The following is a 72,089-nucleotide window of genomic DNA, read 5'->3' on the forward strand; positions in this document are numbered from 1 at the left end:
AGCACAGCGTGCCGGCTGGCTGCAGAGCCGCGGTGCGCTTGCCTCCGCGACCCGACCCGTGCTGCAACGGCTCCAGCAGAAAAGAAGGGTCACCTCCACGGTGGCCCACACAGCGCGCGCCCTGGCAGTTCAACCCCTTGCAGGACCAGTGAGCTCACTGCTGGCAATCGCACAAAAATGTGTCAAAGCACATGCAGCCCGTGTCAGGTCAGTCCTCAAAGGAAGCTGAGGCTGGGATGTTTCTCAGGGCCGACTTTGCCTTCTCTCTCACTCAGCTTTTTCACCAGAGCTGGGAATCTAGCTGAAGAGCTTTCAAAAAACCCCCCTCCTATTTAAATTTATGAACCAACTAACAAACTGAGGCGTTAATCTATGTAGTGGAACTATCCTGTTACTTGCACAAACCTCGTGGCATGCCTGCTGGAAGATGTTAGGGAAGACACTTTCCAGGCTTTTGAAATTCCCAAGATTTCTGTTGAGAATTCCTCTAGCTTTCTATTGGTTTACAAATGGAGAAATGGTGCTACTGCTGAAGTCCAACAGCGATCCATAATATTTAGTTATGTAGAAAAAATATATCTCTTGCAGCAAATGAGACAGGGATTTAGCTCTGTGACTTAAAATGGATTTGCAGTTTTTCACCGTTTTTGATAACAAACCCTGAATTTGAAAAGTCATCCATGTACTATAGGATACTCAGGAAGTTTCAAAATTTTCTCTAATTGTTTTCTTTAAACCTGACAATATCAAACACCATAGTCTTTTCATTGATTTCTGAGCTCCTCTTCCATCCACATACTGCCAAACATAAGAAAGGTAGATAAACATTGAAGATGGAAGTGAAAAATGAACAGATGGGCTCATCTGCAATTATACCTCTGAAAAGACTGACAGCATCATGGAGATTTACAAACCTTCTGGAGATTAGACATTTGCTGATCACATAAAATGATCTCTAAAACTGTTTTCAACAAGTAATTGAAAACAGTAATTTTATATAGGATATAGCAAACTTCTCAATTCAGCAGCCATCCAACAAACAGGATACCATTATGAGTAGCCAAAATGTTATTGTGACTGTATGACTGGAGCAAGCAAATGCCTGATTCCAGAAAAGGCATTTCCCCCGACCACCTCTCAGGATTTCAGCCAAGTGAATAAACAGTTTTTAAATAAGTGCAATAGGGTGACTCACTAACAAGAATGAACGAAGGATTGCTTCTCTGGTCTTTCAGTAGGATGTCACAGTTATCTCAGTTTTCCCCTGCAACGAGAAAGACCAACTTTTCTTGGTAAAACTTTTTTGGTCAAATCTATGAGGTTCCTTCCTTTTCTGGATTAAATAAAACTAAACAAGTACTCTACTAGACCTGCCTCTTACATTTTTACAATCTTCTAGGGATCTTGTTTTTGTTCCCATAAGTAATATATGTGCATTTACACATGAGCGTGTGTGTGTATGTATTAAAGAGAGTGAGGAAGCAAGCACGTCCCTACAAAGCTGCAAGTGCTTGTATATTAAAGACTACATGTTCAACTACTTGGTAGAAATAAACCTAGAGTAAATGGAATTAAAAGCTCTGCCAATATCTCCCGCTTATCTTCATACTTTCCGCTAAGTATAACACACTGATTTTTCTACCACCTGCTCAGCTCCGATGGCTTTTTTCTAAAATGTCCCTCTTTCTCAGCAGGACTTTCAACAGCCTGCATGGGGATAAGTCTGGTTTACAAGTGTTGGCTGTACAACACAGAGGAAGAGAATTAAACTGTGTAATTTGCATAAACTGAATTTCAAATAGCAAGTACTTGCTACATGAAATTTTGTAAGTTGGACTGATAGTCACAATTTAAAGTCAGTTGCGACTAACAAAGTGCTTCACAAAAGTTTCCGTCAGTTTGTAAAGAATCCAAAAAGAAAATTGAAGGCACATCTTTGAAAACTCACAGCTGAAGCAGTTCTACTGACATCATTCCAGGAAATTCCTTAAACTTCTGGCTTCTAAGCCAAGCGGGATATAGGAGACACTGAAAATGGAATTGCTCCAAGGACAGAGGCCAGAAAACACCCAGGTGGGTGCATTAAGTTTGGAGTATTTCTCAAGCAAAAGAAGAAATATTTTGGAAAGCAAGTTTTCTGGGAAATATGAATAGAAAATGTTGTCAGAAAAGCCATCAGCAAGCAGTAAAAGCAAGATCATTTGTTTACCCAGTGGTAATACATTTCCATGCTTTTCACTGCATTAACCAAAGTTTTGACTGCAAAGTAACTGAAAATCCTTGAGAGACTTTGGAAGAAAAGAAAAAAAACAGAAAAAATCAAAACCCAAACCTGAGATCCAGCAAGGACAAGAGAGAAAGAAAATTACTCTGGTGTGAAGCAAAGACTTAAATCTAATTTCTCTGCAACCATTCTTTCATTCAGCCATAGAAAGAACTTTTCAGGCTAAAAAATACAAATTGGTTTAGTCTGAGAGAAATGGCATTTAAAATGGAGAAAAGGTTATAGGGTTTCACAAGTCAATTTCTAAGCCTTGCTCTGTGAGGCAGAATTAATACATGTGCGCTGTTCTGGGATTGTTCGTTCCCATTAAGGTGTGCGTAAAGAGGACTGGGTTTCTGAAAAACACCTTGAAAGAAACTCCAAGATCAATACAGGCAGTGTTTTTGAAGGTCCATGTTCATGAGACTTCTGGGATGAGAATGTCACAGAAATGTCCAAAAGGCATTTTGGAAAAAGGAGCAATGGAGTTCATCTAGCTTAAATCTCAGTATCTGTCTTCCAAAATACTTTTTTTTTTTGTGGGGGGGTGGTGGTGGTGAGGGGGATCCCCAACATAGGGAACTTAAAATACTTAAAATTATCACAATGAATTTCCATGATAATTTGGTTAATTTCTAACAGAAAAAGAGATCTGAAAAGGCATATAAAATGGAGAGAGAAAGTGGAAGCTGAAGTTCCAGCTAGAAAAAGGTACACATTTTTAACTATGAGAGTTATTCATTTTTAGAATAACTCATCTAGAGAAGTAGATTTTTTTACAAATTGAGATTTTTAAATAATTGTTAAACAATAATCTAGTTCAGTTAGGTGCTGTAAAAATGATACCAAAATACTTGTTTGTGATATGCAGAAAGATGGACTCAATGATTATAATAGAAAATTAGGGCTTAAAAACTATGAAGCTGTTAAGAGAAATGACATTGGGAGTAGCACAGGGAGGAAATTTTTAGTGCAAAAGAATAGAGTAGGAGACATGCCCACTTCCTCTTTTATCAGCTGTAGCTATTAAAAATGACTTGTATCTTCTTCAGGTAAGATAAATATTTTGGTAGCAAAACTGTTATTTCAGATTTTTTTTTCTGTTGTATAAATAGTTACAAGGCTTCCTGTGTCTTTCTCTTTCCAATATTTTTTCCATCTTTTCATTTGATACAAATCTCATTTCTTGCCCCTTTCACTTGAGCTCCGCAGGAGCCAAATTGCCAAATGGTTTATTAAATTCTTGCAAAAGGTTTAGATTCATCAATACTCCAAATATTTCTATTTCTATAACGCTGAATCATGCAGGGAGCCTCCATGCAGCATTTCTTTGCAGCAAAGAAAATGCTATAAAGTTGCACAGCTATTCTAGCTCTGAGGTCATTCAGAGCACAGTGGAATTAAAATTACAATCTGCCACACAACCCTTTTGTAACTGAGGTGGGGAAAAAGGGAAAGGAAATTGAAAAGATGGAAACGCATGGGGTATTTAGGGCTGAGGTTATCACCTCAATTACACAGAAGAGTAAAACAAAACGAATGCAGGTAGATAAGGTCGAAATGTAGTCTGATATTTCTGCATAGCTTAAAGGACAAAGAAAAAGGATTTATTCAGAAAGTTCTCCTTACATTTCTGTATAAAATACTCTCTCTCAAATAACCAGATAATATAGGTTTAGCTACTGGTAGAGTGGGGACATACTGGCATGCTACACCTTTCACCCCACCAGCAGTGTCCCTACACTGCTTCCAGGGGAAATTTCCAAATTCCAGATTATTTTTCTCTTTAAAACCTTAAACCTTTTTTTTGAAAAAAAAAAAAACTTAAACATATAACCCACATTTTAAATTTATGAAGCTTATCTGAAACACATTTTTACATGCAGTCTTTTCTTCTGTAAAGGGTAAGAGAGACCTGAGGAAGACTGGAACAATATGAGGTGAGTTTTGCTTCCTCTCCCTTTTGTATGTATACTGGGGATAAAAAGGGGCATCTGCTGGGCTCCCTACTTAGTAACTCGAATGAGAATTATGTTCACCAATGAATGCTGTGGAAGCCCTGCCACAATGAGCTAGAGAACCACTAAAATGGAGAAGCAGAACTGCTTCTTCTCTCACAGCCCAGTCAGTGCACTTCCCACCAGCATTTCCTCTCTTTCTTAATATAAATACAGCCTTGACTGCCTCTTTGCTTGTCCTTTGCAGAAATGCATCCTTTCACTCAGAAAGGGAAAAGAGAAGGTTATCTTTTGAGCCTGTCATACAACAGGCCAGCCTGTCTAACTTGCAAGGTCAGAAGATTCAAAAAAATGAGGTTTTTCTCTTATTTTCCAATGAAGTGGAATGATAAGTGTTTTTTTACCTGATGAACGGAGCTGATAAGGATGTCTACTGTATTTTTTTCTCTTTTTTCCTCTTTTTCTTTGGCTTCCAGAGATAAGAATGGAACTTTCAGCTTGGCGTTAAGCCAAGCTGTGAAAGGATCTGCTGATTATGGGTAATGTTTTTATTCAAATAAGCAGTGCCTCTGAAGCAAACAGAAATGTTGCCTACGTGTGGCGAATAGAATTTAATTCTATCTTTTAAATGAATGTACATATCACATAAAAGTGTATTTACATATTCTGATCACTAATTCCATTTGTACTTTCACCATTGACCTGCAAAAGAAGAATCTGCACCCACAACGATGACTCAAAGTCAGCTGTTAGGTTAGATAATAGAAAAGCTGTCTTTCCCTTAATCGCATGAGTTTGTGGGACAACATAAACTGTCACAGTAATGGATCAGAAAATAAAGGAGTTGCAAATGTCACATTAAATACAAACGTGAAAAAGACTGGCAATTCACGTATATTGTGAATTGCAAACCAATGTTCTTGGTGCAAGTAGGAAAGGCCTGCGTACCTCTGAAACAGCCCAGTGGCTGTATCTGTATTTGTGAGGGGAATATATATAACTCAGTCTTGATGCTTGCAAGTTCCCCATGGTCACATCCCAGGCATCCACTGGGTGCCCATAGCGGCATACAGAAAGCAGGGAGCTTTGGTAGCGCTCCTTTAAGGACCTAGTCCTGGTGCTCAAGCAACAGGAACTGCTGAGCACACCAGTGAGCACATTTCCTTTGCAGTGTAGACACTACCAATGTGAGACAGTTTGCCAGAGGTATTTTCTACATGAATTAGAAGTAAGTGAGCTATGCCAAACTCTGAGATGCTAAATTATGACAAAACCTGGTTCCCTACCAGATCTTTATTGGCATCTTCTATTCGGAGCTGCTGAGAGCAATTCCAGCTCCACCCGATCTCCTTACTCTGCACACAGAAGAGATGGAGCTCCCTTACCTCTGACTGATCATCCTCTCCACATCGCTTATGATTTGGCAGACCTCTCCCTAAGACCTCTGCTCTAAACTATCTCACCATAGGGACCTCACTGAGGTCCCAGCTCACACAGTCATTCACCTATGCAAGCCATTTGATCAACCTTGTTTCCTTTCTACAAACCTTTTCGGTTCTAATACTTCCCTCCGGAGATGGGGGTGGGAGGCACCAGAAAAGCACATGCTGTGCACGGTGTGGATGAACAATGTATTTATGCAGCGGTGTAACAATTCTTTTTAAATTATTTTTTCTTTATTCCTTCATTAATAATTCCTAAAATGTGATTTACTTTTTGACATTCAGAAAACATTGAGTTGATACTTTTCTTAGAAATATCTGTAACTATCCCAAGGTCTTGCTTTTGACAGGTAATGAGTCCAGAGCTCTTCATTTTGTATGTGGAACTCAAATTGTTTTCTTCTTCTGTGTCACTTTACATTTATCTACACGGAATTTCACCTCTCTTTGTACCACTCAGCCTTATAAACTCCTGCAATTGTTCTTGCCCTTTCTACTTTAATTAACTTCCTATCAATGGCAAATGCTGTCATATCACTGCTCGGTCCTTTTGCCAGATCGATTAATATGTCAAAATGCAGAGATATATGCTTTTATTCTAGCATATAAATCCAAATCTAGAAGTATAAAGTACTTCTACACTCCAGCAGCAGTTGGAGTATAGCCTCTCTTACACACGTTTCTGCATTTAACAGAGGAGGTAGAAGACTTAATATGAATCAACTTATCTTTAGTTATGGGAATACTACTAAGTGAACAAAAAGTTGATTTTATCAAAATAGAATTATAGATTTTAAAGTTCTTTTAAATTAAGAAAAATGAAATTATCAAATAAGCAGTCTTTTGAGTAAATTCCCCTCAAACACATTTTTTAGAAAGTTTTGAATATAGCACTGTGATGATTTCAGAATAATGTCATATTTATTTTCTTCATAATATGTAATTCAGCAAAAAACAATGAAAATTAACAAAATACTTTGGTATAGCTGGATTTGAATTTTATTATTTAAAAATTTAGTATAATTTTAGCATTCTGCTTTAGTATAATTTTAGTATTAAAAATTTTGGCCAAATTGAAAAATATTTTCCAGTCCTTTGCAGCAACACCCAGTTCTAGTCTTGTCAACATATCTATAGCTAATATGTTACTAGGTTTTCATTTGACATATTTGATTTTTAAAAAGATATCTAAAAAATATGTTGCCAATATAAAACAAAAATGATAACAATACTGACTGCATATAACAGGTACTTTTAATAATTCCCTTCCAAGTTTAAAATATAAAAAAGTTTTTTTTCCTGTGAAATGTAAAAATATGTGTAAGATTTGACATCATTTTTTATGTTTAAAACTTTTTTGTTTTTATTTTGCCAATATCTCTTTGTCCACATCCATTCAGCAATAGATCAGAATGAAAAAATATAGCTGACATTTCTGTAAACGAGAACTGCAGACTCAGTGGTGACAAAATATTTGTGAATCCAATTGCAATGAATCTAAAAAATTCTGAAAATATCTACTTTATTCCTTTCAACAGTTTTGAAATGAAACATTATCTTAACCAAAATATTTCATTTAGACATTTTATTCTGTTTCAATTTTTAATATTTTTAAACTGCCAACATGAAATGGAACTTTTTTAATGTAGATTCATTTTTTCTGCACTTTCAACTTTCAAAAGAACAGTGCTTAGCTCTTCTTCATACCATTAATTCTAGTATTTATTCTTCTGGTGATCAAAAGAAACAATTATGTCTTGTTAACTCTGAAAACTTCTGAGGACTAGCAAAAATAGTCAAAAGTAAATATTAAGCAAAATGAAAACACCCTCAAGAATGGAGAATTGTAGGCTAGGCTTCAAGCTTAATGAAAAGAAAGTGGTTGAGCTATGTCACTGATATACAGAGGTTATTAGAGGTGGTAAGTAAACCTTACCTACACAGCACTGTGCTTCATATACCTTCTGATAAGTTTATGTGCCATACAAAAAATTAAAATTAATTTTAAAGTCTATCATCAAGGTGACCTGATATTACAAAGACTGTCTTCATTCACATTGAAATATATTTGAAACATACTATTTATTAATGTCACAATATCTTACTCTTAAATGTTAGAGAGAATCTCACTCTGTAACGAACTATAATTAGTTTTGTGACACTTCAGAAATACTTTAGTTAAGCAACTGTCTTCAGGTGTTTTATTTTGGATATTAAAAGGAATTAAAATGAAGCAAAAAGGTTTGAGCTGTATAATTCTAAGTCTTACACTTCGAAAAAAAGAGTAGATAACATTTCGAGGGGGTTTGAGAATTTTTTGCATGACTATACTATTAATCATCAGCAAAAATCGCTAGCTTGGATACAAGAGTGATCTGAAAATGCTAGAAACATTCAAAGTTAAAAAACAGTTCATTTGTTCAGCTTTCTCAAAAGGATGGTGCTTTTGATTAATAAGATTCAACTGTCAAGAAATTATTGACAAAATCATAGCTTATTCCCAACTGCCTAAGAATATAATTTCTTCATCTGTCAGTAAGTAATTCTATCACACACGGCACAGTCAATCTGCCTATGCAAAGCACACGCTGATGACAATTACACTTGTTATACCTATACAGGCTTTCAAGTCTTTCATTCAGTGTATTTGGTAAGAGATCTTCAACTTTGTTCTCAGATCACCAATTATAAAACATTTTCCCGTAGAAGTGAGACCCCATGATAAGCAGAGTTAACTCACGGGAAAAAATTTTTTTTGTTACCTTTCATAGCGTTCTTAAAACTCACCTAAGGATTTACAGATAACATCCTGAAAACCACTGAAGCCCTTTCCTCAGTACATCTGTGACTGTGCATAGTCCTGGTCAGGTTGAGCACAGCAACAGGACAAATTGCCCTCTGTCTCCATGTGGCTTCACAGGAATCAGTCGTGGCTGAACTTCTAAACCCAGAATAATGAGAACAAAATGATGCAGCCTCAGTGGATGAGGTGATGACTATTTTAGGTGATGATGGGCAAAACACCCTAAAGCGGAGTAAGATCAGGAATATAAAGCACAAGTAGCGTGAACATCAAATCCTTTGCTAGAGGTAGAAATGAACCAAAATAGAGCAGATGACATTTCAGTCAGGTGAGATGAAAGTAGTATAATAGCTTTAACACTGAAAGATAACTCAAGGAAAGTGGAACAGTCAATAACCTGATACAACACAGTATGGGTCTTCTCACGCACATGTACTTCAGTGTACTTTAATGATTAGTTACATGACTTTTCGCAAAGGTGCCTCTCTGTCATTAACTATGACACAATCATTTCTATCTCTACCTTAAACCAAATAATACTTTTTAGCAAATAAAAAGTGTAAGCAGTTAGCTGCTTCAGATCAAGTGAAATGAGGTTGTTGACAGTGTTATTAAAATACAAGAGCAATTGTCCCTATGAAGGGAAATAGAGAAATGCAAAAAGAGAGTCTTCAACCTAATTTGGAAAGGTACATTCTTATTGGTAAGAACAGGGATTTAAGAAATTGCAGTAATAAGTGTTAAATATTTAAATCTCAGTACTTTGCAACAATAATTTGTCCTTTAGTTTTTATTGTTTAAGTGGTAACAAATCTGAAAATCCTTTCTGACGTCTCTTAAAAAAAGTTTGAAATATCACCAAAAAGGATCTATTTCACAGAATCAAAAAGTCACTGAGGTTGGAAGGGACCTCCGGAGATTGTCTAGCCCAACACGCCTGCACAAGCAGGGTGAGCTAGAGTGGGTTGCTCACAGTTTTGGATATTTCCAAGGAGGGAGACTCCACAACCTCTCTGGGCAACCTGTTCCAGTGGTGAACCACCCTCACAGTAAAAAAGTCTTATGTTTAAATGGAATTTCTTATCTTTCAATTTGTGCCCACTGTCTCTTATCCTGTCACTGAGTGCCACCGAGAAGAGCCTGGCTCCGTTCTCTTTACCACCTCCCATCACATATATATACACATGCACAAGAACCCTTCTGAGCCTTCTTCAGGCTAAAAGACTCAGCTCTCTCAGCCTCTCCTCAAATGACAGATACTCCAGCCCCTTAAACATCTCCATGGCCCTTTGCTGGACTGACTCTAGTAGGTCCACATCCCTCTTGTACTAGGGAGCCCAGAACTGGACCCAGCACTCCAGATGTGGCCTTATCAGGGCTGAGTAGAGGGGAGGGATCACCTCCATGAACCTCCTGGTGACACTCTTCTTAACACAGCCCAGAAGGCTGCTGGCCTTTGCCATGAGGGCACTTTGCTGGCTCATGGTCACCTTGTTGTCCACCAGGACCCCCAGGTCCTTCTCTGCAAAACTGCTTTCCAGCCGGTTAGATTCCAGCGTGTACTGGTGCATGGGGTTATTCCTCACCTGGTGCAAGACTTGGCTTTTCCCATTATTATAGTGATTTGGTAGGTTAGGGATATGTTACATTTGGAGGCCCTCAACTCAGTAGACATTTCACGAGGCAGTTCAGTAGCTACCTCCTGTGTGCACCACATCTAGACATAAGATTTTCCCCCTCTTTCACCAGCAAGTCTATGTAAAAAAGTCTCAGAAACAGCCCTGACTTTCCCAAATAATCTGCTCTAGCTTGTGTTCAGTCACATCTGCTTCCTTTTGAAGAAATACTGCACAAACGTCACAACTAATGAAGAATGAGCTGGATGCCAGTGCTCTTTCAACATCATCAGTAGGACTGATCATTATCATCTACTCAAATACACTGCTTACGGTGGTAGATACTTAGGCCTCCAATACTGAAATCTTTATCTTCACTATCTCTCTTTTTTTTTTTCTTTCAGAGCAATCTTAAATTTAAGAGGAAATATTTTGGCAGCTAGTATGTATTTGATTAAACGAGCCTGCACTAGTTTGACAAGTAGTTGCTAAAGTTGGAATTCAAAAAGACATTTAAGCACCTGTCTCCTCAGATTGAATTTTACTTATTAAGAATTTCTTCTATGAACTTCTTAATTCCCATAGAATATTTATAGCTTCCTGGTCAGATAACAAGTTTGTATAAACACCAAGTAACTCCTGCAAACGATCTATAACCACATATTAATTATTGATCTTTCCAGTTGTACTGATTTTCTTTCTTCCAAGAAAAAAGATGCCTATTCACATGACTTCTGCGAGAAAGTTATATATGTCTTAAAATATAATTGAGCATTATGAACGTCTTTAACCATAACTGACTGGGTATGCCTCCCTAGTTGTAAACGGTAATAAAATATATACCTCACCTCCTTTTATATTCTTTTCAAGCACTTCCTTACAGTAATTTACCACAAGGGAAAAACAAAGAAACAAAAATCAATGATTTGTGTCCATTTGAAATATACAGTTTTGCAAAGAGAGTAAACAAGCGCTTATCTGACTTAGTGTGACATACAGCATGGAAACTCAACTGATTTCAGTGAAGTCATGAGTAGGAGTGGAAGATGCAATATTCACCCAAAATAAATTTACCCAGGTCCCTTTCCCAAGCTATCCTTCTGCTTCCCCCACTACTCCTGAGTGACCCTGATAATAAACAAGTAATTCCATGAAACCAGAATTAGCAGGGCCTATTTTCCTGCAGAGCTGTGTTTCATGGATAACTGCTTTTTGTGTTAGTTCTCTCTGAGGCCTTTCTTACAGTTGTGACATTTTTAAAGTGTTTCTCTTTCCTTCTGATATCTAATAAGAATTGACCTCAACCTTCAATTATTTCCCCAGAGAGGGCACTGATAAGGTCTCTTCCCTCTACGTGGCCAGCCATTTTAACGCCACTGAAATTAACTCTTGAGTAGCTTGAGTAGCTTGAGACTTCTACCCATCTGCTATAGTTGCCTGAAATTGGGCAACAGGTTCAAGAATTGAGGGCACACATACGTACATAAAAAAGCCTCCACAGAAATGACAAGTGACACAAGGAATGACACTCCAAACTACTTCTGTGGTTTTGTTTTGTTTTTTTAAGTTAAATAGGGTACTGCAGACTATGTCAGTGACTAGAAAAAGTAGCTACTGTCTCTTAAAACTCTCATCTGCACTTGAAACATGTTTCTTTATTACCTAAACAGACCATTAAAAGTCATAGAGAGCAAGTAAAATTCAATTTCCCATGAAATCTAGAGCATATCTGTAAGCATATATATGTGTGCTTGCACATGTGTATGCAAATGTTTTTGCATTTAAACACAATAGTCTATTATGAATGGTCATTTTCAAATCCTCTTGGAAGATAGTCTCCAAGTTATCCATGACTTCTTTCCAATAACTTCCTAATCTCTGCCATTTACTGGTAAAGGCAGCATTCAATCATACTGAAATTACTAAAATCCTGCCACCGTGCCTAAGAGAGATGTATTACTAGTGCAAGCATATGAAAATATGAATGCAAAGAATATTGTTAAAGCTCACAGAAAAGAATTTATGTTTTCTTGTGATACTGCATATTAAACAATCATATACTGCATCATACATATAAAATCAATTTTAGGTGTTGCAGAGGTGTAGAAAGAATGGAGAATGAGGCAATTTGAGCTGTAGAAACAGTAGAAAATGGTCCCTCTCCACATGGATTTGGAGCAGAATGCAGTTCTTTGGTGCTGGCAGGAGAGCCCATGCAGCTAAGCGGGATGGAAGGAAAGAGACTTTTGGGCTGGGGCTCCTATATAATTTGCTTCCCTCCACAATACCTCCTCATTTTTTTGCCCTGAAAGCTGGACCACTTGGACTTATGCATACATTTGCCTATGATTTCTAGATGTCCAAAGCCCGTTCAGAGCAATGGCCAGTCATGTCTCCAGCCAGAGCGCTGGGCATCCAGAAATCCCGTAGAGACCTGCTGTGCGTCATAGATGAGGTATAGACAGCCTGATAAATCCAGGCTGTGCTGGACATCATCTTCACATGCATCACAGACCCACACCTGCAGTAATGCCAGCCCACCGTGTTTGGGGTGCTGGGGGTGAGCTATGCAGCATGTGCTCACTAAGGCAGCCATTCCCCGGAGGTATCCAGCTTGCTTGGCATGGGCTCCATAGCACTGTGCAACATTTCTGACTAAAAAACCTGGATAGTACTTATTAATATTGAAAATACACAAAGAATACATTATGTTTCAGCATGGAATATTACAAGAACTATGGCATTTATTTAAAAGGTGGGAGTATCCCTTTTTCCACATTACAGTTTCTAGAATACAGATGACAAGACTCTTCTGCATAGCACATGAACAGAAGGAGCAGGCAGGGCAGTTACCTGTTTTCCTATTTTATTCTCCAGTAATGGCTAGAATTAGAAATGCTTGTTAATTAACATATTACAGGTCCTGGAATTCTAACAATGAGAATTAGAGTAATGCTGGTAGGACGGGGGCTGTCTTTGTGGGCTGACACACATGAACTCTAGGTTCTTGCCATGGCAGCCGTCAAGAGAGCACACGGGTATCTTGGCAGCCTAGACGGCAGGTGGTTGGTAGGATTTCTATTTATTGTTTGTTTTATAAACAGGCTATGTAGCTCTTTAGCTGGAATATTTTTGTTTCTGACATTCTACAGCAAAGATCAAAACCCAGAAAGAAACATTAGTTTTTCTTCTTAAATTCTATACAGGCATTTTTCACAGATGCAGCAACACTGTGAGGGTATCATGAACTGTGGAGTTGATTTTTTCTTTCTTTTTTTTTTTTGTTTGTTTCTTGTTTTAACTGGGCAAAAAGGATGAAGTAAATGGAAAAGCAGCTTTTCTTCCAAATTTGCTGCTTCCTGTGTTCCCTGGATGGCAACAACAGCAGATATGTTGATGTAGAATGATACACCTGACACCATCGCATTAGCAATGTGGTCTGCTCTGCTCATTTTCACCAAGACCTGCTGGGTAATTTTACTGAGGTCAACTTATTTTTAGGAAGGCCTCTCAGTGGGAAGCGGGGCTCCCCATGCCACCTTTGAAATTCACAGTACGCTGGCACATTGCAGCGGCTCTCCAAGAGCCTGGAAGAATAATCAGCACTACAGGAGCTTCTGCAAAAGTCAGGGAAAGATGTGTTTTAGCTCTCTGTAGAGGTCCAAGCAAAAGGCATTCACCACACAGCTCCAAAGCAGGGCCTATGTTTTTTGCAGCTGAGGGAGTTCAGAAAAATGTCCAAATCTAACCTGACACTGGCAAAATTCAGAAAGAAAGAAAAGCACTAATCAAGACCCCAAGCAGCAGTTGCGGTTCCTTTCATTACAAAATAGAAACAAGCAAAACAACTGCTCCAGAAAACATCTTACCAAGATGACGGAGAGAGAAGACTGTAATACTGGCATGAGTAACCCTTTGAGCACTGAACTAAACAAGGGTTTATGGTTGCACTTTATGCCATCATTTTGCAAGAAGGTGTTTATCTTAAAAATACCAACTGATACTTAATTTTTCTTTGCTCAGAAATTTGGTTACAACTACATGCAAGATTTTATCATCCAAATAGACACAAGAACACTAACACAACCACAGCCTAAGAATACAGCTTGCAGCAGATCTGCTTCCCTACAACCAAAACGCACCCTGAGCACTTTGGGACTAGTTTATACTGCACTCATGAGTAGATCTTGCCTCTATAAGAATATTTATTATCCACTATATGACCAAAGAGTTAGGAGCCTTTTTATTGTATTGTCTTATGTACAGCTATTAATGCAGGAGCAGGAAATTATGCAGACTCAAATTACCAAAAAAAGATTCAACAATATAAATACTAGCAGCATGAAAACATTTTGGACTCTGCTTCAGCACAGATATTTATATAGACTTTTGAAATCATATATCTCAAACAATTGTTCTGCATCTGAACAGGCCCTGAAACAGCTACTCTCAAATACCACCATATCTCAGATATTTTGCATTATTTTCTTTGTTAAGAATTTCCTATCAGCTACCATCTTTGTCAGTTTTTATAATCTTCCATTCAGGGTAGGATTTCTTCTGAAATGTTTATTTAGCTAAGTCTGAAAGAGGCTTAGTGTCAGTTACTTATTTCATCTGTAATCCCTTAAAATAACAGTTAATATTTCTTCCTCTCCTGGTGTAAAACTGGGCTGAGTACACCTCCACAGGAGAGAAGCATCAGAGGTAGGAGTTAATGTGTTACCAGCATTTTTCTCCTTGCCATGTCCAGTGGCCATAGAAACTATGGGAGATCAGAAGGTGGACTGTGAAATGGCTACCAGAAAGAGAGAGAGAAAAAACAGCCACACACCTTCCCATATGCACAAGCAAACGACTAATCAAAACAGAGGAAAATAAAAGCAAAAGCAACTATCCAAAGCTTAGTCTAAAAGTTAGGGCTAAAAATGAAAACCATGGTAGTAACACTGGCCTGGTGATTTTTCTTTTTCCCCTCGGAAAAGGCCATTTGGTAAATAAAAAGTCTAAAAAAATACTGATTTACAGAATCCCTAAATATCCATGGATTCTAATATTGCTTTTACAACTCTTGGTAGAACGCAATTATTCCTAAGTTAGTTCTCTAAAAGGAAACAACTTCTTCAGAGAATTTATTATTTTCATTCAAAACTCATGAGTCTGAGGGATGACTGAAAGACAATCAATCACATTTCAGTGAGAGATCTTGTAACAGCTTCCACAATAACAACATGAGTGATAATAATGAGTGTATTCCCTTGGAATTTTCAATGAGTAAGATATTCATAGGATGGCTTCAGGAGAAAGCACTTCCATTTTTCCCCACAGATTTTTCTAAATATATGACATAACAATAAAACCAAAGCTTTCTGTACTTCCTTGTATGCAAGAGTAAGTCCTGAAACGTAAAAAAAAGCTCAAAAGCATCAATTTAGAGGCTATCAACTGTTCACATTTAAAATATTATCTACTCTTGTGTTTCTATTTTCGCACATTACTGCATTGCTGAGGAGGTTTATGGTGATGGTCTCCAACTGCTATTTATGATCACTGGCACATTCACTGTGAGAGGTCAAACTCTAAGAATTATCACTCCATCCTGGTAACAGAAAAGAGAACTTCAGCATCCAGCTGATAGCTATGTTATGCTGAAAATAATGGAATAGTATGATTTTCAGAATATTCACAAAATCTAAATTACTGGATATTTCCAGATCTCCCAGCAGTTCTCCTTCACTCTCCTCATACTGGCCATGGATGAGAATGTAGGTTTTAAACATGAAGCACTATCGTAAGGCCTGTTGTCTTTGGAGAGCTGATTATTTGGGTTGTAAACCATGTGTACAAAGTCAACCTCCTTTCATTTTAACTGAAAGAGGCACAGACCATCTCTTCCTAACACAGCTAATGCGTTGTCTTTTGAACTTCCTACTGAGTTAAAACTTCCTTGGATGCCAACAAAAGCTTTTAAAAAACCATTCTCCAAGATGTGTTCATTCTCTCTCTCTCTCCCTCTCCCCCTTATTTATTTATATTTTAATCTGTTCTTATAACGAGTCATTTTATATCTCCTTGGCTGTAGGCCAGCACAGACACAGCTGCTTTGCCATGTGCCCATGGAGTCTGATGTTACCTGAACGGGCCTTTCCCATTCGTTTTCCAACTCCCGATCTCCGGTCCCTCCCTTCTGTTCTGGACTCTGTGCTTCTCATCTCCAAACATGGAGTTTATAAACCCCAAACAACATGTCCTTCTCGCTCGCTTGTGTGGAAGGGCTGTCTCTCTGGTGAGGAAGGGGCTGGAAGTAGACCCCATCCCTCTGTCCGTTCTCCACCTCTGCCCACCGGCATTTCCATTTTGTCTTTCTGTTCTGCATCACTTTGTTCCTCCTCCTTCTGAAGGTCTTTGTATTTTAGAGCATATATGAAAAGTCATTGGGTATTCTGTGTACACTGCTGTTTTGCAGAGCTCTAATTATTAATGCATTTAGCATTCAGAGTTCAGAATTCAAGCCTTTTGACAAATTATTAATCACAAAGATCAGAAGCTTAAAAATAACAAAATGAAAAGCCTATTTGTGGCCATGCGCATGTTAATCTTTGTTATTCAGCAGCTATGCTTTTTGACAGGAATACTAACACAAATCATGCAGCAGGAAATTTTCTGTGTGAGAACCTATTTTCTGAATGACATGCAGATTGTTAGGAGGCCTCCTGCCTCTCTCAGCTTTCCATCAGCTTCTCCCTGGCCCATTTTCTTGAAAGAGCAAATCAATGTCAACTTACTTTTTCTCACTCATCTGGCCTCCTCTAATCTGCTTGTTAGGACTGTATAAAGAAAAACTAAGTTACTTACTGACTAAGGAAGTCCTGGTTTTCTTCTCCTGTTAGGTACTGAACAACGAGAACATCTTCCTTTCCCATTTAGAGCTTTCTGTATATCTTCATTCACGGTGCTAAGTGTCTGCAACCTTAGGAAAATATTGCTTATTGGCAAAGAGAAAAGAATTAAAGAAATGAATTCCTGAACCACAATTATGTCATCTTATTTCGTTCACTTTTAAAAGAGAAGGGGGGAAAAGGGAAGAGTATTAAAAAGCTAAATGTCCTCAGACCCCTCTAGAAACAGAGCTGTAGGTAATGACTCTTCAATTACAGTTTCCCAAATTGACTGTACCATTGCACCTTAGGAGCATCTCCTGCAGCCTGCACATCCATCAGTTGCTTATTAACGTGTCAGTGGGACAGGGCACTAAGTTTTACTCAAATTTTCAAGTATAGCGCATTGACTGCTTCTACTTAGATCTTCGGCTAGCTTTTTGTCAAAAGGGAAAGTTGAATCAGTTTGGTACTATTCTTGATAAATCTGTATTGGCTGCTTCTTATCACCTTATTAAGACTCATAAGTGTCTGGTCACTGTTAACCATTTTGTGAAGACAGAAGGAAAAGGGAAAAGGAACGCCTTCTCTCTGGCATCCACTATTTTCTCTCCTTCCCATTCATTTAGAGGTCTGACTCCTTTCTTTGTTCTGTTTTTCATCTTATCTGTTTTTCTTTCCTTTATCTCTCTTGCTAATCTCAACACACTTGGCATTTTAGCCTGCCCAATTTTATTGCTACACATTTTCAATAGCCTATGAGAGTCATCTGCTCTTTTTTCCATTTTCATATGTCTCCTTTTGTATTAAAGATACCACGACACAGCCAAATTACCTTTCATTACCTTCTCACTTTCCTCTGCTTTTAGACAGTTGGCTCTCGTATCAATACAACCTAGGTTAATCATGCTTGGATTCAGGTATTTGGACGCTTTTGTGCCTTCAATGAATCTTGGTTTGTCAATTATTTGCAATATAGTCCTTCCACTCCACTTTCTGCGCACCTGGTGACAGCAAGTTGAGGTGAGAAGCTAGCCACTCGGTATACCAGCCATTTGAAATAGGCCTTTAAATACCTGTAGTTACAATCCCTAACACTACTATAATTTTACTTGGGAAATGATGTAATTTGTGTGCGTTTTCAATTCTCACTTAAAGTGTAGACAAACTACAACACTGGCTAGAAATGAAATTTTAAGGTTTAAGAACTTTCTGAGTCTTATCAAAGCATATTACACCTCCAGGTAAGGGTTTCAGTTGAGGACATAACTAATGCTCTATGGGTATAACCCAGACTAATTAACTGCCTCTGCCAGCTGCAGTTTTTGAACAAGGCACAAATACTATGTACACTCTTCTCATTTTAGCAATTTAGCTTGTGATGATTCAATGAGCATAAATGATCCAGGTCCTCAGAGCCAGAAAACTAGTTGGCTACGTACAGCAATGGCACCCGTTAATTCATATTCTTTCTTCTATTATAATAGCATTTATTACTAATATAAAACCTATAGACATGAGTAAGATTGTCACTGTCACCAGGAGAATCCAAAAACTGATAATTCTGTGACAGTTACTTTTACATTAAGATTGCAAATGACTAGATGTAGCTAATTAAACATCACTCAGGAATCTTACATCAGCAAGCACAGATACTTTATCAGAAACCTCCTCGTGAATATGAGAACTGAAACATATTTGATGTTCATAGACTGATAACTGCAGACACTTAGACATATGAAAAAGAAGCAAAAACAATGCTATATTGCAGATGCCCTATTGTGTAGGACTACTAAGATAGGACTCTGCAGAGGTGGTTTGCATTATGCCCGTGATTTGCTCTGTAATGTTTTGTAACTTATTTTGGTCCTTCTTTCTGCTCTCTTTGATCATGGCACAAGGATTACTTTTGCCTACACATTTGTATAGCACTGCTGAAAACTGGGCCCTGATCCTCAATGAAGCTTCAAGGTCCTACCGTGGGGAAAAAAAAAAGACAAAAAATCAAAATCAAAAAAGAAAGAAACAAACAAACCAAAAAATGCCCCCAAAATAAATGCCTTCCCCCAACTCCCCAAACCATACAAAAATATACATTCTGTAGAGCTGTATAGCATTATTGGTTCTTAGCTGTAGCAGCTGCTGTGCTTTTCCAATACACAAGAAATCCACTTATGTCAATAGGAATACTTAGCCACTGCAGTAAATACATGCCTTATCTTGAGCACCATGCCAGAAAGCTGCTTCTGTCTGTGATGTGTAGAAAAGCAACAATTACGCTCATTTAATTGATCTGATACAAGTGTATCTCTGAAGCTAACATATACAGAGATATCATCACCTAATCTATTAGGGCAATATTGGCATTTGCAAAAAGTGCTTTCTAAAGATTAAGATGAAACAAAGTTGGGATTGATTTAAGTATTCAAAATGGTTTTATTCTCTGGTTTTACACTGTAGTGACTGTCATTTCTGAAAGTCAGATTGATTTAAATTGATTCACAATAGAGTTGTTATTTAATTACCCTGCACAATTGCTGTATACGAAACATTGATTACTGGAAGAGGTCTCTATTGCAAAACCTTACAGCAAAGAGAGATGAGAATCAACGGATGAGAGTATGAGTACTAGCAGGCTGCTGCAGAGTGAAGAAATACAAAACTAAATCATCGATTTTGAAGTTCCTGTCAGTTTCCAGCTTGGTTAAGACTTAGGGGCTATATGTAAAGAAGAGACTGGATAATTAATAGGAAATAATTTTACAATATAGACTTCAAAGTGGAGGGCCAAACTTAAAAATATCAAGCAGCGGAAGGCATGCTCTTTTAAAGAATATCTTAATATTAGAGTAGTTTCACAAGATGCAGATGTCTCATTTAATCTCTCTTCAGACCAAGGGGAATCAAACTGCTTTCCTCAGACCGTCCCTATTTGGAGACACAGATTTATTCTCCCCCCCACATCTTGGTTCTGGCCCCTTCTTCTGGGCTGCCTTTCACACAGCGGCACCAGCACCACCAGGCTCAGGCCAGCAGTTGCCCTCACCAGAGCACCAGAAGGAGCTTTTGGTGCGGGTGCGAGTGAAGGGAAGAGGGCAGGAAGGCAGCACAGAGCCTCTTCCCATAACCTGCCCCCAAACTGATGACTATTGTCATGAATCAGGATTTTCAGTGATGACACGGTATCTAGTCCTGCAAATGTGCGCTAAAGCATCTCCTAAGTTTTAAAGCTTGCAGGGAGGTATATGACATAAAACCTGGATCTTTTTTCTGGATAACCCAAATCAGGCTTCAATCACAAGATGTTCAGCCCTGTCACAACTGAGGCAAGCTTTGGAGAAGCCACTGAATGAAACACTAAGTGTTTGAAGAAACTTTTATGCCAAAAAAAAATCCGGGAAACTCAAGGGTAATGCAGCAGGTAGGTGGGATTTTCAAACTCACATTTATTGACTGGCCAGCTAAACGTCAGCTTTAGGGGCACCTTCAGGTCATACAGAAATAGTTGCAATTGGTCAAAAAATGCACCGAGAGCAGAGCTGAAGAGCGCATGTGACTCTGCAGTTTCTTAAATCACACCTATCGCCATAGAGACCGAATGCCTTAGTGAGAAAAATGAAATTGCTCACAAGTGCATAAAGCAGATCAGACATGTTTATATCACGGAAGTCAAAAGTCTGATAACTTGCAGACTAGCTCCCAGGTGGTCAAATCCTGCAGGCACAGCTCAGACAAAAATATTCAAAGTCAATGGGAATTTTATGGAAGCAGGAACTGCAGAATTTAGTTCTTAAGGATAAAAACATTTCTGGCTATGGAACAAAACCCTACTAAACTTTAAAGATATATTTTTCCAACCAAGAATGTAAATTTTAGGGGTCTGAAAAGTAATAAATTGGCTCTGACAGTATTCTGTTCTCCAGAAACAGCTCTACACGCCGTGTGACAGTGGTTGTTACTGCCTGAGGCTTTGTTGCCTCCTTCAAGTTTGAGGAGATAAGGAATAATTGGAATTATACAGCCATCATAGGAAGCAATCTGAAATATATAAGATTGCTGTATAGCTCCTAGTATTAAGCCTGATCCTTATCCCAGGAAAAAATAATGAACCTAACTTGGGCTCTGGGCAGCTATTCCCCATTCTAAATGAGGAGACAGCAAGGATGCTGTTGCTTTCTCTTTGGAGGAATATGACATCAGGTTTAACATAACTGTAAAAACATCTTTAAGATCTTTTTGTTTATTTTTTGGAAGCAGGTGGAGCAATTGAGCTAAAAAATACCAGTTTAGGTCAGTGTGGCTAATTTGGCAAAAATTTCTATAAGCATTATTTTCTAAAAGCTATAAGACATATGCCTTGGAGAGCAGGGGCTGGGAGGAGGGGGATATTTATCAATTAGGTCAATTGAAGAGTTTATCCAAAAACTCACACTTGTCTCTGAGGAAAAAATATAAAGAAAATTAGAGATGCATTTTTTACCGTATTTCAAATAAATGTGAGCAGATAAAACGTTTTCTCTCAAGATTTCCAAAGACTATAGGTCAAGTTTAGGTGATTATTTAGAAAGCATATAAAGCAAACTGAGCCTCAGATTAAAACAATACAAGTTTTGGCAAGACAGTTTCCCTTTGATCACTCAGTATCGCTTCAAGCACAATTCTGCAGAAGTGCTGAGATTTGGTTGACTTCATATTGAAATTCCACCCCCACCCCCTCCCGGACTGCTTCTTCCCATCGTTTGCAGTGAGCTAAATGAGCAAGTAACAGACTGTAATTTAACTAAGGCTATGTTCCATTTTGAGGAAACAGTGATAAACCACTGCAGGAATTGTGAGGAACTCAGGTTGTCTCAGATTTTTAACCAAGTCAGAAAAGTTTGATACTTTCCAGAGTTCTGCTGCAAGGGTCGAACAAGACTTCTTTATACCTCCTTAGATTCATCCATCACCAGTAAAATAATGTGGGCTTTTGTAGATCACTCCTTTGCAACCACTCGTAAATAAATGCTACAGCATGGTAAATCTGCATCCCTCACATGCTCTCTGCAGTTTTATGCCTAAATTAAAAAGTCAGAATCTATTTTGTACTGTCAAATGGATCTTTAGCAACATGGATTTGTTTTCATATTGTTGCACCTAGTAAGCATAGAGAGTACAAGAGCTTTTTCAGTAAATTAAATGAAAAGATTATTGTTTTTGCCCTAAGCAGACATTACAGAACATGCCCAAGAAGATAAATGTAGAAAGCAAAATACAGCAAAAGATTGAGTACTTGTCAAAACCAAATTGAAGGTAGTAGGCAGCAAATTGGATTTTCTTTTACAATAACATGCGGTTCACATTCTACTACTGTAATGAATATTATAATATGTGCTTTCTAATATAATATCTAGTGATGCATTTCTAGAACTATTTCTCAAAGCTTAAGGATATTCTTGCTATATCATGGCTCAGTACATAGTAATGATAAGTTTGTCCTGTTCACTGCATAGCCTTAAGGATATTTTTTCTGAAGAAAGGAAAATATTAATCCCGAGATTTCTATTTCAGTTACAGTGAGGTAAAGCTATGAAACTCAGCAGATATGCAGCAATGTCATCACACTGGCCAGCTCCCCAAACAGCAAAGTGGTTGCTTTGAAATCCAGCAAAGATATGATAAAAAAGCATTACATCTTCCCTGAAGTTTAGAAGTAACATTGAATCACATGGCTACAAACCCAGTTTGCAAGTAACCAGTCTAAAACAACTTGATTCTTCTAATTTTATGAAAAATCCCAAAGATGGGTAAAGAAGACAGGCACGATCATAAATCACTGCTTCCATTTTTAGATGCACATAAACTCAGGCTAAGATCACAGGGGCCAGTGGGCAGTTTTCTTGGGAAAGTCCCTTGGTATAAGTCAGCTAGCCCAACTCCCACTGTCGGGAGCAGGCGTGACGTGCTGGTGGGAAGGCTCTGGGCACCATGCCGGGGGCACCCAGCCTCCTTGCACCGCGGGTGCCCAGCTGCCGCTAAGTGACATTCCCAGAAAAGTCACTCTTTGACCCAGGAATTGAACCCTGCTCTTCTGGGTGACTTTATACTTTTTACATTTATGGGAATCCCTTTCATCTTGCTCGTGGATAGGGGGAAGAGGAGGATGGGGAGTGTGATGTATATAATGAAAAAGAGGGGAGCAGAGGAATAAAAAACTTTTTATACTAGAGATTAAACATCATCATATATTCCAGAAATAAGAAATACAGACAAAAAAAGCAGTAAGGTAAAAGGAGACAGGACCATGTGGGTACGAAGGGATGCTTGGCTGTCATAACAAAGCAATACCTTTCAGAACAATCTAGATCTTCAGGGAACATTTCTTGCTGAATTTGGCTTAAAAATAAGGCAATCACAAAACACTGACATGCTGAGTCCCAAAGTGATAAAAACTGTGGAAGGATTCCAGCCTTGGGGATTACTGTATATGTTCCATATCAGATAATAACTGAAAATTTTGTTCTGTATAAATTATATTTAAATTAAAGAACCTAGGGAGCTATACTAGTGCCTTACAGTCAGTAAGGATGACGTTACCAACTGTTAGTGCAAGGGCTCCCACAAAACGCTTCTTGAAGAGAAGCAAGGTAATGCAGCAAAACAAAAGAAGATCACTTTAAGGAATTTAGTCAGTGTGTACATAGAACTGCTCTGAAGAAGTTATAAATGTTCTTTACTTTTTTAGTTCCTCTTGGGAATAGATTTAATATTTAAAAATACTAAAAATTTAATTGTAGTAATTCTGAAAGGGAAAAATAATACTTTGACAATATCTATTTTTTCCTTCCTAAACAAGATTCCTTTAAAATATTTCTTCAATAGAAGCAGGCTAAGGAAGATAGCTTGAGCCTACCTCAAAATTCCAACAAGTCTAAAACCTGTCATGTAATATGTGCAAAATACTTGTAGTACTCTCAAACTAAACTCTATGCTATCTGCAGTATTTCTTAAAGTTTTTTGACCTATGCAATGTTCGATCACTTTTTGTTTCACACCCTTCTCCACAACATAGTTTACTGATCCTTGTGGATTATTCGGATCTTGGGTTTAGTGTGTTGCAGACACTAACCTGATGCCTTTATTCCTAGTAGTAATCCTCCCGGGAGCTCATCTGAAGCTGTGCCATCGTTCATTTAATTAGTTGTGATTTGAAAACAGACAGATGAAACTCCTGAAAAACATTCCTGGTTTTGTTCCATTTTGTCCTGTGAAGATCGCGGGATTGAGTTGCCACTGTCAGTAAGGAACTACGAAACAGATTGAAAACTCACTGTGAAATCGGGGAGGGTGGCTATCTCCAGCTGTGCTTCTCCAAACACAGCAGGTACTAATGATAAGCATTTTTCCTCTTTCCTCAGTTTCCTGAAAAAACGCACATTTTGAAAAATGTCAGAGAGTTGCCTGCAATATGGACTTGGAGTGGGCTAGAGGAAAGTGCCCGACCACCTCCCCTTCTCTGCTGCAGGGAGCACCCTGGCCAGCAGCCGAAGGCGTTGCGGGGAGGCAGGAGGGGACCCCAGGCAGCCCCGGCCGCTGCACGGCGGCATTTCGAAAGAAGGAGGTACGAAAAGAAGAACAGCACATGAGAAACCATGACTGGATGGTTAGGATTTTCTATTTTCATAGAACTAAACCTTCTTCTCAAGGCATGATTGAGCAAAATTGGGTGATTTGCATAGAAAACAGTTGTTTGTACATAATCTCAGGCAGCTTCTTTAACCTGCCGTACCCTCTTAGTTACATGCTCTCCAATTGTAGTTATTACAAGCTTTCTCTTACTGCTACCACTAAATTACTCAGGCTTCAGGATGATGAAAATGTTACTAAGAAATTAGGGAATGATTTCAAATACGGAAAGATTTAACACAGGAAAAGACCGAAAATTTAAAACCATAATAGCTTAAACAGCTGCAAAACAACTTCGAAACCTTTTCACAACTGCCATATTAGCTTCCAGTGTTAGGAGAAACACTAAAACAAAAAACCTGCGGGAGAGTGCTCAGTTAAAATCTAAGTCTTTACAAAAATCTGTGTTGACACAGAGAAAGACACAGACAGTAGAGAATTATGTATAGTTACCTAGGCATCAGTATAAATATGTTAACTAATGAGCTGCTATTAAGGTTTTGTGATACAGATTCGTACAGCTAAAGTGCTTTTCCATTACCATTTGTATTGTGGTAAAGTCATTCTATTGCAGCAAGCAAACAAGCAGCATTTTGCTAATGAACTTTTGAACTCTTTTTAATATAATTTGTGTTAAAAAGAGACAGCTATCCAGCAAAATAGATATTTCAATGCTCAGGGAGCATTAAAAATAGAAAAAATCAAAACAGATCAGGAAACCGGAAAGAAATCCAAACTTAAAGCCCAAAAGGAGAGTAATACATTTTTCTTTAGCATGTTAAAAGACAACATTAGGGAAAAAAATCATATTCTTACCATTTAATCTGTGTTCAGGAACAAAGATGTAACTGAATGCCTAATTTTGAAGTAAGTGCATCAGTGAAAAGAGAAAGAAGAAGATAGAGATAACAATATAGATCATAAAAAATTATAAAGATGTGAATTTTAGATAGCCTTAATAGATGTTTGAAACTCATGCTGTTTTGTTAAACAAAGCTAATTTACTTGTCTGTAACTCAATATTAAACTGTAGATTAGTATCGCGCTATAATCTATATAACTAGCTTCTGAATTTAACCACGTCCATTTGGAAGAAATGGAGAAAATTTTCTTTATAAGCAGACAGAACTAAATGGGCATAGAAATAGGAAAATATTTTGGGCTAAGTGTCACAGCACACAGGCAGCTGGGTACCTAAGTGCTTACTTAGATAAATGGGAGATAAATAACAAGGCCTGTGAGCAATTACTGTTGTAGAGACAAATTATCACATTTCTCCAATCAGATGATGTGGCAAGAAATCTCATGAAGTTTTTATAAGGTAATATTACATGTACACCCCTGCCACACATTCCTTTTTGTAGCCCAGGCCAGCACAGCACTGGTGCCCGGGGCGGCAGGGCTCGGTGTCAGTGCTGCTCCTGCCGCAGGGCAGCCGTGGAGGGGAAAGCCAGGCGAGAGGCTCCATCCTCCTCTGTCCTTCTCCCCTTGGCCCTCCGGAGCAGCCTGGAGCTGCCCAGGGCTCCCACTGAAAACCATCCGTACACTGTAGCAACCCCCACCGAATGATTTGGCAAGAGATTTGGTAAGTTATGCAATGTTTTCAAAATACAGAAGGGGCCAACTAAGAAGCCAAGACAAAGCATGGCGGTCGAGCACCATTCTGCATGGAGACCGCTTGGGAGACGTGGCTGCTGGTGTGGCCCGGGGTGCCCAAAAGCCCCCAGGAGCCCGCGCCGCCGGAGTCCAGCGTCCTGCAAGAAGCACTGAGAATTTAAAAGGTTCGAAGGACTTTTCTCAAAAGTCATCTTTCTGCACTAGCATCCCAGCTGAAAGAACCAGGCATGCCTATTTTGTTCATCATATTTTTATAAGTTACAGTAGCCTGAGGCAGTTTTTCCCTCCCTCCTTCTCAAATGCAATGAATTGAACCGTAGGGTTTTGCAGCATCTGATCAATATTTACTTAGCAAGACAATTTTAACAAGAACAAAAATATTCTCTCTCCTGCACTGATTTTTTCCTTAACTTGTCAAGATATCCGTGTGGTTCTGAAGTAAGACTTAAAGCCTTTAATGAGGCAAAGGAAGTAAATGAGAATTTGGAATTGATTCATTTTGAAATGTTCACAGCGGTTCAGCATACAGTTCACACGGAATAGCGTTCACATTCAGAATATGTACTTTCCCTACCAAGCTGTAAAACCATCCACACAGTGCTGAAAATATATCTCCTGAAACATATAGCATAATAAGCCTCAGATGCTTCTTTACAAATTGTTTGTGGTAGAAATGTGATGGCAAACACTTGCAGTGGGCTATCAAAATGTCATTTTTATATTTTTGTATTAGATCTTCTGTATGCATATATGTACTTCCTTCAAATAAATCTCTGCTAGATAACATTTTTGAAAAAAATAAAACCAATCTCTTGACTTTTCTGGATGATATAGCTGCCTTTTTTTTTGTAGATTGTTTTATTTTGAGAAAGCGCGTCTGATTTGCTCAGCGCCTGATGAAAATAACCTCTGATCACACTGGTAGTAACTTGGAAAGGCAAAACAAGTTCCTTTTCAAATGTAGTTTTTCTTGATGTCTTACATATTCTTCATGTCGACTGAGAGCTAATTATAGGCACATTTCATTTAACACTGTGAAGCTGGATGATAGTAATTCCACTAGAATAAATTAGAAAAGATAAATGTAGTGATGTTTTGTTATTGAGAAGAATATAAATTTGTAAGAGTTTGGCCTTTAGGTTAACTTTTCTAAAGCTTGCAAAACATTTCTTTACTTTAAAATAAATCAACCATGGTAAATTGAAAATGAACAGCCAAAATTTTGAACCACTTTTGCAATTGAAATGTTATTTAAAAGGCTAAAGTTTCTTTTACTACCCTGAGAAATGGACATGTGAAAAAGCACTTGGGAATTCCCAGAGCCTAGAATGACAACAATAAAATAAAACCCAGGAAGTCTGATCTTGTATGTTCCCTCAGCTCTCAACCACTGATCCCCATCACCATTTTGCTCTCATTTCTTTGTAGATGTGGGTCCGGACAGATTCATTCACTCAAATTGGTCTGCAACTGTTGATTTGTATGAGAATTAGCATCTCTAACCCACCATTCAGAAGCATCCTCAGTCCAGGGCAGACCACAAGCCCAGACTCCAAACAGTCTTTTCATTTCTTCTATCCTTTTCCAGAAGCCATAGTCCTTCCTTAGAGAGGGCATACCTACATCTTAAATGCCTCCATGCCATGTTCAGCATGCCCTGCTCTCAGCTAGCTATATGCGCAAGAAAGCAGCTATTTCTGAGGTTAGTCATAGTAAAAGATATATATTTTTTAAACAAAATATTTCCTAATCCTTTAATTGCTGTGAGTCCTCTTGAGTTTTGCTGCAGGATATTAGCCAGAAGCTAATGGTGGATTCAGGTAAGTGAATCCTGGAAACGCAGTAGATGAGACCACAAGTTAGCAGTAGATCTTCCTGCAGAAAGTGGGTTATTATTTGTCAAAGCCAGCATGGGTTAGAGCATCAACTGTGGAGTTACACTGGACTTTCTCCTACAGCTTCGGGTGGCTACTAATAGCCTTTTAACATCAAGTAAGACTGTGTAGCTTGGAAATTGCCACAGGGTAAGGAAAGGGTCCTCAGTGACAACACTGAGCTGCAAACGTGACTTTTCCTTAGGGGACAGAAAGTACAGAAGAATGGGTTAATGTATCTTTTAATGTTTCAAACACTTTAGAAAATAAGAGAAAAAATAACTGGATCCAAATGCTTTGGAAAATAAGAGAAAAAATAATTGGATCGAGAACCAAGAGCACATCAACCCTAAGCTTGATGACTAATTGCCTCGCTCTTCTGCTTCACATATTTGATCCTCATTTCCACTACCAGATCAAGACTTACATCCACAAAGACTCCCTATTTATGTTTTATGAAGTATAAACCTCTTTTGGATATTGAAGTTTTACACGAGTTATCATTTTCCCACAAGAAAGACAGATTTTCGAAGTACAGCAAGGCACCTCAGCTTCCAGCAGCTTGATTTCTGCGAGGCGCTTGGGGTCACCCCCCAAAGAGCCACTTGTTTCAATGCCACCAGGCTGCTCTGCACAGCAGCGGTGCTGGGCTCCACGCATGCCCGGTTCGGGAGGCTGGGAAGCACGGAGACGGCATACGGAAAACACAAAGCACCAAAGACAGAAAGCGGGCATTTTGGTAGGCACGAGGGAGAAGCAATTACTGTTTGAACATTTTTGAGCACCTATGAGCTTGTTCTTCCTAGTGGAAATGTTCCTTGAGGAAATTAGGCCTTTGTTGAACGAAGCCCTGTGTTCTCAGAGTCCTGATAAATTTATCTTACTTGCTTAAAATAAACTGTTCTGCTATAACAAATCTCCTTCAGACTAAGGGGATTTTTATGCAAGGTTTATGTGAACTGAAATGAAGACTTAAAGTCACAACATAACAAATCATTTTCTTTCCTAGTATTATGTAATTAGAAAGTGCAGCTCATTTCAGTTAGTTGCCATCCATCTTTTTTCTCTCTTTCTTTCCTAGCCAAGGTTGAAGATACAACGTAATTGGAAAAGGGAGCATTAGTAAATAACTGCTTGAAAATAGATTTCTTAAAAATCTTTTAGTCCAGATCTTGCTAAAACAATGACTGGCCTTAAGAGATAAAATGGTAAAGTATTAGAATACAGTCCTTGACACTATCATCTGATTCCAAGTCTGTGGCTAAAAAGCTAGAAGCCTTTCCTTTTTCCTCCTCCTTTTACATTAAACATATTCCCAGGAAAGTCTGTCCCTTAAAATGTGAGATATTTTTCCATCTTTAAGCACTTTAGCATTTGAAACGACCACTAAGCTTATGTTACTGTGTCCATCATAACACTAATTCATATTTGTTTCCAGCAAGTTGCATTGCATGTGTCATGCCAGGAGCTCCCGGTGGCTGCTGGTACCTGAGCCCCACAGGCAAGCAGCAGCATGTAGCTGCCCATATGCAGTTACCACTGGCAGACTCTGGAGGCAGAGGAAAGGGGGCGAGGAGGTGTAGGTCTGTGGTGGTAGGAAGGCAAACAGTAGCTTGGAACGGCAGCATGCAGCAGAACGCAGGTTACAGTCTCGCTTTGCAAAGTGAGTGACAATGGATACAAAGGAAGAGATGGGATAATGCATTGCCATAGAGCTGACCCGTAATTTATATCACCACATTAACCCCACAAAGTACACTTGCAATTTTTTCCTGTATCTTCAAAGTGTTCAGAATTTTCCTGTCCATTGGCTCTTCACCCATGTGCTCCAGAATGCAAAAGTAGAACCCAACTACAGGCAGATCACTGTTTGCTTTCAAGGAGTTGCATACAATCTTTTGTAACTTATATTAAAAAAGAAGATAGTGCCTCCTACTATATCTTCCCCTTATGCTAACATGTTCTGAATTCTTCATTAGAAGCACTAATTATTACTTAGCCAATAGGAACTTAATTAAAAACAACTCCTGCAGTGCTAGAAATTTAGTATATTTTTAAAGTTTATTTCAATCTTGGAAAGTATATGCTCACATAAATGTATGAATCTATATACTTACGTACCTAGGTGTATTTACTTTTCTATAAATGCAGTTTTTTTCTTTCAGGCCTGAAAGAGAGTGAAGGTCACACTTTAAGAGTAATGTCACCACAGTAAATACTCTGTCATAAGACATCTAAGCATCAGAGTGCCTTTCAATTCCATTTTAAATCTCTGTGGTTAAAAATTACTCTAGTAGTATATGAAAGTATTACAGTTGTCTTGCAGAAAGGCAGCTATGATTTCCCCACACCTACATGGTGCTGCTACTACATATTAACCTATTCTATCTATTTGCTTCCAGTTGAAGAGAATTTTAAAATTATTATTTGCACTTTACACTTTGAATTTGAAGTTACTTTTGTTCTATACTCTCCTTCCTTCTCCTTCTCCATCTGCCTGATATACTGAGATAGATGAAAACATTTTGGGGAGACCAGCAGTTGATTCATTCCCATTAAGAGGTTATCTGACCCTGTTGAACATTCCCAGAACAGAGAAACAATAAAATGTAATAACAAAATGTTGGGGAAAAAAATGAAGCCAGAGCTCTTCTTCTCTCTCTGTCTGTTGACAAAAGAGAGGAAGGAAGGAGATTAGATTCTCCAGTTCAGGTGAAACCCAGGGTATTGATAAAAATACTTGTGATCTATCTTAATAGAGCCAGATTAAATGGTAATTTAAATTAAATTGTAGTTTAAATTAAATTGTAGCTGCTAGATTGTGGAGTTATCAGACCACTAAATTACAAAGCTTAAAGTTGCTGTAATCGTTAGATTTCAAAACTATAAACAAAAAACATGGTGAAATCATACTTTTGGTCTTGAGACAGTTCTTAAAGCTGAAGGTGAACCATTACTTAGACTACTGCATACATGCCTTTGTCCTGCTGAGGTATGAATTATAGAAAACAGTCACAATAAGAGCACTACCAAAGCAAATCCTGATGTGTCCAGCAAATACAAAATTCTTACTTTGGAAGGCTTTGGTTTTTTTTTGTTTTTTTTTTTTTTTAGAAATTATTATTAAACTGAAAAAGGACAAAGGAGTTTAGATAGGTCAGGTAAGTACAGGATTTTCTATTAAAATACTCATACAGTCTAGTAGCACAATTAAAGTTTCCTTATGATTAAAAAAAAAAAGACACGCATCCCCATCTCAGTGTTTGTCATTGTCTTCACAACCCTTCCAATAGCTAGCAATGAATGTTTTCACGAGTATAAACATGATTTATATGGTTCTCAAGCTATAACACATTGTGCATTGATGAGGACTTGATGCAATAAATCACACTGGTTTGTGCTGGGCAGAATGAAATGTGCATTGTAAGACTATGCTGATTATTGGCATGCTAAACATTAAGTTTTTCCAGGTCTGTCATCAAGAGGTTGCATTCACAGCACCTTTGCACATCAAAGGCTAACAGTGCAACAGCGATATTTCATTAGCACAGAAGTTACATCTTACTCTGTTGATAGATTTAATTATCAAGCGTCAGAGTAACCAGCATTTGCTAGGGATGCTTTCACTTCCCTGGGATCCCCAGTGAGAGCAAATCAGTCTGGTAGTTCAGTTCACAATCTGCAGAAAACATCTTGATGCTAAGCCAAAGCAAGTCATGCTGTTGTTTCATTTCTTTGCATCTGTTTCAAAACACATGAGAACTTGTTTCTTTACTCTGAATTAGATTAGAATGAATTTGATTTTACTTCATTATTAAAGTGTGTTTGGGTTAAAAAGTAATTTCAGGTTGGTCTCTTAGGGGACCAGTAAACTCCATAGTACATAATTCTCTGTTAATCATTTTCATTGGGCAAGATGTTTCCATGAAGGTGCTAGACCTAGTTGAATGTTGTTTATACAAGCTGGTAGGCTTTTCTGGGGGTGGGGGGAGCAGGAAAGGTCTTGTAGTTGCCAGGAATTAAGCAAAGCCACTTCAGGAAACAGAAGGATACAGAAGAGACAAAAAACAGGGACCCTAGAAACTCGTAACATACTACTACCTTCATACCGAGACCCTGCTTTCAAGTGCATTAACTTTGCTAAATTGCAGCTCTTTGGGTTATTTCTATGTTCTTTTATTATTATTATTACTGGGACATATTTAAAAAATGACTCAGCATTCAGTGAATCAAGCTAGAAAAAACACATGGTTTTGCTAACATCAAATAGATGTAAAAGTGTATCACCACAAGTCTCAAATGCTTCATTTTTTAGAGCATCTCTCAATGGTTAGTCTGGGTCAGCAGCATGCCTTTTGCCATCCCAGTGAAATAAGTTATAAATCACAGCAAGCTGTGCTTGCATAAATTCAGAGTGCCTTCTCAAAGCCAAGCTTCCCAATACTTGGTGAGTCAAACATGCTCAACTTAACAACGTAGCAGCAAGAACAATAAATTCTGTGGTTTTCCAACAAGAGGCCAAATTCCAGCTGTACTGGTGTCTTTCAGTTCTGACAACCAGGAGCTCAAATGCAGTTGATCTGTATACACCTGAGAAAGAATCTGCAGTCTTGTTTCTTCTTTTTTCCTTCTAATACTCAATTGTTAATTTTAATATTTAGCATATCTTTAGAGGGTGGTAGACATGCTGACTCTGTAATATTCTTTAAAATCTAGTCTTGTACTGATGCTTTCTTCCAGCAAGAAGAAAAGTGTCCTACCAAAAGGTAGGGAAAAGAATCAGAACTTTCTAGAGATTTTCGGATCTTAAGCAGTCTTTGCTGTTTTCTTTTCCTCAGCGAGACATCAAAGGCTAAGCAATATTGGTACTGTCAGAGTTCTTTCTGGATGGAAGTTGCACATGGAAACTGAATCCAAATATTAGTAATAATCTCATATGTTAGAAGTGAAGTGACAACTCAAATTAGTGTTTTAGGAAACAAGTATGAACCCCTGGAGAATTATTTGACTGAAAGACAAGTAAATAATTAGGCTCAACTCTGAGAGTGAGACTTCTCCCACACAAAAGCTATCTAAGCTGTTATCTCCTGCTATAATAGCTTAGCAAAAGGATAAAGCAGAGTTGTTTGTACAAGCAATAATCTCAGTGTAGGCATAGCTATGGGGCAATTTAGCTGGAGATAGAAGTGTTTCTAAACAAGCAAAAAATAAGAGTAATGCTCGTGTCTCTCTGTATTCCAGCCATTTTCTCCCGTGCATTTCTCCTTCTTCTGTTTTTGCTACTGGTTAGAAAGTGACTGCAGCATTCGCATCTGGGAAAGATGGACCAGAGACATTTCTCAATAATTATTTGATTATGCCATGTTTAAAAGTTTTAGAGAATTTATAGTAAAAGAAATGTTTTAGTCATAGAATCCTAATACAAACAGGATTAAAATGCACTTCAAGAGCTGATCTAATATATTGCTTTGTCCCCAGGCTGGATTAGCTATAGTAATTATGTTATTTGAGGTGGGTGTCTTTCTAACCCAGCCATCTTTCCTTGCCAATTGCCTGTGTTTTCCAAACACACTTGCAGGCATTGCTAGCAACCCACCTCCATGCAAAAAATCATAGCCGGAGCCAGCACCTGCATATAAGCAGATACCTACATGGAGGAACCCACCCAGCAGCTTAGACCAGCACCTGTCAGGATGTGGTAACAATCAGCTACATATGCTGGAGTTTAGACAGGCTTATTCTTAAAGACCTCCAAGGGTGGGGATTTTGTAGTCTCCATACACAGCCTAGGCTGGTGCTTCTCAATCCTTAGAAAGCTCCCTAATGCCTTTCCTCACCACAATTTAAATGCATTAGTCTCAGCCTACCCACCACAGACACAAAAAACAGACTTTTATTTTCTTCCTTATGTCAGCCATATCTGAAGCCTTTCGTCTCTCTTCAGTCTTTCCCTGATTAAGCAAGCACAAATTACTCAACATCTCCTTTCTCTCAGACTCTGGTTTTCTGGATTTCTAATCATTCTCAGCAGTCTCCTCCAGAGTTTTCCTAACAGCACTGAGCAAACTCAGACATCCGATCCTGTATGTGCTATTCTAACTGATCCCTTGCAAGCTGCTGGGTTTTTGCCCTTCCCCATCGTGGTTAGCAGTATGACATTGATAACTCTTGTTTTCGATCTACTGCAACCACCAGATTTTCTGCAGAACAGCGAGCGGCCAGCTGTTCCCTCGCTTGTGCCCCTTCTTCCCTCATCTGCGCTTGCACAATTCACTGAACAACGCCAGAGTGCAGATCCTCATCTGTAGGGAATCACTTTTTCTTAATTCAAAATACCCTGCAATTTTGAATACTAATCCTGTTTTCTTCAGCCAACTGCAAAATAATGTTTTTCTTTTTAGAATGCTTTTTTTCCTGTTTTTGCTAGAGTATCAATTCCTAAGTCATGCCAGAACACTCTCATCTTTTTAGATTTTATTTTAATTTTAATCCTTTGTGCGTGGGTGTGTAGCAGGAAAGCAGCTTTGAGCTTTCTTTGACCTCCCCCAACACAGAATAATCTTTCAATGTCACTATGCTTTATTTCTTCTTTCCTAGATAAGGAATGGTCATGCTTTGCTCATGTGAGAATGGAAAGCAACACAGCAATAAATACAAAAGTAAACAACATTGCTATTCAATCTGTCACTCTCCTATAGCTTTACCAAGTCTTTCTTCACATGCCAGAGCATTCAATTTTTTTCATTCACTCCTTTTCTTTCTTCCTGACTTGCCCTCGACTCATTGCCCTTCAGAAAAAATTCGGTAATTAGCGGGCAAGTTGCAAATACATCTCTGCTGATTTTCTCAGAAGCAGCATAGCATTTAACAAACAAACAAACAAAAAGCCCTTCTATTTCACGAACACATGGAAACAAACGAGGAAATGGAAATTATAGCCAAGATGCCCCATCATACCATATGCAATATTCCTCCCTATTGCAGATCAGTCTCGTCCCTAATGCAAAAACTTAGGACAGCTAAGTTGTCCTGCCATTTTTGGCCGCCAATTGTAATGTGATTTCCAGCAAACCAGTAATCTTACTGCACATGAAAAGCTAAGGTTTCACACAACTTCTCTGGTGATAGCTGAAGCACCCTGCTGTCTCCTATTAAAGGGGCTTCTGCACCCCTGTGCCATCACACTGGGTGGCACTGACACCTGTCAGTGCACTTATCGTAGTAAGCTGAAATAGCTGAAAAACAACAAGAAAAAAAAAAAATCTTTCAGCCTTCACTGCTCAGCCATTCCACATGGCCACAGCTGCCAGTGTGAAACCACAACCAAACTTGCCATTTTGGAGAAAACAAGGAAAACAATGCTTGTATCAGAGTGGTTCATGGGCTTCAGCTGAACAATACTTCTCAAATGCTCTGACATTCCTTCCATTACGAGATCCTACACAAGTACCCCAGGTTGTGAAGTTATAGATACCCTGCGCATACAAGGATCCTAATGCCTGGTGCAAAAAGCAATGCACGATGGAGCAATGCTCCGCTGCAGAGCTCCAGGCCAAGGAAAGGGACAGGGCTGTGGAAAGGACGGGCTGTGCCCAGTTTTGCCTAGATAGTGCATAATCCAGCATCCTACCTGTGCTGTGCCCAGCTGCAAGAGATTTCTTTAGAAATTGGTAAATGTTAACACCTGGCATGCCACAGTGATGGATTTATGTTCACACCTTTTTTTTTTTTCCTCCAAATTTGGGGCAGAATTTGCCTTTTAGAACAACGAAAAAGCCTCTTTGAAAAATTGTATCTCACTTCTTGTCTTCAGGTAATACTTGCTGAAGACACTATTTTCTTAACTCCTTGATGGGCGAATGAGCTGCATTTTACCCAGAGTTATACAGGATTATAAATCAAAAGGATTAATTACTTATTTTTACCTTGCTACAAGAGGCCAACATAAAAGATCTACGTTCAAATCCCTTCTGTGCAAAGCAAGGTCTCCCACTTTCACAAGCAGCTACTTGATGAAAATGACACTCCTGCTCTGTGACAGTAAGTATTTCAATATTTAGATGGAATAGAAACATTTTCCCAGAGCAACCAAGTGGCCATGTCCGAGAGTAGCAGACAGGTCACTGGGCCTTGGCACTGAACTGAGAAATGGTGAAAGTAAGAGTCGCACTTCAGTTTCTACTTCAGTTGGGAAAAAATTACTTGAATCCATGACTCTTCCTTCTCAGATATGTCTCTTAACCCTAGGGATATAATGTAACCCTGAGTTTTCTGAACAGCAGCTCTGTACATCCGAAAGAAAGTTCCTCCCTTAAGGAATTATCTACAAAAAAAACACCCATTCTAGATCCTAACAATATTGTGATATCCCATCATGGCCAGTTTCCGTCATGCAGAGGCTGAGACATGAGATGGCTCCATTCTCTTTTCCTGTTTGGGTGTTTTAGTCTACCCACTCCATATATAGAACACACTCTTAAAGAGCGCTAAAAGAGTTGAGGAAAGAGGAGCAAATGACATGAAGTATATGTAGTTTAGGCTTAGTTTTATTGATCATGGTGAAAATCCAATTCCCAGTTAGCAAATGTTCTTTTAAAATATGAAAGGCCATGAAAAGATGTTACTTCTGAAAGATGTTATAACATTAGGGAAGAAAAATTGAGAGAAATGAATTAACGCTAAGTGCTGTGGCTTTGAACTATTGAACATCAATTAATGTGCACCACTGATAGTTTAATACACTTCCAATACTCTTGCAGAAAGGACAGCGATGTAATTACAACCTAAATTCTAGCCCTCAGCCTCAGGAAATACATTCAGCTTCACAAACGGCCTGAATCTTTTTAGCTTCTCTGAAACTTTCAAAAACACCAGTGGGACTTGGCAGTCAGCAAGGATTGCAGAATAAGTCCCCAGAGCAGAAAAAAATATGCAGTCCATAGGAAAATTTCAGTAAACTGTCTGTCCCTCCCTCCGGAGGCAGCTGCAGCTGCTGTGGGGAAGGAAACACCTACAGCTATGATTAACTACAAAACTGAAGGTCAACTTTGAATCCTCCAAATGTGTTAATATAATCTAATGCTTATGTTAAAAACATGACATATTTCTAACATCTCTGTGGTGGTGTTCAATAAAAAGCTTAAAAAAATCTAGTTTGATTAGCTGTGACACAAAGACATCTTAAATTCTTTTTTGGTTTTTGTTTTAGTCTCTGTGATTTTCCAAAAAGTGCATATATACAGGGTCACAGCAAAAAAAATGATTTATAGTCTAACTTCTTAATTTTCCAGTTCATTAGCAAGTCCTCATTTACTTCAGTACCTTATTTTTCTCTGTCCAAAGCATTATCCTTTGTGTTTCCGATTTCATACAAGTATACCGTAATATCCACAGAATATTAGAAAAAAATAATTACCTGTAATCTTTATGAAAAACAAATCATTGCAAATAACCCACGGTGATCGTATATTAAAAAAAAAGAAAAAAGGAAAACATGGTTGACATTCATTAATCTACTAAGAAAGCATATTTGTTTCTTTCCAGACAATTAAAATGATAAATTTGAGGCCTTAAAGAATACTACATAATTTCAAGAACAATAGGAGAGCATTAATCTAAAATTTTGAAAATACTTCAGGATATTTTCAATTTTTGCTTCTTAGAGCTATATTTTAAACAGAAAGTCTTATAAGCAGACTAACTGCTAGCTTGCTGGATACATTAGCTCTCGAGTAATGTCATATTACACTAAACCGTACGAACATACATTCCAAAGAGAAAGAACTGGTAAAAGAAATTCAAATACCAGTTGGGAAAATTTGACCCATGGTGAATTTTTTCTGTAAAGGGATAGTTCTTCAACTGATGGTGCTATGCCAAGTTATACCAGAAACAGGATTATTCTGATCCTAGTTATGCACCTAACTCACCTGCTTTTACACCAACTCCCAGTCAAAGGCATCACCGTTCAAGGAGCCACATTCTTCACCTTCACGATACAGGACACTACCTGCGCAGATGAAGAAAGAACTTTGTGCCCCAGAGTCCTATTTACTGATGGATGAAAATATTTAATTGTCCAAAAATTCATACATAAATTAATCTTCTGAGTCCTGAAATATTAATGATTTATAAGACTAGCTGCCTGACAAACACATGAGGAAAAGCATTCAGAATTAATACATAAAATGAAAAATACATGCCAGATGTTTTAACTGCTACCTTCTCTCATTAGTAAAAGGTAATTACTTTTAATTCTTTAAGAAATCAGTTTAGGAAGCATATGAATATGAAAAACACCAAAATAAATGTAAATGGACACAAATGTCATTGAAATCTTGCTAGATTAACAGAAAAAATGGCATATAGCTGAAACTCTGGCTCTGCCTAGTGACAAGTCTTCTATTGAAGCTAATATGTAATTAATTAATACCATGTTTTTTTGTGGAAAAAGGGCCCTAAAAATCAGAAATAAACACCCCCAAAAATCTCTGGGTATCCTGTCCATAAGTTAAAATCACAGCCTAACATAAATTATCCATCTCAATCCATGCTGTAGTCAACAATCATAGAAAAAGAAAGAGGAACATAGGTTTGCTAAGGTGGTCATGGGGTTGCTAAATCTCATTTCTGTTGCATGTTATTCTTCATAAATGACTTATCGCAGACCCAGGAGTCGAAGCCAAGTTCCAAGCCCCAGTTCTCCTGCAGCCATACTATCCGGAACCTTACTCCCTTTCTTTCACTTATATTATGAAAGCTCATAATTGTCTTTGCAAACTTCAACTGTGGTTAATGTTCAGCAATCTAAGAAAAATTCTTGAGGTGCACTGGCTCTAAAACATAACAAATTATTTCTTATGATCAATATCTTGAATTCCATCCAGAAACGGATTAAAAATCACAGAAGGTCAAAAAGCGTTGGTCAAGTATCTACTCACCACACATATTAATGCTCTAACGGAATTATTTTGCAGTCTTCCAGCTTCTGAATGGGTCAGGGATGCACTTTCCTACAAATGACATCATGGTAAGCTCATCCTGAGAGCAAATGGACCTGGATAATCCTGCAGCAATAGGAAAACTTCACTCTCTTTCCCGAGGCTGCCCACGAATGAAGTGCTGCTTCCTGGCCCTTGCAGGAAACTCCACCGCCACGTGGACTGCCGATGCTCAGACCTTTTACAAACAGCACCTCACCTTCTTCCATTTTGAGGTACAGAGAGCATTTCCACCAAGAAAAATTTGACATCCTTTCCCAGGCTACCCCATTAATGCAGTGTCCTCTAGACTGTGGCACCAAGCCACTGTTTGCCCAGAGCTCAAGTCCATCAGGGTGCACCATTATTCTCAGCAGCGGGCAGCTGGAGCTGACAGGGTGCCCAGTGCTCTGGGTACCGGGTGCTTGGTACTTGGTCCCAGCACACCAACAGCCACAGCCCCCCCTTCGCCAGACCAGTCCCGCCAGAAAGCCAGTGCTGCTTCCCTGGCTGTAATGGCAGAGGAGACTGGTTCACAGTCAAATACGATGCGATATTCACTCAAATTCACAGTCAAGCACAGCATTTGGCTATTAGGCTATCTGCAGCTAATTAGGGTATGCCTATTCTGTAATTTTTGGTATATAGAATCCTGCTTACCACACCAGCAGCTCCCAAGCTTCCTCTAAAACAAACAAAAGAAACCCCCCAAAACCCCTAAACTCTCCAACATAAATTTGCTCCTGCTGTTAATTATCTTTATATTTTTCCCCCACTGTGCTGTCCACCTCAAGTCTCTTGCCTGAAGTACTGGCTCAAGATGACAAACTATAAAATGAATCAGCACATCTATATGTAGTCTGGGGTCTTTTCTACTGCTGCTGTGACACCAAGCTATACAAAGTATAATAACAACATTGTACGCCCATTGTATAGACTGCAAAAATTACATGTGAGCCAGAGAAAAGCTACAACAGTGCTGTATTCTTGCTGTGTTACATATATATGTATGTGCTGTATTATATTCCTGTGTTATGGCTGGCACCTTTTTAACAGGAATATGTATAGAAAACCGATTTAGGACAGCTTCATCTACTAAAGCATCGCTACTTCCAAGCAGTCTTGGGCAGCTGAATTATGGAATACACATACTTTTAAATTTCTCCTGACTGAAGAAAATTGGAAGACAGTAATGTAACATAACCTTGGCTAGAGCAGGACAAATTGGAGATTTGGTTCAAATAAAGCATAACTGCATTGTTATTTTACATCAAGTCTGGCTCTAGACACTACAAAATTAACTATCACCGTTACTAAGAAGAAGTCACAGCTGAGTGGGGAGCCCCACTCCAAGGCACTTTCTAGATCCTCTCAAATGCTATACCTAAAAGTCAAACGCAGTAAAGCTGGATAGGACGTGCTAGCTACTACTAGTTTCTTACCTGCCTGTCACCAGTAATAAAGACGTTTGCCTTTATTGCTGTGACAGTGAAAGGTGCTCTGCTGTTTTTGTGTTTTCCTCATTAATCTCTGGCCCTTGTTTCTGATCACTTGGCATCAGCTTCTGCTTCCAATGGGCTGCTCTGCCAGGATGGGCCCAGGAACTGGTCATTCAGGGAACAGTCGGCAGCTTCTTGTACAGGTCCCACACGTACAACAGCCTGATCGCACCTGCGCAGCTGTATGGCTGCAAGTCCAGCATTTCACGTAGTACTAGCCAGCACTTAAACTGCATTTACTGATATGTACGACTCAGACAATGAGATATACTGACCTTGAGAAACCCGCTATTAAAGATGAAGAAAAATGTTTCCATCAAAACATGTTTCAAAAGGAAACTTCTGATTTATTCAAACAGGGGATTTTCATGCAAAAAATGTCTGTATTTGCTTGATTTTTCTTGATAAAAATATTTTAAAAATAGAAGCATTTTCATTTTGGCATCTACATAAAAAAAAATCTAATTCAAAATATCCTGGTTCAAATCTCTTTAAATAATGAGAAATTTAGGATTAGTACAAAGGCAAAAAAGAAAGAAAATGAACTTGGTTAAAAGCAATACTTTATGAAATCATTTTCCAAAGTTTTTGGATTTCTGATTCACAAAAATTTTGGGGGAAAAATGTCAGCCTCTCAAAAAGTTCAGCTTTATCTATAGCCTGAAGCTATCACTCATCTAGCTCTGCAGAACTGGCTATTATTTAAAAATGCTTGATATAATTTCATTCAAAATATTCAAATTTGTACATGAAACATTTTAGTCCATATAAAAATTTATGTCTAGTCCCATTAGTAGCTTTGGCATGTTTTTAATTCCCTGGAGGTAAGTGTGCATAACATACGCGGCTCCACAGTAAGTATGAATTACCAACTGGTAGACATTTTTAGTAGAAAGCTCCTGATATGAATGTGTATGATGATGGAATGTCCTTTTGTTTTTAAAATAAATCTCCTCCTCTGATAGAATCATGGATTCACAGAATAATTTAGATGGGAAGCAAGCTCTGGAAGTTATCCAGGCAAGGTTACATTGGAAGCAGATCAGGTTTCTCAGGGCTTTGTCCTGTCAAGTTTTAAATACATCCAAATGACACAACTTGACCCTTCGACATACATCCCTATAGCCTGCAAAGGCCTCATTTGTTCAAGAGCTTTTCACAAAGATAGACACCTCCTCTACTTCCTGTCTTGTCTGTAGCCTAACTGCAGCAGCTCTAGCTATACAGTCTGGTCCTCTCTTCCTGATGCAGCAGAAAAACAGAAGAGATCTTATTATGCCTAAAATAAGCATCTCATACACATAAGGAGAAAACTTTGCTGCTGTTGTCAAATAGTCTCCCCTGATGCAACCTACAAGAATTATGTGAATAATATCACACTCTCCTCCTCACTGACACCTGCAGATTTATACCTTGCAATGTTTCCACCTTCTCCTAATCTATTTCACTATAAGTAAAAATAGAAACAGACCTTTAATTATTTAAATAATCATTAATTTTTGCCTTCGCTATATGCAGTCACAGAAAAGATTTAGATCTGCCCTTCAATAAATCAATGTGCCTCCACTTGGACAAGATCCTAGTACCAGCACAGCTGGGCACGTAACTTCACAGACTTAAACAGAATAATTCTTGCATATCATGGAAACATTAAGAATAAATTTGGTCTAGTATTTCAGAAGAGAAATTTTTAGTAGGACTTTCAGGTTTGAAGGTTGAGTCAGAACTTTTCTAAAATAGTATTGAAGTCTATGTCTTCAATATTATCTTAGATGCTGCTGAAATAATGTCTAAGTCAAGGAAAAATTCTCCTGTCTTGTCACTTTTTGATACTTTCTGGATATATTAATCTGGCTAATAGCATTGTGAAACGGCTTTTTTCTGAGCAGGAATAGACTATTTGTATGTATTCATGAATGGTTCCATTCCAAAGCTACCGAGTTTTTATATTTTCTCAGTTACCCCCATAGTTATGGTTTATAGGTCTATTTGGTGAAACTCATAAAATGATTCTTTTTGTGCATTGGCAGGTGCTGTAGTGGCAAAAAATATAAAAATTGCTATCCTCATTCATCTGGCATAAAAATGATATGTTCTGAACCACTTGATATCACATGAAATGTGGCTGTTACATCTTCACTGCTACCATAGCACTTAAAAATGCACCTGAGAGAGCATTGACAGGTCGCTGACCTGAGGAGTTAACACTCTAAACAGGATGAAACTATACAGTTAGAGGATTAGACGCGAGGGAGCAAGAGATACATGCCGGGAGAATAGAGATACAACAACGGGTGGGTGAAGGGAAAGAAAAATGAAGACCATTTAAAAACTGTTCAAAGAAAATGTGAAGATGAAGCTCAGTGCAGGGCATAGGTTTAGGAAGATGAGATGAAGAGAGCACTGGAGGGAGACACCACATGTGGAAGAACATTGTAATCAGGGGAACATATTCAAAAGAACAAGTGATGTGCCAGAAAGAATAGATAGAGAAAGATTTTATGTTTAGCAATCTGTAAATGGGATTTGATGAAGCACACATATGGAGATTTAAGTAGCTCATGAGAAGGCGTTACTGAAACTAAAGACTCTGTGCATGTGTGCGTGTTTAACAGAGAGAAATAATTATATTTTTGAGTGATGAGAATCCAAATAATGAAGATAGCGTGTGGAAGAGCAATCCAAGATTGCAAGTTTTTTCAAATTTTACTGAATAAAGAATAGAACGTTTCTGTCAACAGCTAAAAAAGGAGAAGAGAATTTGTTGATATATCATGCTTCATTATACACCATTAATATGAACTGTAAGGGAGCTCAGATTGCATTTTGTAGGAAAAAAGGGAAAACTAAACACATACAGATGATGTAAAGAAAAGGACGAAAGTCAAACAAGTTGTTACATACTTTCAAAATATGCTAGAAGAATTTCAGCTTGCCTGTTTTAATGCACATAATCACAGCTTGCCTGATATTCTTGGCAAATGTTGTTTCCTACTAGAAGTCTCAGACTGGATGAGAATCTTAAATGTAAATCTCACACTATCCCAAGTGTGCTGTGGGGGATTTTTCCTCTAACACATATCATTGCACGTCTGAAGTTGGAACTTTTTCCAAGGACTAGCTTTCAGTTGGTTTAATTACTCAGTCACGGACAGTATCACCCACAATGACCTCGCATGTCAAGAATTAACGCATTATACCACTTAAGGCCACTGGGACTTGTGTTAGTTTTCATCATTTCTTCTTAGCTGACAAAACAACGCTGTTCTCTGCTTAAAGTCATAACGGACAATTGAGTGGCTTTTGTTGGAAGATGGTCAGCAAAAAAGCTCTGCTGAGCTCCGAAGCCCTCTGCTCCAGCTGCTGCCCAGTGCCTGGGAAGTCAGGCACGTCCTAGAGGAACCCCACTGAGAGGGCAAGCAGGCGTCACGTTGCCACTTTCTCTAAAAACCTGGGAAGAAGGCATCGTTACAGGGATGACCAACTGCGAGAGTATTTTCTGCTCTATGGTGATAGATGGTTCGAGTTACACCAAACTTGCGGCGCATCTGGGATTTGATCTCTCAACCACATGACTGCTATTGTAGTTGTTATAGCAAACACTGCATGCTTGCACACAGCGATGAGAAGATGCAAGTGTAATGCTATTATCAACATCAAGAAAAACTGACAGCTGTGCTCATTCTTTTGCTTGGCAAGAATAAGATGAATGATGGATACATAGATCTTGAACTGTTGAAACCGCTACCCTCACATGTGCTCCTCTATCCCACAAGCATCCAATTTACATAGGCATTTGTAAGCTCTCTTCACAGTTCATATACTCTACAGTGTAGTTTGAATGATCTTTATCGAGTAACTTTACACTTATACCATTCATAAATAACATTACCCTCACAATCACAATGCTTTCAAGCATTAATCTTACAGGTATCTTAACAAGTTTATTGTCAACAAAATACGACTTTCCTAGCACAACTAAAGGCATTTCATCCTGAAACATTATTTCCTCAAATGACGCACTTTCCAAGCAAAAAGCAATGTACCATAAAGTTAACTATTATTCTTATTCCATTGAAAGAAAAAGCAGACTAGTATAAAGTATAAAGGTGCAGCACTACGTTCTTATGCCTATGGTACCATACTTATTTTTTTTACATCAATTCTTTTGTCTGTCAGAAATCAGCAAAACTTAATCAGGCCTCTCCATAGCCTAATTAATTCTTGTTAGTCTTCCATATCAACATTTACAAAAGGCCTTATATAAACATCAGATACTTTAGCCTAGCATACAGGTATATACAGATAAATATAGAGAAGTGATATACATAAATTAGGTCAAATTCTACTGCCCCCTCCTGTCACTAAATAGAAATTGAACCAAAATGCAAATTATTCATAGAGTAAGATACTACTGACCACCTCCCTTACAGGAACCTCTCAGTAAAAAAAAAATTTAGGTGCCCACAATATACTAAAAGTTTTTTCATTTGTCCATCAGGCCCTATTCACTATTGCCTTTTCATAGAGAGACCACTGTTAGATTTTCTTATTCCTTATTTGCCTTCATTTCTTAAACAATCTCTGTTCTCTTAAATCCTGCTTCTATTATTATTAAAGAAATGGCCATGAGGATGACTTTCAGAGTGCTGGTCAGATAATGCTTCTAAATTTTAAATTTGAACATTTAAAATAGCCCTGAAATTTAAAAAACCTGACATTTAATTTGTGGAGATGATTTTCAATATTTTTTTATTTTGATTATTCCAATTTATTAAAAAATGTATTTTTAACATAAAAATGTCTTAAATTTAAAAAAATTTTAAAAATGTATTTTTAACATAAAGCATCTACTCTCTATGAAAATTCCTAGGTAGTAAAAAAAAAATCTCAAGATCGAAGAAAAAAAATTTAATAGAAATTTTATAATCTTTTTCAGTCATTTATGCCTTTTTTTGTCATGAAAAAGCAGCAGCATTCAAGATATTCTGTCATCCATTAGGACTTGTGGAAAATGGTGGCGGTACTCGGAATCTACAATTCTTTTTCCAATACTGCCAGCTTTCTCCAAAAAACCCCACCAACATTAGTTCTCCACATGAAGTGCAGGAATGATAACGCTCCTGGCCTCTGGTTCTTACATCCCTCAGAAAATCTCTCTCCAGTCTGGCATCCTAAAACTTGGCCTGAGGCAATTTTTCCCTGTAATGCCTTAGGGTTAAATCATAATATGGATTTTATGAGTATTAATACTTGCACCTGTTTGAAGAATCCAGCACCCTAATCTAATTTCTTTCATGAACCTGCCATTTAGTTTTTAGCTATTTAACAATAAGCAACCACATAAGCTCACTCCTCAATTGTCCCTCACAAACAATGCAGAAAATTGCCTACCTTTGGATGAAAGTGCCATCCAGAGCACAAACTGTTATCATTATGGTTACTACTAATCAAGACGGATAAAATTAAATGTTATCCTTTAAATTCTAATGCCTCATCACATGCAAAAGAAGCTGGGCTGCACAGTCAGAAACTATTTTCATGGAGAATATCCAGAGCTTGACTCTGGGCCTGAAGGAAGGAGATGGTGATCAGTCCTAGAGAGGAGGGAACCACCAGGATACATCACTCTTTTCCCCCTGCTGCTGTCGGAAGTTGGATCGCACTTGTTGCTGTTTCAGGCAGCTTCCCTCCCTCTCATCCTGGCAACGGAAGCAGAAGTGGAATTATTGGCTCACGGAGAAACAGGGGCTATTGCTGCTGCAGGGCAAATAATCCGCAAAGCTCAGTGCCTTGCTTGCAGACACAGTAAAATCTGCAAGCACCACACCGCAGTTTCAGTGGACCATTTTATTGTTTAGTTCACATTAAGCTGAGTTCATGTCTGTTCCCACCGTGCGACCAAGATGATGAATTGGTGTGCACCTCTGACAGTTTTTGTCAAATGGAGGGGAAATGAGCTGAAATCCGCAGCTCAGAGCAATGCAAAAAGATCAATTTCCAGTGCATGTGTTATTCCGGCACTGCTTATCATGCATTACAAAAATTTGCAATAAAGCTCTTCAGTAGGTAAACTAAAAATTGGTACAGCATCTAATATATATCACAAAGTTTAGGTTCTTTTTTTCAAAATTATTTTTCTGTGAATGCAGCCAGTGATATTTCTCAGTTCATCGGATAAACTGAACATCTGCTCTTTCAAGTGTAAAGACGACTTCAGGGACTGAGGAATATTTTGCTGACAACATTTTTCTATAATACATCTTGCACATAGTGTTTAAATAACATTGAGACACGGCATACTGTGTAGATCACCACTTGATTTACACAGCATTGTATATTACACAGAGGTGTTAGATTTTAATGGGCTAACAAAATATAAATAGATGTAACATTTAAGATATAAATAGAATTTCTTTATATGACTGAACTGATATACTTTTGTGTATGTCTTGTTAGATGGAGGATTTTCTATTCAGTATAAATTAATGTTAGTTGAACATGCAGAGCCCAATCCTGCATCTACTAAAGTTAAAGTTCCTGCTGTCTTCAAAGAGACGAGGTTCAAATTCAGAACTTATGCAACCAGTTGCAGCACGTGAGCAAATATGAAAATATTATGATTGTTTGCTACTTCTGTCCCTTTTGCATTTTAGATGACTGAATTTATTTGTTCTTTCTCTTTCTATTTGATTATATGTAACCATTTGGGCCCCCCAAAATGATATGAAAGTTACCTCAAACTGTCTTTAGTTTGCTTCCACCAAAATCTGCATGGATCAAATTTTGTCCAAATCCCATGGAAGACATCAAAAGGCTCTGAAATCAGTTGGTACTTTCTTGTCAATAAGTGTTTAAGACAGCAGTAACCACTGTTATTACAAACTCCAAAAGTACCATAAAACTATATTGTAAATCAAATATTTAGTGTCCAATGTAAGATAATACAACTAAAATGTTTGTTATTATGTTACGATAAATAAGAAGCTTTGCTTACAATTCTGGGAACAGGACTGTATTCCAGTTTTATGCATGCAAATGAAGAAAAAAACTAGATGAATTAAGTAGGCAGTGGTACAATCAGATCTATTCCTAGTACACACACACACACAGGAGGAAAAAAAAGCACTGAATGCACACAGATTCCAGGCAAACAAAGGACTAGTTTTTGCAACTGATTTTGGTAGGATAAGGAGATACCTTCAGGAAACATGTGACTCATTCAACTTGCCCGCATTTTTAAAGTATAACTTAGTGCATAACTAGCGTATACCAGTGTCTAACCATGGATAATAATGCTCCTATTGATTAATTCCCAGTCATAAGTAATCGTAATATGCCACAAAAGCCTGGTGACAAATGTCACTACCCTCATCTTGTTGTTACCTGTGCAATCAGCAGTTTGGGAAGTCTGCAGCCCTCTCAGAGAACGACACCCTATGTGCACTGGCTGAGACAGAGAAAAGAAAATTCCCCAAGCAAGGACAGCCCCTGCACTTTCTCTTTTCTTCATAGAACCATAGCTAAAGCGCCTTCAGTTATTTCAAATATTCTTACTTTGCAAACCAAGACCAATGTATTCTTGCCAGACATTGCAGCCCAGTCTAAATGTCGCACACCAGTACAACTGCAAATGGTAGGTTACACTAGCAACTACACACAGAATACAGCAGCAGGAACCAAGACCTTGCTTTCTACAGCTAACCGTGCTGAGCTTCAACCCCAAAGCAAAGCCAAGCTCTGTGAGTAGAATACTATATCCATGACAACCTGCCCAGCTCTTGAATCCTCACACACCAAAAGGTGACTATTCTCTGCCTCTACGTTGTTATTTGCTCAAAGTTGGCAACAAGAAGAATGACCACGGGTTGCTAAACTAAACATTCAGCCACTCTCTCTAACCTCTATCACTAACATTCAACGAAAGTTCATCATGAACGTGGTTGGGGTTAATAGACTTTTTAAATAAAGAAAAGTCTACGCGACCGGTCAGACAGAATAGAAGAGAGAAAGGATCTGCAGAACTCTCTCCCTTTCACCGAGTCTTTCCAGGTAGGTCCTTCTTTCCGGAAAATGCAAATGCACTGTCTTTTTCACTGACTTGTAACAAGTTCCATACTGTCCTAGCTGGTCCGTAGGGAAGTCCGTTCCATCTCTGGAGAGGCTTTGACTGGTCCCAGATCCCTGCTGGCTCTCTCTTTCCAATTCACTGCTTTGAGTCTTTGCAACATTTTCTTCCTTGAAAAGGCTCTGCAGCTTATTAAAGGAGCATTTTCCCCTTTCTCCAGGGTATCTGACCTCATCCACTCTTTGTCAGGCAATATGAAAAGATTATTAAAAACAAAAAAAAAGAAAGTAAAAACCTCCCATTCCCATAAATAATGCCTGTCACAGAGGCCCACACCTTTTTTTCTTTCACGGACACACGTACTGCAGAGTGCTGTTCTAGGGCTTCTTTTATTATTATTTTTCTTACTGAGAAGACAGAATTACTTCCTAGATTCTTTGATTTATGTTTTTTGAAAGTGGATATTCTTCTCTCTTGCTATACTTTTCTTCAAAAATTATCTACCGATCCTTTACAGAACGCAATGATTATGATAAGTTCCATCTTTATGCCCGTATGTCTCATTTTAGCAGTAGATCTGAGGTAATTATTGTCTAAGTTCATAATAACCTGAAAGGACCTTTTCTGTTTCAGGCAACCGAACAAATGTTATTTTATTTCGTCATTTTGTCTGTCAGCTCCTATGGCAATTTTATCCAAAGCTTTTTTCTCTCTCCTCTGCTATAACTAGAGTACACTGAATGTGACTTTGATGACAAGGATATTTTCACCAATATTTCCTGTGAGAAAGCTTGATGCACATAATAGAATTGCTTTTTAAATTACTATTGCAGGACTTAATAGTTTAAATTGTATAGGGCTAAAGCACCATTTTCATTTCCATCTTTCAACTGCTTTTTAAAGCAACAAAAAAACCTCCCTGTCTAGATTGTACTACAGGACAGTGTAAGCTCTACTTCTGCAGAATATGTAAATATATAGCTTGGATGCAATCCAGCAAATGAAGCGTACTGTAGTGTTAAAGCTTACTGAAGTCATTGGATAGACTCTCCTGACTTAAGTGGGCTCCGGAGCAGGATGTGAATGTTTCAGTTTTCAGCAGAACAAGAATAATTTCCACTCTGCTTTCCTGACTCCATTGCCTTCTTGGGTTGTGTCTCCCTCCCTGAAATGACATCTGTGATTAAAATAATTAGATACACACAACATTTTTTCTACCTTACCACTTACACTGCTGTTTCTGAAGGTGAATTATAGTCTATTTCTACAATGGGCAGAGGGAGAAGAGTTTAGGACCAAAAGCAAGATTCTTCCAGAGGATTAGTTAATACTTTGATGGGATATTAGACAAGATATGGTTTAGGTGAGGGGATCCTGGATGATACTGCAAGTGTCCTAGGTCTGTAAGTATCTTCAATGGCACCAAGAGGAAAGTAGGAAGGTCAGGGCAGAGACAGAGAGAATAACTTGGGGCTCACACTGCTCCTGCTTGTTTGTGCAATGGACATGTTTATGTAAGAACCTGCAGCTGATCAAGTATACCTCCACTTATAAATTTTTGCAACTATGAATAGCCCAAGATCTCAACTATGAATAGCTCCAAGATTCTCCCCAACACACACATACACACACGTCTCCTGTTATGGTGCCTATTTATTTGTAGCTTGGCTTTCTTTTATGAGAGTCACTGGAAATGTGTCTTACTGAAAACAACAAAGCACTTATTCTTTTATCCATACTCTCTCTGTCATTTTCCATTAGAGAATCCCTTCATTTCAGGATAAAAGGGAACCGCTTGGAACAGTCGAGTTTAGTTTCCAGCATTTTTGTTTTGCTTTTGTTGGTCGCCTGCCTCATCCTAGGCACTGAACACCCTCACCCTTTTTAAGTCTGCGTGCAAGTTTGATGGCCTTCTGCTTTCATAACAACACTGCTGTGTCACAAATACGTAGGACTTTGACACACAACAAGTAAGAGTCAATAAAGGACTCAAAAGCAGCTGCAATTTACTGAAAACCCTTTACATTTTTAGCCCTGTAGGCAGTCCTTTGTGGAAGGGCAGCTGCCACAGTCCAGACAAATGACTTCTTGATCATCAATCTGCATCAATGTCTCTGGGCTACTGAAACATTTTCTTTTTACTGCAGATGATGGCCTGTGGTTCTGATTATTCTCTTGGCTTACCTGCTATTTGTAAATGGCAGAGCAGTGGTAAAGTGGAAAGTTTCTGTTACTAAAATCTAAATAGTTAACCAAGGCTAAAAAAAAAGATTTATTTATTAAATTATTTTCATTAAAAATTGAACTATCCAAAAAAAGAAAGTTTACTCCCAATCTTTTCCAGTGTGAGTTTCCTGAAGAATTGTGTAAAAAACAAAAGAGCAAGAGAAAATCTTTTGAGAAAGTGAAAACAGGTCAAATTAAAATTCTATCAAAGTCAAAAATATAATATTATGTATTTTTTAAATTTTATGACCCACAGAGATTGTTACCTAAAATTATTCTAACTCTCAAAGTAAAGTGCATGCAGCAGATGAAAAAAGCTCAGGTCATGTATCTTCTTCTGCTATAAGTTACCTAAGATTTTGACAATCAAATCCTTTTCATGTAGAAACTTGAAATGAGATTTTTTCCTGCCTCATTCTGAAAAGAATGATTACTATCAAAAAAGTGGCCTTACAAACTAGCAGTAGGTGTCAGCATTTCTGTTTTGGTGCAATGGTCTGCATCCAGAAATTCTGTGCTGCTAGCGTGCAGCTGGGAAAGACATCCTTTTGTAAGAAAATGTAAACCGAGAATAAATAAGAATTTTCCAGATGGAGGCATACATATGAAGCCATATTGATGCTCAGTATGAATGTACTCAAAATCAAGATTCAGATAATATGGTTTATACACAACATAGACGATATGAGAGAAAAAAGAAACTTCTAACTTAAGTGAGCTTGAACAAAGTTGAGGACAGCCATTTGTCTCTGTTCAATGGTCTTCCAACAAGACAAAGCAAACCCTGCTTGGGAGAATGCAATGGCTTGCAGATGCTAGAGCTGTGTAAACCTACTTTCACAGAGGTCATTGAAGGAAAAACTGTCACTGACTTCAGTGAAATTAAGATGTAATCCAAGTATTTCCTATGTCATGAGGTCTTGAAAGGTGATAAGGAACTGAGACAGAAAACTGATCATAAGAAAAGCCAGGTTAAAAGAATCAATCATATCCCCAAATTACTCGTCTTCTATTTTGTCCCCAGAGACACTGAATGAAAGAGAAAAAAAATTATGAGACAGAGATGAATCCTCTTCCAACCTTCAGCTATGTTACTCCTTTAAAATATCCAAAACATTTCAGTCATGAGGAAGATGAGAAGCATTATAGGCTGACTCAACACAAATAAAAATGCTTTGCTGAGATCAAGATTCTTTAAGTGCACCTGTTTGACATCAACACACCACTAAGCTCAGATATCTCTGGGCTTGATCTTTGGTTAGACCACACTGACACATCATGACCTTCCGCCAAGAAAAGTAGTGGTGGGCCGCCATGGCTGTAGTTTGGCCAGAGATCTTTGCTTTTGTAGTAAGATAGGCACATGAAAGAAAATGAACCAAAAACACAGAGCAAAACAGAATTAACATGATTTGCAGGTCAGTGTCAAATGGACCAAAGCATTTCAGTTCAGAAAATAAAACAGTATTTTTCAGTGTTTTTCATGGGGACAAAAAAGATTACATCAAAAGCTCAGAGTTATAACATCAGTGGTCAGCGTTATAAAAATCAAGGTTTCTTGAATTTTGTATTTCACTAGAGAGATGGATGTTGGGGTATTCTTGATCAATAAGGGGGGATACAAAAATTGTTAAAACATTAGTATTTCCAGTGAAATGGCTATCTTTAATTATCTCTACACAAAAATATTTTTTCCACACTACCATTTTCTTCAAGATTTACTTTTTTTTCCCTTTTTATAATCCCAGTGAAATGTGAGCAGATCACAGCCTTGAGAAGCTTGATTTTTTTGTCAGATAATCCTGGTCTGAAGGGAGGCACAATGCCAGGGGAAACCTAACCCCAGATGAAGAAGCTGATGTGAAACTCATGAAGAGGATTTTAAATATCTAGTTGGCTGTAGCTGCTTTCAAGAAAACAGCTTTATTTATTTAGTGTTCAGGCTTCTACCTTTGATTAGCACACCGGTCTCTGATCTCATTCTTATCTTCTCTGGGATAACAACAGCTCTGATGAAAACTCTTGCCTTTGAGTTTGAAATGGGTTTATTTTCGAAGTTGCCTTTTTTTTTTTTTTTTTTTTTTGAAAAAACTATGCTTCACTGAAACTATACTACATTGTTGAAATTTCATCTTCATGGAAGAAACACTGGCCTATTTCCTGTTCAGCTATCTGAATCCAAAGAACTGCTGCTGACATACATTTGATTGATTGCCTCTGCAGTTAAAAATGTTTTCAGATGCTATATAACACATATCATCAGATGCATATCATCATATACCTATTACCTTCATATAATTACAGACATCTACATGTATGTGTGTATGCATATACCTGTAAACACTAAATAAAAGCAAAAAGGCCAATGGGTTCCCTTTACCCGTACCACTGCAACACATGGAACTTAAACAAGAGGCTTCTGAAGAAGCAGAGTCAATTAATAGACCGGAAGAGAAAGGACATATATCTATCATACTTGAGATCAATAACAATTAAAATATAATTTAAGCAAGACCATTATTAAAATATGGCTTACAGTACTGTCTCAGCAAAATATAACCAAAAAACTTACAAAAAGCTTTGCAACTTTTAAAATTTGCTTGAAATGCATATAATGTTGAATCAAGACAGCATTTCCATTGCTTTATCTAAGCTTACTTTTATCCATTCTTGATGTAAGTCATTAAAAATGCATATAAGGAATACATTAATAATGATATGCTATTTAACTTTTTTTATTGCAACAGGCACTGAAAACCACATTTGTTCTTTTTGTTTCAATCCTGACAATACTACTTAAGTACAGAAAGATTAACAAAGATGTAGAATAATGTCACATATGTGAAATCTATATATTTTATTATCTAATCACATAGCATCAAACTAAGCTAGCACAGTGATGTTTTTGTACCCTATTATACAGATATTACTAGGATAGCTAAAAAGCTTTAGAAAAATCATGATTTTGCTAATTTGGACATAAGCGTAAAACACTGTGGTTTTATTACTGTGCTTTATTACTATGGCTTAAAAGCCAAACAACAGCCAAGATTCCTCACTGTGATTAGGCAGAAAGAGTCTTTTTTTTGGCTTTCTATTTATGCCATGGTGTTCAGTCAAACAGCACTTGCATTTGAAGTAAAATGCATCAGATCTCTCTACAGAAAGAGGGAGACAATATCTGACAGTTAATGAAAGACAGACAAAAGGAACAACACAGAAGAGATGGTGTAGTATGGCAGAGAGAAAGGAGATGGATCAGGAGGAGAACAAAGGGAATGTAAAGGGAGAACAAGGAAGAAAAAAGAGAGAGAGAGAGAGAGAGAGAGAGAGAGAACACCAACATAAAATTTATATTTTAGGGACTACCTCCGCAGACCAGAGAAGCAGGAATATGCCTTATAAAAGGTCAGGTTAGTCTTGACATCCTCCTAAAAACCCAGAAAGCCGAACTCAAAACCTGACCAGCTAAAGACCTGGCCTGCGTACCACCACTATCCTTTGACAGCCATACTCCAAAGAGATTTTAAAATAGGGCAGGCTGTGGTCCTATCTGTGTGTGTGGTAGATAAAGCCTTTTTTCTTCTCACACAGCACAGAAAAGAAATGGCTTGTTTTACAAGCATTTCATTTGTAGGAGGTAGAATTGAACTGCATAGTAAGCCCATCAACATCACTGGAAGGCTAAATAAAACCTGAAAAATAAATATGCAGTCCTTATATCGCTATAAAAATTGATCCAGCTGTTGATGGAAATGTTCTTCCTGAAATATATTTCATGTGTCATGCTGGAATTATGTCAGCAATTGCTTCATCGTGACCCTTCACCAACGTGCTCAAACAAATCGCACGACCCACCAGGTTAGAGGGCATGTAATTACAGGTGTATGTGGTAATCAGTTCAGGCTGAATAGGCAGTACCTAGAAACTGTCCTTTGCTATTTTTTTTTTTAAAGCAAAACAAGGCTTAAATAAGCCTGAAGCTGTACATAGGCTCTGCACTGGCCTTTCAGGAGGAGGGGAATTGCACTGCATGGGAGTTAACCACTGCTCATTACAGAGGACAAAGGAGCTTGGGTTGGGCTGAGCAAGGGAAATCAATATTGCACAGACAGCTATAGCTGTTTTCCTGTGTTTGTTTTTAAGGCATATGTGGATGTTACAAGCCAAAAGTATTTTGATATACACATTCTTCCAGTCAAAATGCCAGTCAAGAGCTCCATATCTCATGTCCACCACTAGTACACAGCCAGTTCTACACTTGGGCTTGGCCAGACTTCCCAGTCATTTGTAAGGGTTATCCTAGGGATAACTTATTTATTTATTTTGATGGAGCACAGGAGTAGCAAGAAACCTGAAGGCGATATTGGATAGAATTAACTTTTATCTCCTTAAGATTTTATAGGATTGCTTAAATATCCTATTTAGGGAGAAGAAGAAGGAAAAGAAATTGGAGAGAGAGAGAATACAGAAATGAGGTATTTCTTTTAATATTTAAATGAAAAAGAATTACATTTGTGTTACCAGAGAAAAGAGATATTGCTGGTCAAGCTAACCCTAATTTTAGCTACAGACCAAGAGGACAATAAAAGCAAATACAGGATACTGCATGTGTGTGCATGTTTGTGTGAGACTCTATAACATATGTGCTTGTATCTAAGTCACACTTAAGGATTCTGCTTTTGCAAGAAAACCACCAGTGTGTGCCTTTTTTTTTTTTTTCTTTCTTTTTTTTTAGGGCTGAAGAATTGCTAGAACTTGACAGGGCAATTGCATTTGCAGCGTTGGTAAGAAGCTCATTTTTAGCAGATGAATCCTGAACTATAATACAAGATCTCAAATGTACTTCAAAGTAATAGGGCAATGTTACTCTAAAACCTATCTTTCAACTTCAGGGCTATTTCAACACCAGAAGTGTCCCTGGATTTTATGAGTTTATCTGAAAGCACGGTGATCTATTTTATATATATTGCCAGAAAGGCTGCTCTAGATTTTTGCTGGCATGGAAATTTAATTTTTTCAGGGACCATGCCATTATTCTAGTTAATCATAAGACAGAATTCATTCCCACTGTACAATATTGTGTCTAAAACTCACATAAGTTTAGAAATCCATCCAAAACTACGCATTCTCAAAGTAAACACATTTCTTTCATGAAACCTGATGCATGGAGAGCCTTTTGCTTGGAAATACATTGCAACACTGAAAAACAAATGAACTTTACTCTTGTTCCTTGGGTATCCATCAGTGAAGTACAACCACTTCACACACAAAACACAGCTTCTTCCAAAAGTTCCAGAGCGCAAAAGGTGAGTAAAATTGGTAGAATTTTCTGCAATACATATATGGCTTGGGTACATCTAAAGGTTTTATCAAATGGACCTTGATTATGAGGCATGTCTTGAAATGTTTACTTACTCATTTATGCCCTATTCAAATGCAGTTTTTCCATTACTCAAGGATGTTCCGCAGGCAAAAGATTTTATATAAGGACAGGGACAGGACTGGGACCATCTCTGTTTTTAAATCTATATTATTGAAATAAAGAAAACAGAAGAAACACAATCTACCTCTCCATCCCATGCCCCATATAGATATTTCAGCCTCACGAATTGAACTACAGCCATGACGTATTGATTAATAACTTGGATATCAGAAATGATTTGAAGATGATTCTGTGGCTGCGGATAAATTTAGTATAAAGTTGTAGATGGGCTGATGGGAAAATACGACAGTGAAAAAAAATGGATCAGTGATGATCCAGTAACACAAATATTCTCGGGACTTTCAGAATCTTTAATTTGAGTGTGTTGCAATTTACATGGAGATGTGGAGAATTCAGTAAGGGTTGCACCCCCCAGAATTCGGGACCTGGCAGCTCAAAAGGAATGGAGCACATAAATAATGTATTTCCTGTTATTCTTGGTCTGCAGCTGATCTCCTGCTGAGCACTGAGAAAGAGTTTTAGATCCCTAAGAGACAGCTGGTGCTGTCTAGCATGTTTGAGTGATTTTGTGAGCAGAGAATGAAAGACATAAAAGGGAAAAATGAGAATGTAAAACTAAAGAAGTATCTTCTCTTATAAGAAAACCTGGAAGGTTAAAAGCTGTGCAAGAAGGAAAAATTAAGAATTATCTGCTCTAAAGTATCATATTATTTGACAAAGTCTCAAGTAGATTGGACGGAAATCCAAATGTTTGCAGTTTTGTCTGCAGAGAAACAGACTCATGTTCTTTTTAATACACAATACTTTGCACTTGGTCTCAAATGCCAGGAAGCTAATGACTGTAAAAAGATTTAGACCACTTGAGAGTCTGGACCTACAAATACGAGTCACCAACTGAGAGCTGTTGAGAAGATCTCCAGACCCCGACTCTCCCTCTGCAAGGCCAACAGCGAGCTTGGCAAATCATCCGGCAGAGCCGCCAAAGGGCCGCCGTGCTGTGGCCCCAAGCAGAGCCCGCACCAGCATTTCACGCAAGCACAACTTCACCTTCCTCTCCCACACCGGCTCAGCGGCCAGGCACTGCCTGAAGCAAAGACAGTAGTGGCAAAATTTCTCACCTCCAATAAATAATACCCCTTTCGTACATCAGGCTTCAACAATAATTTCTTTTAGCTCATTACATCCTCTCAATTAACAGGTTTCAGGTGTAAACCCCTGGGAATTATCCCACTAGCAGTTGAATTTCCAGTATGCTCATGCAAACTCAATGTACCAGCTGATTTGGCAAAAACTCCTCAAAACATGTCCCAGCTTGAAAAGTAATTTCAAGAACTCAAGAAAATGAGACAGAAAACTGCTGCTTCTATTCAGTTCTGAATAGAGCTGAAATGTATAAATCATGGCTCATGAAAGAAATATGAGGAGTAGAATTTCACAGCACCACAGATGATGAATCCTGGGCAGATAACCTTCAAAAGATACACACAGCACTATCACAGGGAGAAAACTCCAACAGAAAGCAACCTTATACTCCTTATGTGCCACTGTAATCAGTCAGAAAATGAATTAACATAGCCCAAAGGACAAAGTATTATCAAAAAGGGTCTTGCCCACTGAGGCACTTAATCTTATGCTTAATATTAAGCACCTGAGCTGTTCCATTACGTGACATATGTATGTGAATCAAGCTTGGACCAGCACTAAAAATAACTAAAGTAGTTTCTAGCAACTTACCCATTTACTTAATGCAGCTTCTTGTTCTATACATAAGATATCCATGACATCATTTTTCAAACTATATTAAATTATGTAGCATTATACATGCATATTTCCGGCACAAGTGCTTGGGCGTGCACCACTCACAGTTGGTGAAGTTCAAAGTTGTTATGAAAATGTTGATCCAGCATATATTATTTACAATTAATGAGCCATACCTTCTTCTCAGCGACTAACAGACTATAGCTTTCACATACTTTAATAAGTTCAAAATTCTCTAACATGTATATAATATTTGCTGTTTCTGCAAAAAATGCTTCCCTTAGTCACTATACATATTTATAAAAGGTGGCATAAATGCAGTCAAAGCACATTATTTTTCTTTTATCTGGGCAGACAGATGCATTTTGTTTTTTAAATAATATTTACCATGCTCTACTTTACATATTCTACCAGTTAATGCACCAAAATATGAAGCACATTTAGGATGATATATTATGAAAATAAATGCTCCTTAATGAACAGGACAGTCAAAACAGTAGGGCAATAAGGAAATATTGGCAACAAGCAGGAAAGAAAACTTAGAAACCTGAGAAGAAAGTTCCCACTTTCAATATAGCAAGATAAAATGCCAGAAATGTGAAACATTGATAAGAGCAAAAATAAGATTAGACAGTCTCAAGATTGGCTTGAGAATCATTCACCTTTAATCAGTAACTTGTAACATCCAAGGAAGGAAGACAAATAACTTTACGATAAAACAATACTGTGATACAGAGCGGTCAGTCTTTCTCTATATCGAGTTAGGTTACGCTGTTTTGATTCAATCCAAGGTGATTGAAGCCTTCTGAACAATTTAATTTTGCTGCCGCAGGAGGCAGGACTTCGACCAAGGGTTTGGTAAAAGGACAGCGGAAGTGGCAGAGCAGGACGAGGAGCCCGGGAACATGGGGCTGTGGCAGGGCAGGCTGGGACGAGCGTCCCAGGCATCGACGCCGCGGGACAAGAGCGATGCCTGGCACTAACACGGGCGACCTCGTATCGCATCAACACATTGCTGCCTACAGTTCCCGCAGGATGCCTCTGGGGAATGAACTGCACCTGCAGGTACATCATCAAACTACTACCTGTGGCATTCAAACCCACTGCACTTGTGGACCTGTCACTTAAAACAACACAGCACCAAATAATTGTGTAGCTAGATAGGTGCATTTAGCGTATGTACTAAAATGATGAACATACCATGCAGTTATTTTCTACTACTTCACAATGCCTCTCAAAAATCAGTATTATGAAGGCTCCATAACTAGACAAGGTTTCTGGTTGTTTCCTAGATTGAGGTTCAGAGCTCACATACATTGCAAATTAAATAAAACATTGATCTGCATTACCTTACTGGGAAAAAATACACCAAAAGAAAGGTCTTGGCTGTACAGCGGAAGCCAAATCAGTTACACCTGCTATAATAAATCTTCATTTGTAGTGAGATTTGGAAGAATTATTTAAACAGCCATGACACTATCAACCTCAGGGATGGGAGCGAAGGGTCTGATTCAGCAAAGTACCCAGGCATGTGCTTCTCTTCATGCTTGCCAGTTTTGGTGAATGTGGACTTATGTGTAAACTCTAATGGCATTATTATTTCTCACTTCTCCAGACTTCCCCAGTGAAGGCAATAAGAAAAAACTTTCTGGACTAATCACAGCTGTACTCATCTGAATATAGTCACTCCCTTATTAGAGGCTTGCTGGAACCAACTGAAAAGGCTTTTGAACAAAACAATCCTCATATTTTTATAAATTATGTATTAATTATTTTTAAAGTTACTCAACACAAAATCTTTTAATGCTATGAACTTTAGAAATTATGTATAGCTTAAAAAAATAAACACTGTAAAGCAATGATTTTCCATTGTATTCTCCAATGGAAGTTTCACCGCAGACTGCATTAAGCACTGAGGCTACCAAAAGATATCTCTCCTTATGCATACTGTTGTATCTTCACCCTTGTGCTACTGCTTTAAAAATTAATAAAAATGACATATTTGCATCCTAAGATAAGCACCGTTACCCCCTCCCCGAAATAAACCTCCAGTCCATTTCACTTTTAACATGTAGACGCTGAAGTAATTTTTGATTGCTAGCAACATTTCCACTTTCTTTCTTTAGCTTATTTATATCTCAGCGCTGCTGCTTGCAGATGGAGTGACTGACAATGTTCACCTTCTGTCTGAAAAACAAACCACCTACTCCATTTTTCTAGCATTTGCCTGTCAAAATTCTTTCCTTTGCTGAATTAAGCACCCTTGGCAAGCTTCACAAAGCCTGAGAAAAGGAAACGGATACCTGAATCCTCAGGAGATTTCTTCATTCTTGAGCATTCATCCTTAAAATGCATCAGGTTAGCTCTTCTTAACCCATCACTTTGGCAAGCAAAAAAAAAGTGGGGACACTTTGTTGCTTTCTCTGTAACTGGAGCATTTCAGCAGCCATTCAACATCCCACAATCCAGCAATTACCACTATACTACCAGTAAATGAGATCTTCTTTAGTATACTATACAATGCATATTTACATAATGTGCCTAAAAATCCATACGGTACTTGTAGGAGGAAAGACAAATAAACTCTCATATTACAGTAAAACAAACCAGAATGCTTAGCAACTAGTAATTCAAAACAAATGTTACTGCAAATGAATTTTTATATCTCACAGTAGTATATGTCCACCGAAACAGAGAAGCGTTCACCTCAAAGTGAGGAAAAAAGCTCCCTCTCCCCAGATTCAGAGCATGGCTCCTTTATACTGAATCTCTGCAGCTGTGAGTAGGGTGGGCTCACCAGCATCTGTAGGGGAGTACTTCAACTAATTTTTGCTGTTTTCTTCAGAAGAACCAGAATGAAATATGACGCTGGCCACCCTTTCAGACTATGTCAAAATCAAATTCAGGAAAATCAGAGGTGGGACAATCTCTCCTAGCCTTTCCTCCCCATTTAGTGGATAATCATCAGAGAAGATACGCGACTAGTATCTACAGTATTGCTGCTATTCAAGAATAAGATGACTGCTCTTCAAGGAAAGGAGTTAAATTCCTATTACAGACATGAGAGCCTCAGTGCTCAGTAGTGAGACCGGGGTCTTGTCAAACACTGCAGTGCTCTTGGGTGCTTTCATCCAAGTTGCTTTCATCCATTTTTGCTTGGCAAGACCCAGGTATCTCCTTCAGTTGTAAATCTCATGCATTTATGCAGATACACATTGTAGGCAGTTTTTCTGAGGAGATGCAGCAATGGCAAAGACACAGAATACGGCTAGCTGCTAATTACTTTCTGTAGACAGAACTTGCTTCTACCTGATGTCTATCCTAATATATTTAAACTTTAAACTATTCCTGATACTGATCTGGAAGCTGACCATTTCAGAGATTTCATCTCACAATGTATTCGAAATAACTGCAAATTGCTGTGATAAAGTTGAGCACATTTGCTGAGAGAATAGTTTATATGAATAACTCCTGAAATGAATAAATAAAGGAAGTGCAAGTGCAAAAGAGGTTTTAGTGGGGTGATCTGATTACTGAAAGCTGCAGAGAAATTTCTCAGCTAGGACTACGAGATGTGCCCCCTGTTGAATACGCTTAATCTTGTAATGTTTTACCCCTGTGCATAGTGGAAGTAGAGTTGGGCTAATGAGGAGCTTGGAAAGGATGCATCCCAAGTGATGAATTCTTTACAAAGAAAATAAAAAAAAAAAAATCAGTAAAAATGTCTCAGTCAAAAGGTCAGATAAGCAGAGTACTTGCAATCACAGCACAAAGTCTACAGACAGTTAAACAACAGCTGGAACACGAAAGAAACGTAAAGACTCAGAGAGGACTCTGAGAGATGTCCTTTACCACTGATTTTTGCTGCTAAGACGGGGATCAGAGCGGCAGGTTCACAACAACCATTTTACCTGACAGTCCGGGATTCCCACCAAACAGCCTGGGGAACAGGATGGGCAAGAAACAACTGCCTGGATCCAGCTCTCCATCTGTCTCCGAACACGCAGGGGCAGAGATCTCCCCTCTGTGGTCTGCGATGCAGCCAGACGAAACCGTGGCCTTGAAAGATCGAAGTGGAGAAGCTTGAAAACATTTTAAGATTTTACCTATCCAGGCACAGATAACACTTAAGAGAGATAATAGGCGCAACTTTTCACTGCTCGGCTGACCGCAAGAGGGGAGATGAACAGTCCATACAAAGGGTTGGTTTTAACATCTTGAAAATCGGGCAGAAAAACTCTTGAGCCATAAGAACATGCATCTTTTCCTCTCTTTGAAACAAATAGGGAAATTACATAAGAAATTAAAATACAAAATTAAAACCACAAAAATCCACTGTCAGCAAAGGAGATGGTAAATTCTATGGGGATTACTAACTTCTTCAATCATATTAATAAAATAACAAAAAAAAGGAGGAGAAAATAATTTTCTACAGTGATACTGGAAATTATTGGAGCGTGCTAACAAAAATCCCTGGAAGCAAGGGAAAAGATCCAGCATTGCTAAGCAAACCCAACAGTTTAGAAATAAAGAAAAGCTTTTTGCTGGAACATTCTCTTTTGCTGTAATAAAACATGTTTCACACTGAAGCTTTACTGTTAATATTGTTTTGGTTTTGTTGTAGTGGTTTTTAACTAAAACTCAGTGAACTTCATGGAAAAATATTCACAGCCTGCCTGGACTGTTTTACTAAAACTCTGCCTTAGGGGAAATTTAGGATAAGGTAGAAGTGCAACTGCTCAGAAATGAGAAAAACAAAACAAAACAGGCATACCTATTTCCTATTCAGCAGTCTCAGCACTAAACTTCCCCATAAAAAATCTTCCTGTCCATGACTGAAAAAAGAAACAAAATATACAGTCTGAAGAATGTAACCTTAAAACAATATGTTGATTTGCTGTCTATAATTTACATTCTTGACTGAACTAGCACAGCGAAAGGTTATCTGAGTAATTTGAGAATTAATTCCAGAAGACTAAACAAAGTTGTTTCTCTCCAAAACTGCAAGCAAAATTTTGAACTGATCTACATTTCTATGTCATTGCTTCTCAGAGATTCTCAAACTACTCAGTCTTTGAAATTTATTTTGTAAACAAGGCTAAACTTCATTTTTTTAAAAAAGGAAATACCTAAAAAAAAAAAAAAAAAAAAAAAAAAAGGTAAAGCCAATGAAAGGAAATATAATTTGATATTTTCCCTTGATCTCAAGTTTTGGTTGCAGTTATCATAGCTACTGTATTTACCAACCCACTTCAAATAATATAATTCAAGGCATGAAAATTATTATTTTTAGTGCTATATTTGAGAGGCATTACTTTTGCTTTCTATTTTTCACCCCTTTAAGCCTTAGCATCGTTTTCTAACTTTTTTTTACAAAATGGAAAATGATCGAAAAAATAATGAAAAATACAATTCCCCAAATAATCAGATGATTCCACGAGCCCATTACTGAAATGTAATGGAGATGCTTAGACCAATAACAAAAAGATGAAAGTCAATAAGTAGTTAAATAGCCACTCAAGACTATTTTATATGCTTTTAAGTGAATATGTCTTTGAAAGGAGTGAATGCAGTTTTCTCAGATAAAAAAGACTTTTTAGTTCTATTAGTTTTGATCTCTGAGTTATCCTTCTGGAAAATTTCTATAGAATTTCATTGAAAAATGATATCCATTCCATATAATGCTTAGAAACCTTACAGCAACATTTGCACTTTCTATTTAATTCTCTGATTTTTTATAGCTATTTCTATTGAGGCAGATTACATTTCTACTGAACCGTACAGGCTTAATCTTTAAAATCTTTAGGCTTTTTCAATCATGGTATACTTAGAATGACATACTTGAGAAAATATTAGAATGAGGAATTATAAGAAATTTCAATCTGTATGAAGAAGCAGTGAGACAATATGGATTTGTTTGTGCTTTGCTCTTGAACAAAATTTATGAGTATTCAATACTATGTTGTAAAACTAAAATGAGATCAAAAGCCCTATTTTTATTGAAATTGCCATTAAATTCTCTATTTTCTTCACTGAGAAGGTCTTATTAAACAGAAATGTATGGTATGTAAGGAGGATATCTTTATTTTCCCTCTTGTGTTCTGACAGAATATAACTATCCAAAGTTGAAAACTTACTCCTATTGTGCACTGAACATAAATACTTACCAGCAAGCTTGGACTACAATACACATTGAGTTATTGGAAGGAAGACGTCGACAGAAACCTCAAATACTACTGTGCTTTACTGACCAAAACGCATTGCAGTAGAGTCTATGGAACCTGGTTCATGAAACAGCACCTTATTTTGCCAGTTGTTGCACAAGGGACAATAAGGCTCAACAGACTAACCCAAAAGCTTGACAGACATGGACTTTTTAAGTGAACATCCCATACTGTGGATTCTTAGGCACCTCCCTTACAATTTATTTTGCCCTCATAGGGTAGCGTTAGAGGTAGTGGGGCAATGCAGTAGAGCTGACCTATATAGCTTAGGAAACAATCTACCATGAAATCCAGCTGTTCAAAGGAGATTTATTTTTATGCTGCTGTAAGTTATGTCAAAGAGCATTTCGCCAACGCGTTGCACAAGAACCGGGGAGCACATACTCAGCTTGGCATCCTCGTCTCCCCTTGCCCCTCTGCTGCAGCACATGCAGGCAAGCTGTTTGAACCCAGAGACCCTTGGACAGTCTCAGTGCAACAAACAGAGATGATATATGGCTGCTCACACACCTCCTCATCTGTTGCTATGGCACTTTGCCTTCTCACAAGGTGATTGGGCAATTTTACTAAGAAAGTCTGCACCAAAGATCGAAAGCTCTCCCTTGGCACCATGCTGCCTGTGCCATCTGTTTTGCATGATGTTTGACAGGTCTGGGGCAAACAGATGAGAAGGCGATACTATGCCACACTTCTAGGTATTTTTCCTCACTAGCAGGTATTTTGTCCCACCTTTCTCCCACCTGCTACTAAGAAAAGTGCGTGCGTGCGTGCGTGTGTGTGGCAGGCTTCTCTTCTTTGAAAAGAAAAAGCAGACCACCTCCACCAGGTGACACTTCAGTCTGTAACACAGAAGCTTATAGTGACTCATAAACAGAGACTAATAGATATCATCATACATGTAATTACTTCCAGTACCCTTTAGGAAACAAAGCCAAAACCTACCAGACATCTTGGGATGTCCAGCTGTGAGCTGAGCTGTGCACTGGTCCCATTTGCTAACATATACTGAATAATGCAGAACAGTTAGTTGAGCAGAAAATTTTCATTTAGAGCAGAAAACAGCATGAAATCTTTCTGAAAGAAAAGCATTGGGGAAAAAGTGGAAAAGATTCATTAGCAGCTTCTTACAAACAGATTCCTTGAGAGACAGAGGTGCAACAGCCTTGTTGGAAATAAATAAAAGTAAAGGGGAAATGAATGGCACATGTTTCAATCAAATCAAATGAGAACTCCCTGAGAAGCCATCAGACAATCCTAACTTCAGGTGCATGAGTACTGGTAGCAAGATATTTGAGATGTCATTCATCTTTACATGAGAATATTACAAAGACCTTTACAATGCCATTTTGAAGGCCCTTGATAACAGCCACTATTTCTAGGCATACTATAAACAACAATCTTGATGGAAAATTCCTATTTATCATCCCTGGCCCTTCCAGATTCCTAAATGTTCTCACTGTAGGGGCTGAAATGAAGACACAAATATTTTTCTCACCACAGGCAGCTGCATATTTCCACCTCCCTGTGTGGGAGAGTTTTTATGTTACCAATGGATATGCTTGCAAACCAGAGCACACAGGCGCTTCTTGGGTCCAGATGAACTGTTATGTTCATGTTCATAACTGTTATGTTATGCGCAAGAAAACAGCTATAATGATGTAGCTAATAATACAGCTAGTTCTCCAAAGAAAGGCCTCATTTCTAAATTATTCACACATGTTAATTTTTTATCCCCATACTGTTACGCATTTGAATTGTTTTTTTGCTCTCATTTACAGCAATACGCATTATGGCTGAGATTTCTCAAAACCATGAATCCCTTCAGTAGCTTTGAAGATCTAAACCTAATCTTTTAGTTTATACTCATTTACAGTGGATTTGCAAAGGAAGACACTTCTTCATTACAGCAGGCAGCTAATGCAAATTAGTTTTCATTATCAGCTACCCATCCTTCAGTGTTGTGATTAATTAGCAGACTAGAAAAATTGTGAAAAATGTGTTTTTAGTTGGTGATTACAAAGGGCAAAAATGGACACAGGCTATCTTCAATACACAGTTGTGCAGAAACTACGTAATCGATACATTTACTTCAAAATAGTTCTGGATGTACAATGGCTTATTTTACATTAATATGATAATGGACATAAAGAGATTTATTTGTCCTTTTGTATAAAAAAAAGCTGTAGTACATTTCATGTTAAATTAATACTGCAAAATATCTGGTAATGTATACTAAGAAATCCCAACAATGACCCATGCTGTGAGAAGAGTTGTTTCATGCTGCTTCCGAGCATTACCATGTCAAAATCATCAGTCTTTCTGAGAAAGAAAAAAAAAAATCCTATTCTTGTTCTTTCAACAGGTCCAGGAAAGAATGAGTGAGAAACCTGTTTGTAGTGGACGTACAGCTGCTCAACAGCGCCTAGAAAGACTCCCTTAATTTGGGATCGGCCTGAGCAAAAATTTGTTCTCACAATCAAAGCTGGCAATCTTGTCTAGAGCCATTCCCTGAGAAACACTACTAGCAAACTCTCTTCCCCCCCGGTGTTTCCCACTTTGAAAATAACCCGCTACCATCTCCTCTTTCCAAGCTTCTTATCCACCTTATAATTCTTGTGTTATTGTCCACCTTAAATAAACAGTACTTTCCTATACTACATACTATATCAAATATGGCTACTGTACGGAAAATGGCTAAATCAGGTCCACTGTATTACTACCAGATAAAAAAAGTTAGTCTGTGACTGCTCTTCTAAAGGGAACATTAAATTAGTCTTACATGATCCACGTTGGGATCAAATGTGCCTTTCCTTCCTTTCTTTCAATTTAATTTAGCCATCATGTCTTTCAAAATTGGTCTATAACTCTCTGCAGTACTGGAGTCAAACTACTCGGAGGAAGTAGCACTCTCATTCCCCTCTTTTTTTGTTTTCATAATGGTCCTATGTTTCTTTTTTTTACTCATTAAGTACCACTGACAGGTTCATTAAAATTTCCCTCTTGTGGATTTATGAATTCATGTATCATTATTTTGAAGAAGTGATTATCTAAGGCCTCTTGATTTCAGCACAGAAAATAATTTAAATGTTGATCCTACTTTGCTTAGAATAATTTCTATTATCATTCCCATGTGGTCCTTACTATTAGTTCACATCCATAATCATCCTTATCAAAAACTGGCTCAATTATTTATATAAAATTTGGAATATACTTAAATTCTTAATCTCTGCCCTAGCTTCTGTACATCCCTCCTGTTTTCTTTTTCACTGAATAACCTATTGCCACTTTCCCCAAATACTTTCAGACGTTACTTGACATTTGGTTAAATAACAAAAGTGACTACTAATCATATATCTCATAACTCCCAGAATACAAAGAATCAAGAAGTGCAGAATATTTTAAACAGGAGAGCAGCTAAATCTCGTAACTTTAATTACCGTGCAGTAGATTTGCTGACTCCAGCCAGTGAAGGTGTATTACTTTGCTTTGTCACACAGTTTTCATTTACATTAAATATAGAAGCATGGGGAACTTCCTGGTGGGCTGCAGTTGATGCAGGTTGCAGGTCTCCGATTAGCAGCCTCTCTGTGCTTATGCAGTATTATGTGATAGCCGTGGTGGGACCTCTGATCGCTACCTGCTAGCTGGGAGCTCAGGGATAATCCAAGCCTTGACGGAGTGGCCAGGCAGCCTATAGACATGCTGGCAACAGGTCACTGCAGCCGAGCTCCTTCCCCAGCCCGGGGACGGGGAATTGTGCGGGATTGAGAGTCCAGGCCCTTTCTCCTTTCTAAACAAATCCATGCTAGTTTATTCTTCAGATATGTATTTCGGGTATGAGGCATCTTTTAACAAAAGCTTCCAGTAGCTTCAGAACCCATCAGAATGTTGTTTTATTACAATCCAAATATAGCGCACTGTGAAGTAGCTAACTTACTGTGGGGCACCTGAAATAGTCTGACATTTGATGAAATACTTGTGACTCTTTTTAGATGATACAGAATGTGTCTTTCAGTTTCATATTTCATTTAATAAAAGGCTGGCTTCTCAGTATGAAAATGCATACTACCATGTAATATGTAACTTCATCAAGAAATTCAAATCTTTGCTCTCTCAGCTTTTCTTTCTGAAATAATATATTGGCTTCCAGAGAATATTCAACATTAGCCCTTGATTGTTTGCAAGAATCTGCTCACTTTATTAGCACACACAGACAAGTATTTTTTCTTTGACACATTTTCTTAAACTGGCAGAACTTTTAAGAGCTTTTGTTAGTCAACATTTTGGTTGGTAGGAACTTGTTTAAAGCATGAACAACACCAAAGCTCAAATATACTTTTCTTTTTTGATTTAGCACAAATAACCCAGGTTAAAACACAATATATGTGTCACTTTGCTGAAGAACATGTATCTGCAAAGAATCTAATTAAAATGTGATGATGCCATTGGCTTTCTCCTTTATCTACTATTAAGTCCAAAGGTATATCTTATTTAAGCCATGCTCTAAAACTTGCTTATGCTCTGATGTCCTTGGACCCGATCATTTTTCTAACAAAACTAATCTCTATACCTTATTAAAGCATATCTTTCCAGTATTCCTAAACCTTTAGTGCAACTTCTTCAATATAATCTCATCCTTTATGTTGAAGTTTTTAATTTGAATCTGTTTTGCTCCTTTCTCCTCTCTGGTCTAATTTAATTCATTGTTAAGGAAACACCTTTTTAAAACCAGCATTTTTGTTCCAGGATTTTAGTGAATTGAAACTGGTCTTCAGCTGAAGATTAGGTTGCATAAACATCATCTCACCCTCTTACAGTGTTCAAAACCAATGATAAAACACTGCCCTCTAGTTCCTCCTGACAATTTATATCTATTCCAATCTATGTTCTGCCTCAAAGAGAACTATTTCTAAATCTTCCAGTTTCTACTTCTGACATGTGTCATTTAAGCTTGTTCCAAATAATGACCCACTCTGCCATTCCTTCTTTCTTTGAAGCTTCAAATCTTGCTACTTCACCTCTGAGCTCACTTCAGACTTCTCAGCATTCAAGTTTCCTATACTTGATTTCCACTGATAATCCAGAGTATGCCTGATATTTTAACTCTGAAGTTTCATCTCAGCTGGTCCAAACTGAAAGTCAGGAGCTATTCAAGAGTAAAAGAGCAGTATAAAAGTGAAAGGGAAATTTGCTATACCATGAATCTTTAAATAGTGTGAGCAAATAAAGGAAAAAAAGAAGGAAGCTCGGCAAAGAACTGACTTCAGAACTAAATGTTGACTCTAATGCCTATGGAAAATATTAACATAAGAAATTAGATAGAGTTAATCCTTTTGGATAATTAGACACTGCATTTACATACTATAAACGAGACTCCAGTCCCAAGTAAAGTTAACACAGTTAGAGAAATTAACCCAACAGATAACATGATATAGTTGAGGTTGCCTCTATCCAGTACAGGTATATGGGCTATTGGAAAGTAGGAATCATCACTTCTACACAAGCTCTCAGGAACTGATGAAAGGGGGAGAGATTCCCTTCTTTTGTGAGAAAGCTTTTAACAGGTGAATATCAGTCAGTGGCATATAATAGCATAAATGAATGTTTAGTTAAAGCAGTGAGTAAAGATAAAAACAATAAAGACAGGGAATGGTTAAGAGTGAAAAAAAGAGCAGAACTAACAGGAGTAACATAATTATGTAAATATCTTAACAGTTTCACTCTGTTAAAATATTTCTGCTAAATCAGACAGTATATCCTGTGGCGTTATCCCAGACAGATGGATGTAAGAAGACATACAAAACCCTGTGCCTAACTCTGACTGACAGTACTGAGTTGATAACACAGTCAATACAGCTTCAGGGTACATTAAATTATCTGAGTATATTAGCCTAATGCGAGTCCACATATGGAAGTAAGTGTGTCAGGGAGACAGAGAGACAATGCGTTTGAAAAGTTTCATGCTGATATACATGCCTGTATAAAGCAGAAAAATCGAGAATTAAGCTGAATTCCAAACAACCAAGGAGATGAAACGCCACGGAGAAACAAATTACTTATGCCAATGTCAGCTAACACATACATGAGCAATCTGAATAACTATCAAAATACACACCATTACCATTTCAGTTTCCTGAGGCAAGTAATGTGATTTAGAAAAACTCAACCTTTTTCTATTAATCTTGCTACAGAAGAAAAGAAAAAGTAAACACTTAAAAAAAAAAGTGTTTTGTAGCTATAGTGTTAAACTCCAGGAGATCCCATGCATTCACTTGCTTACACTTTGTCCCCATGCTTCTGAGTCACCACTTCCATTTTCTACCCAGTCTCAAATTTTCCCTCTCTCCTCCCAGAAGACCACCCTATCGGCAGCAAGGGGTTTCCACCTCTTCAGCCACATGATCTGGATCTCAATCGCATAACCCTCCTTTAGAGGCTTCCTTGATGAGCCAGTGACGGTCAGTGTCTAGCAGCATGCACGGATAGGCAGGGACGTGCCTGTGGCTGACCCGCCTGGTGCCCGCGGAGGCAAGCCGCTGGCTCGCACACCTTGCTGCTCGCAGCCTGTTCCCCTCGCCCCGCTCTCTCAAGGAAAAGGCAACCAGCCAGCAGGACTCGTGCCCAAACTGGGATCCAGCCGCCTGGCTGCCGAGGGGACATGCAGACGGAGGCTGTGTGCTGGATGGGGGCATGCACAGGTACTCCCCGTTTGCTAGAGAAGGAGGGTGACTCTGTACATCACAACTGAACCTTCACCAGGACAGGAAGGTTCGGGTCACTGAGCCACATCTCAGTCTCTATTTTATATTATACTGCACCTGGCTCCTCTTATTCTGAAAAATGACTCTGAAAAGAAGTCATATTAAAATGACTGTGTAGACTTTATATGTGCTGCCAAAGCCTGTTAAATGGTCTTCTTCATGGCTATGGTTGTACCTCAGTTTTCAAGTGGCAACATTCACAGAAATTGATAAATAAGAGCACCTACAGTTTTTCCTTTGGGCAATACTAGTAGTGTTGTAACTCTAGTTCTCTCTCCTTTTAGTTTTTGTTTTGGTTACTAACACAGAGCACTCTAATTTGCTACACCAGAGCTGCAAAGTCTGCTTTTAGGTGCTGGTGCTCCAAACACACCAGTGAAGCCAGGAGAGGGACTTCCAGGTCAGAGGAAGCTACTATCCACATCACTCCAGGCAGCAAGTAGAGCAGGAGGTAGATCAGCCATTACAGACCCTTTAATGCTGAACAAAATGCAACGCTAGAAGCTGCATTGTAGAGAATAAATACGAACAGTCAGGGCTGCTGGCCTGGATGAAGCCTTTTTTTCCCTATAGGTTTTTTCAATAGACTTTTTTCTATCCATAGATTTGGTGATAAGCCCAAGGGGAAAAGAAGGAGCTAGAGGCAATGTTTAAGTACTGTGTAGCTCACTCACAAAACAGGATTCCCAGCGATATACATGTCAGAGATGCATCTTTTCTCCATCCTGCTATTGCCTCCATTTTGGACAGACTGACACAGCCTAGCTCCAGGAGATAAATCTGCAACTTTATTTTGAGGAATCCATTACTAACTCAGAGCTGGAGTGTAGCGGAGCAAGTTGGAACAAAACTCCCCTTCCCAGGTAAAAAGGTACCTAATGCTATCTCATAACTCAGCAGCACTTAGACCCTTTCAAGTATGTAGAGAATTTTGAAAATCAGCAATAGAACTGATATTTTCATGAACAAACACAACCATCATGTAATAAGCATTCACATAGTTACAGTGCAA

This window comes from Dromaius novaehollandiae, chromosome 9 (genome assembly GCF_036370855.1).
Source record: "Dromaius novaehollandiae isolate bDroNov1 chromosome 9, bDroNov1.hap1, whole genome shotgun sequence".
Classification (NCBI taxonomy): Eukaryota; Metazoa; Chordata; class Aves; order Casuariiformes; family Dromaiidae; genus Dromaius; species Dromaius novaehollandiae.